The 72089-nt window shown below is 42.6% G+C and overlaps 1 protein-coding gene across 1 annotated transcript; it reads left to right on the forward strand.

Moving 5' to 3' along the window:
• The first annotated feature begins 14255 nt into the window (after positions 1–14255).
• LOC144783959 (cytochrome P450 2K6-like) lies at positions 14256–52590 on the forward strand. The gene is made up of 9 exons (XM_078662688.1): positions 14256–14324; positions 15447–15780; positions 19501–19650; positions 23771–23931; positions 27562–27735; positions 33892–34033; positions 46319–46506; positions 48540–48681; positions 51676–52590. Exons 1-9 carry the CDS (start codon positions 14256–14258, stop codon positions 51870–51872), a joined length of 1557 nt encoding a protein of 518 aa, XP_078518814.1. The 3' UTR covers positions 51873–52590.
• The last annotated feature ends 19499 nt before the right edge of the window (positions 52591–72089 follow it).

Below are 72089 nucleotides of genomic sequence, written 5' to 3' on the forward strand. Positions count from 1 at the left end.
TCTGGGATTTTTGTAACTGGTATCTACTAGGTATCTCACCAGATGTAAACGTGAGAGTGATCCTAGTATTGATCCACCAGTGATGGAAAGCCAGAAAAAATGGTGCGGTGGTGCTGAAAAATATTTGCAGTGCTGGGATGAGTGAAAGAGTGTAAAGCTAAAATTGGCTATTACAATGCCGAAAGCCAAATTTTATTACAAGGTCATTATAATGCCAAAACTAAAAACAGTGTGCAGATAGTATTGGAAAAATATTAACTATCAAATGGTGGAAGAGGTCGACATGTTTCAGCCATAAATGGTCAAAGAAGTGGACCAGAGGCTTTCTTCAGGACCTAGTTGTTTACACTACTGCAAAAGGAAATGGTAACTCATACATGGATTGTTCCTACCATATGGCAAATTCAGACGGATAGGTGAATTTGTCCTTGGCAAGTAATTTCCTTCCTGTAAGGTAAGCACATAAGTATGTACACACCACAGATAAACACAAACATAACCGAAAACACTACAACATATATACATTGAATAGCCACCGTATTTTACTGTCAATGTGTAAATATCAACTCACCCAAAGATTCTTGGGGAAAGACCTCACCTCTCCTGGCGCTCGCTCAGGTGAAGAGGCCCCGCTCTACAATGAAATTCAAAAAGGTATGAATAGCTCGTTATCATACCACTTAATAGTTCTTATGATTAACATTTGTAATAAACCTTGGTGCCAAATTGTGAACCGGACAGCAAACCATCAGAACCCCGCTTGTCCGATGTGTATTCAAAGATGATGTCAATGTGGTCAGTGCAACTATCATTCTCCCACCTATTCGTGACTTAGCTGGGGAAGGTTGAAAGTAACAATAAAAGAAGGTTGCAAGACCAAATGCTCAAGTTGTCGCCCTTATGAAAATCAAAAGGGCTTGGATGCAGTGGAATCCCGGTGCAAAAAAAGCTCGTAATAGTGCACCCCTTCTAGATAGTGAACTCTGCTAGTAGATGGCGAAGCCCGGCCGTCCTGCGTAACCCAGAAGGTGATTGGGGAAAGATTGCAGAAAGCCGTCCATGGCGCCGTCGTTAGCGCCGCTGTCTCCTACCTGTCCGTCGGTACCCCAGGCTTAAGCCTGAGCTGAGGGGGAGGTACCGACGTCACAGGAAGGCATGCTTATATATCCGGTAGGCCCGCGAGCTGTTGAGTGATTGCGGACCTGATAGGGGCCTGTCTGAGACCTGCAGCTGATATGCGCATGCGTGTAGCGCAGTCTTGAGAGCCAATGAAAGCAAAGTGCCGTGGGCGGACTAGATAGAGAACCACAATAGCGGCATAATAACACAATCAAGTATTTCCCGTTTGTGTCTGGGACACCCTGAGGCGCTTCCTGATTGGATGGGCGGAATGTTCAACAGCCAATCCGATGCTGGAAGGATTGACTCAAGGCTAGGTTGAAGCCCATAAAGTGAATTCCGCATAAGTGCGGCGCAATTGTGAAAGCCAACCATTGCGAGGTGCCAGAGGCGAACCAGATGGCAAGTCGCAGTGGTCGCGTGTTTGGCGAAAACGTCACATATAAAATCTATACTAATATAATAAAGAGAGAGCCCAAACCTTTGAGGCGGGTAATCTCAGGAACCACAGCACCAATCACAACACCCAATACAGCGTTGGAAAGGGCAGTTGCAGCAGAAGGACATAGGCTATGCAGACGCCCACCATATACATTTAAAAGGTAAAAGAACCGTGCCAGCAAAGTATTCCCTTGTGGGCTTGTCTGCGTTGTGCTGTGGGCGTGTGCTGGGGGCGTGACAAACGCTGGGGGCGTGTGGTACGTTCCGCCCTTCATGCCATGTCTCATATCGTGTGCTGTGGGCGTGTGCTGGGGGCCTGGGCGTGTGCGGGGCGCGGGATTACGGGAAAAAAAGCGAGCTTTGTGCCCAATATTTCATTGTTTTTTCTTCCCAGGTTCTGTACATTCCAGCTCCGGGTGTCCACCCTGCTCCCTTTAAATACCCCTGCACCCCATATTCATAACCCACCCTTACTCCTTAAAATACCTCAACACCCTTAAACACTAACCCATCTTAACCCTATAAATATACCCTGTACCCCAAAACCCAAACCTATCCCTAAACCCTAAAAATACCCCTGTACCCCAAACCCCAAACCTAGCCCTGAACCCTATAAATACCCCTGTACCTCAAAACCCAAACCTACCCCTGAACCCTAAAAATACCCCTGTACCCCAAAACCCAAACCTAGCCCTGAACCCTAAAAATACCCCTGTACCCCAAAACCCAAACCCACCCCGAACCCTAAAATACCCCTGTACCCCAAAACCCAAACCTAGCCCTGAACCCTTAAAATACCCCTGTACCCCAAACCTACCCCTGAACCCTGAAAAAATACCCCTGTACCCAAAAACCCAAACCTAGCCCTGAACCATAAAAGTAACCCTGTACCCCAAAACCCAAACCTACCCCATAACCCTAAAATACCCCTGTACCCCAAAACCCAAACCTACCCCATAACCCTAAAAATACCCCTGTACCCCAAAACCCAAACCTAGCCCTGAACCCTTAAAACACCCCTGTACCCCAAAACCCAAACCTACCCCTGAACCCTAAAAATACCCCAAACCTAGCCCTGAACCCTAATAATATCCCTGTACCCCAAAACCCATACCTATCCCTAAACCCTAAAACTACCACAGTACCCCATAACCCAAAACTATATCTGAACCCTTAAAATACCCAAACACCCCAAAACATATACCTCAATACCCCTAAACATATACCCCTATACCCATACTTACCTTATCCAAACATTTTAAAAAAACATGCTTTTACCATTCATGCATTTACAACGAATTTCGTTGTAAATGTATGTGTGGTAAAATCATATAAAATGTAATGCCATGCGTTATAATGGCATTGCGGAGTCATGGTACTTTCGTAATGAAAGTATGCGGAAAGAAAGTTGCGGAATAATGGGTGTTTACCCTCCCCCGGTAAGTACATCTCCAGCAACATACTCATATTTTTTCACCACCGATTTGAAAAATGCACAGGTCTCTCTCATTGATGGCCAGCACCGACATACACTTTTAGACACACCGCCCGCCACAAGTTCTAGAATTGCGAACTTTAGAGCTGGGGACCTACGTTCGAATCTCGGCATCAGCTCAACATCCTGTGATTCCAGGCAAATCTCTTTGTCTCCCCGTGCCTACCACAAATGAATGTGTTCTTCTGTAATGTAAATTGTGCTTGTGCCATGTTATCGAGTTCGCGCTATATAATATTGCAAGGAAAAATAAAGTAGGGAAACTTGAGTTCACACACCACTGAACTCGCACTCTTAAGTGCATCAGCAGTGCACTGTGAATCGGAGCGTTTCACAGGCCTGTCACAGATAAGAAATGCTATCAAAACGAAATCCTACAAAACAATATACTACTGGCCGGCAGCAATTAATACCCGGACAACGTCGGGACGGGCTGCTAGTTATATATACAATGCATCGAGCCACTTCCTGGTAGGATGTAACGGACCGTCCCATCTGGTACTGTGAAGGTAGACTGGATACATATGCGAAGTGTCTCCCTTGTCACGAGACGGCCATACATTCACTACTAAGTGTGACATAGCGCAAATAATCAGATCGTTTGTGCACAGCGGTCCGATCAGTTCCGCTAACGAACTATAGGGTAGCGGACAAAGCGTAAGTCATGGCAATATGAACCCTTCACTGATTGGTTGCAATCCAACCAATATTGTATAGGAAAAGACTGCTGATCTGTCATGCCGGTTGTTCAAGTATGGACAGATGCTCTCGGACCGGTTAGGATAATGTGGCCACTCCGCTGCTATGAAACCCACTAACACGCAGCTATCGCGCGTTATTGAAATGAATGAAAAATAGCAATATTAATAGACAAGACTCAATATCTTTAAAGAGTGAAGGTGTATATCTATAGCTCCAAGAAAAGCAGTACTCTCTAATGCCCGCCCCGAGACCACATCTCGATTGATATAAGTAACTTGATGATATTCATTAGTGGGGCAGGTATTAGAGGCCCAACAAACAACATAGGACCCCTGTTCAACAGGAAACAACTTATGTCAAGACCCAGCCAACACTAATGTAGCAATGTGATCCAGAACGGTTCCCTGTACTGTGGTGGATGCGTGCAACTGGTTCCTAGCTCAAGCAGGGAAATTAGTGATGCCGCCTATTTGGGGAAAGTATGGCCACTCCATGACAGAATAAGATTAACCAAGCGTGAGGGGAGGCTGACCCAAATTTTTTAGCAAAATTGATGGTCCCACCGACCAGCTATAGCATCAGCAGGTGGTCATGTGTAGCCACGTCCAGTGTCTTAGATCAGGACCCACTGTATGAAGTCATTGAGGCCACATGTATCGGTTTTAAGTTTAAAGATCCATCTTTGTTCTTTGATGAACAAGTAGGGGGTCACATCACTAATGTGGTGGGGAATGAATGGCTGTTCTAGAATCACCCACCTCAATTCCTCGGCTTTATGTTTTCTGTCCAGAAAGTGATTTGTGAGGCGTGTCGCCTGCTTGTTGCATCTGATGGTGCTCTTGTGTTCATTTATCCTGAGCTTGACTTTTCTTGTCGTCATGCCCACTTACTGTAAAGAACATGGGCAGGTGATCAGGTATATGACCTTATCACTATTGCAGTTAGTGTGTTTCCTTAGCACCCAAGGTCTCTCAGTACCTATGTCCACCGATAGAGTTTTCTGTGTCTGCGGGCATGCGGTACAGGATCCACAGGGATAGTGGCCTTGGACGGTTTAAGGTTCCATAAAGTACTGGTAGAGCCCTGTGTCTGTGTTCGTGGTCGCGTGTGAACCAAGACATCCCGTAGACTTTGGCTTCTCTTAAAAGAAAACAATGGAAGAGGAGTAGTCTTCCCAGCTGTGTTCAAAATACGCCAGTTCCTCCAAACTGATTTTTGTATTTGAGTTGATAGGGTGCTAAACGTTGTAACAAACGTTAGTCTATCCAATACAGGTTTCAAAGTGGGGGGGCCCAACAGAGCCTCTCGATGATTATTGGATGCCCTTTTTCGTGCTCTCCGGATAAGTTGTCTGGGATAGTCACGTAGTTTCAATTTCTTGGATAAGTCACTGGAGAATAGGTCAAAATCTACCTTCTCAGAACAGTTCCATCGAACTCTCAAAAATTGGCCAAAGGGCAAGTTTTCCCTAAGGGATCTAGGGTGGTGGCTGTTGAAAGGAAGCAATGAATTCCTGGACATAGGTTTACGATATAATTTGCTCCCTAGCCTCCCCCCCATTGGGACAACGAGTAGTTCGAGAAAAGGAAGTTCTGATCTACTGTACTTGACAGTAAATTTGAGGTACTGGTTCTTGGTATTCAGCCAGGTATGGAAGGCATGCACAGAGGTAGCATCCCTGCGCCAAATGACGAGGATATCGTCAATGTACCTTTTCTAGAGCAACACTTGATGGAGAAATGGGTTGCTCTGGTCAACTACACATTCCGTTTCGAACACATGGACATACAAATTGGCCAAACTGGGGGCAAAGACGCTCCCCATTGACGTGCCCGATATCTGGAGATAAATGGAGTCTTCAAACTTAAAAAAGTTTTCTGTCATCGCTATTCTAGCGCACTCCATTATAAAATTGATAGGTGTCATACTATCCAGAACCTGTGTTTCGAGGAGACCCCTGATGGTTTGCAGGGTCTCCTCCTGGGGGATACATGTATACGGAGATTCAACGTCGAAACTGCCGAGCAGGTCAGTCTCAACGTTGAACTCGACCTCAGGAAGTAATCTGAGGACATCTTTGGTGTCCTGTAGATACGTTGGCATACATTTGACCAGTGGTCTAAGAAAAAAGTCCACGAAGGTGGATAGAGGTTCGAGTAAAGAGCCAATACCCGAAATAATCGGCCCCCTGGTGGAAGTCTCGCAGCTTTATGGATTTTTGGTAAAACATAGAAATAGGGTGTCACTGGATGGGTAGTGACCAAAAATGTTGCTTCTTTGGGCGTAATCCAACCCTCCGTACTAGCCTCTTCCACCAAATGCCCAATTTCAGCTGTCAGTCTGTCTGTCGGGTCCGTAGTCAGTAGTTTGTATAATTTAGTATCATCAAGCTGTCTCTGGCACTCAGCACGATATACGGTGGTGTCCATGATGACTGTGGCACCACCTTTATTGGCTGGTTTTATAGTAATATTGGTGTCCTTGGATAGAGTATCAGCTGCATTTTTCTCTGCGCCCGAGATATTCTGAAAAACCTTCTGACTGGGAGAGTTGACTGACATGATCTCATGCGCCACCGCCTTTTCAAAGGCCCCTAGCATCGGAGGTACCTAATAGAGGAGAGGAGTAAAAGTAGACTTCCTTTTCAGACTTGTGTTGATATCTACCACTTCTCCCTCGTTTTTTCTAGTATTGTCTGCAAAAAAGAAATGTAGGCGAATTTTCCGGAAAAACTTTTCCAGTTCAGAGTGTAGCAGAAATGGGTCTCCATTGTTGGTGGAAACAAATCCCAAACCTTTATTGAGAACACGATGCTCGTTGTCAGTGAGAATGCGGGAGCTCAGATTGACTCAGATTGATTACGAGATCCTCCCCTCTGCATTCGTCCCTGCTTGTTGTTGTAACTGTTGTCCCCATCTGCTCCGTGTGTTCGGGAAGGACTGCTCGTCTTCCCAATGTACTTGCGGTTGACCCCTCCGTCTGCCTCTGCTTCGGCCCCAGCCCTGTCCTAAAAAAGCCTGGCTGTCATAGAACTGTGCATGAGGCATGAAGGGTGGTATGGCCTGTGGGTACTGCGGGTGTGGGTAACCCCATGGTGCAGGTGACCACCATGGGCCTTGTTGGTAAAAATTGCCCGGTGTACCTCTCCTACGGCTCGGTCTGTTTTGTTGGGCCCTACCTCTTCCGTATGGTGTGTTGTTAGATCCGGAATCAGAATCACTAGACCCCTCTTCGGACGAGGAAGTGGAATAATTTGACCCATACCGTCTCCCCTTCCTGTAGAACTCTGGTGGTGTGTAGGTGGCACTCGTATATGGATAGATTTTCTCAAGTGAGAATCTGGCCACCTGAGCGAGCGCCAGGAGAGGTGAGGTCTTTCCCCAAGAATCTTTGGGTGAGTTGATATTTACACATTGACAGTAAAATACGGTGGCTATTCATTGTATATATGTTGTAGTGTTTTCTGTTATGTTTGTGTTTATCTGTGGTGTGTACATACTTATGTGCTTACCTTACAGGAAGGAAATTACTTGCCAAGGACAAATTCACCTATCCGTCGGAATTTGCCATATGGTAGGAACAATCCATGTATGAGTTACCATTTCCTTTTGCAGTAGTGTAAACAACTAGGTCCTGAAGAAAGCCTCTGGTCCACTTCTTTGACCATTTATGGCTGAAACATGTCGACCTCTTGCACCATTTGATAGTTCAAAAAAGAGGGGGATTGGTAACAGTTATATTTGAGCGCACTGCATGTAAAGGTGAAAGTAAATGATCCAATTGTGTACAGTTGGTGCTCAGGTTGAAGAAAGTCGGTTACCTCGACCTTACAAACAAATCACAAATGATTTCTAACCATACAAGTTTCTACCGAGCACTCAATGTCCATAAATAACAGTCTTTCAATTCATCTGAATTTTCAATTTATTTTCTTCATAACATATCGTTTATGACTATACTACATTATTATTAAGATGTCACCTATTCATGCTATAATACACCCATATAACAATGCATACATCTGAAGCTTATTTTAGACTCAATTTAACTACAAATAATACTCAAATCTGTTTAGATTGGCTTACCCGTCAGGGAAAACACCTATATTTATGTAGTATTCATGATAGTCATTCTTTTCATTCTAAAAAGGAAGGGAGGATAGTCCATATCAGTCTAACCAACTAGTAAGCCATTGTATCGAGAACTGACAGATTATAGTTTATAACTCCTCACCTTACACAAGAGTAATTCTCTTCTGTATATTTCCGTTATAGATTCATCACGTTTTAGTTCTCCGTGATCATAGTAATTTCATTAGATATTATAAATTCGCCAAGTTTGTTCCTCCGTAATCACAGTAAATCTGTTTGGTGTACGTGTACGTCACCTGTAATATATTCGTACTATCAGAATTCCTTTACTTTTAAGTAATAGTAAATAACAACACGACCCAAGTTATTGCTTACCTAATGGCTCATGGCGTATAAATTTGCCAGGTTTGTTCCTCCGTAATCACAGTAAATCCGTTTGGTGTACGTGTACGTCACCTGTAATATATTCATACTATCAGTATTCCTCTACTTCTACGTAATAGTAAATAACAATACGACCCAAGTTGCTGCTTACCTAATGGCTCATAGCGTGTGTGAAAGTCCATAGCGTTCTACATCGTCGCCATTTTAGTATACCTATTTGTAATGAGGCTACGTAAGCGCCATTTTGTTTAAGTAATTTTCGAGCTCTAATTGCACACTGAAGTTATATCGAATATAGCGAAAGTAAAGATTCTAACTATATTAATTAAAATATTCCTATAGTCTGATAAATTAATAATACAATTGTAGTATCAATATTATAAATTACGTATTTTTTAACAAATTACTATATATATTATCCTTTATTTGTCCTACGTTCATTATGACTATTATTATCTGTGTTAGTCATTGGTAAGTTAGAAGATAAATAATTCTAATCGAAGATAGAGAGTGTAGTCGCCATCTTAAGTTGGGTCACTCTTCCCATATACTTCTATGTTTAAGTTATCATTAGTTATTTATGGACATTGAGTGCTCGGTAGAAACTTGTACCATTTGATAGTTAATATTTTTCCAATACTATCTGCACACTGTTTTTAGTTTTGGCATTATAATGACCTTGTAATAAAATTTGGCTTTCGGCATTGTAATAGCCAATTTTAGCTTTATACTCTTTCACTCATCCCAGCACTGCAAATATTTTTCAGCACCACCACACCATTTTTCTGGCTTTCCATCACTGGTGGATCAATACTAGGATCAATCTCACGTTTACATCTGGTGAGATACCTAGCAGATACCAGTTACAAAAATCCCAGATGATGATGCTCCGCCACTGGGTGGGCTGATGGGTTTTCCTTCCCACTATGTATGAACACTTTCATTTCTTATGACACTATTTCTCCTGCTATATCCACACATCATCAGACCAGTAGCACCCATGTATGTTTAGGATTAATATTTGCCTTAGGTGAAACTCTGACCTCTCCCACCGCCTGACAAAGCTCTGCCAACTCTTCATCCGTGTCCGTTTCAAGAGATAGTCCGGACACTCCGGATTCACGAGGTTTTGACATTGCTACTGTTACTGGGACCAACACTGGAGACGGGCTTTGGACCATACTCTGCCCCATGCTTGGCCCCATAGCCATTTTATTTCCAATCCCTTGACCTATAGATGTCAGGGCAGTTTGAGTAGCATTTTTAGTGCCGGACACGTTCCTTTTCTTGAAAAAGTCAGATACAGTGCGCTTCTTTGTACCCATATCTGGCTGAGATATCGAATGCCCGTTAAGGGCCATACGTGAGCTGCTACTGATCACCTTTGGAGTACAAGCTCCACTTGCGTCATTAGTTAGAGTACCAGAAGTCATTGTAGTCGGAGTCGGAGTCCCACTTAAAGCTGCTGCTGCCGCCGCGGCAGCGGCCTTTGCTTTGGCCCCCCTTCCCTTTGGAGCCATAGAATTCCTTTTTTAAACACTTTCGAAATTAAATTATCCCTTGATATGTCTCTTGGAATGACTTAGTAATATATCTTAGTGAATAAAAATTCAAATGCTCATGCAACAGCAGCATAGTCCGCTTTCATGGAAACCAGGATATTAATATGCTTCAGCCTCAATGCCTCCAAATCAAGAGAGCCAGGGCGCCTCGAAAACAACTTCACCACTACTTCAATTTGTCAGGCCCAGAGCAGACCCAGAGCAATGAAGCTTCACTCCCCGGCCCGCCTCGAGCAGGGCCTGCCTCCCAATTACCACACGACTCCACTGGGAAGAAGGAAAAAATAAGTTTTTTCCACCTGGGGAACTGTAGCTCGCACACAGTCCGTTCCGCTATCACCCTCACAAAATCACCACCAAAACAGTCTCAAAGAACGGGTAATTCCTACCGCATTTAAACGTGCAGGCTCTGCAGCATTATCTGACACTCCACAGTCAACTCAGCGCACTCCCGCTCCAGTGAGCCGTTGCTCCAGTTGCTCCAACTCAGGTGAGCCCAGCGGGGGATGAGATGGGCTTTCACTCGCGGAGAGGAGCTCCGCGCTCTTCTCCGAAGAATGTCTCTCCCTCAAGGAAAGACCGGCACCAAGACAGTCCGCGGGGAGCTCCGAATGCTCCGACAGCCTTGACCTCACGGAGGAGCCACGGAAAGGGACACGGGCGCCCACCGCACACGGAGCAACTCCCAGCGGCACTCGAACACGGCAGCAGGTGAGGACCGGAGGTGAGCGGAGACAGCCGCGTTTGACCGCCGCAGCCCGACTACAGCTTTCCCGACCACAGCACCTCGAAAGCACGAAGGCTTCGGCTCAGAGCTCCACCAGGGGGCAGAAACAGCAGGCAATTACAGGTAGTTCGGCATCAGGTAGGGACCGCTCACGCACCACCTCTCACTCGGCCGCTATCTTGCCCCCGGACCAGGAGGGAAATCTCATGCAGTTATGGAATTTGATGGCAGTATGGTCTGGGTTGCCTGAGACCGAGACCACACTTTGGGTATCATCAGCATAGGAAATAGAGAACCCAAACGATTAGATAGAGATCCGTCTAACCATTCTTGAGGCTACCTTAAGTAGTTTGAATTCGCAGGTTAATACCCTTGGAAGACTCCCAGAGACTATGTCCCTCCCCACCTTACCCCCCACCTCACAACCCCCCCCAGCTATTCCAGAATCAACTGTGGTGACTTCTGCCACCCCTATTTTGCAACCCCTCATGGCCATACCAGTTCCTCCACGCCATAGGGAAACTATTATTCCCCCACTACTACCAGCAGGTATTACTCTCCCTGTTATAAATCCCAATGGGCTTGTAAATGGTGACGGTATTCCACCCCCTTTACCGGAGAAACCTGCCCCTAGAGTTCGGAGACCCGACCTTCCCCCGAAGCAAACGATCTTATGGTAGTTATGGCCGGGGTTCCTCCCCTGGAGATGGGGGAAGGTGAGAATTTTTTCTCACTAAAAAAATCAAGTAATTAAATGGTTGAACTGGAATAGACCTCTTCCTGTATATTTTAATAATGAAATTGTGATGGTAAGGAGGGTACCCTGGCTGGGCAAGACCAGGAAGTCAATAGTTGGGGACTGTATTTTGGTGAGTTTTAGAGACCCAAGGACTGTTCATCACATCTGTTCGGGGTCGAATAGATCATTTGAATCCACCATCCGGACCCTGCCCGTATCTTTTTTCTTCCCTCCGGTACAAATGCATCGTGATCAAGTTCAGGACAAATGGACAAGGGTTGCTCGGAGGGGTAGACTCTGTGGGTATCCAGCACAACCTGTTCCTCAACCACCTATGACACCCTTCCATAATTACAATCGTTTTAATTGTCTGAGTGGCCTTAATGGTGTTGATTGACTGCCCACTGTTGTAGACCCCACTATTTCCTCTGATAAAGTGCCTACGGTATTGCCCGACGTTAGCCCTATTCCCATCCAAGACATTACAATGTCCCAAATTGCCCCGATAATCCCCGTGACTTATCCAATATTGCTGGACCCTCTACCTGTCATTAATGCTTTATTCACCACGGTACCAGTGTCCATTCAACCCCCCATTTGCTCCCCAGGGCTGAAGTTTGTTACTTGGAATGTTGCAGGGTGGAGCAGGCAATCGGCCTCATTGGGGTGGAAAGAGATCCTCTCGGATTTTGATATTTTATGCTTTCAAGAGACTTGGGCAACCGCTGATATTGAACTCGATGGGTTTGTGTCTTATAACAACCAGGCTATAAGGACAGGTATGGGTAGGGCTAAAGGGGGATTAGTGATTTTTACTTCAGTCAAACTTCCACTATGTGTGATTTCCTACCTCCCTGTGGGACACCACTCCCAAATTTTAATACTAGAACACCCTAAGGGCCATGTCCTAGTGGTGGTCAACCACTATAACAATTTGTTTAATGCTTCAGATACATCGGTGGCAGAGGAGCTGGGTCCTTTTTTGAAGAACCTACGAAACGATGTTAGTAAGCCAATTGAGATCATCTGGGGTGGGGATTTTAATCTTCGTACTTGCCCACATTCCTTTTCTAGAACCTGTGGTTTTGATGGAGACAACGGGGAAAACAGAGCACATTTTGTACACTCCCCCCATGGTGACTCATTTAATTCCCTTGTGCTGAACCTGGATCTTATGATCCACTCCCCGGCCCTAGATGTAGATGGTATGCCTGTTCCAACTTTTGTAGGACCCAATTCGTCCTCTGCCATTGATCACATACTGGTTTCTACGCATTTCACCCCTCACTGTACAGTCCCCGTCGTTACCGATTTGGGAGGTAGTGATCACCAAGCAATCACCATGCTTATTTCTGCATGGGGGCCTAGTGCTAGGAGTGATTATTTGGTATTAGAAGATGCTACCCCATGCAGACAGAATGGTTTCCGTATAAAGTGGAAATTGGACAACTCCGACAAACTGCAAGCTAGAATTATTAAAGAGGGGTTTGCTGAAATTTATAGTTGCCTTAATCCTGAGGCCCCTAACGGGTGTATTATAACTAATTTTGTGGCACTCGGTGATGCTGTAAAAAGGTGCCTTACCACTACTAAAGCCCGAATTAGGAACCAAAATGTGGGCTGGTTTGATAGCCTATGTACTCAATCCCTACGGGAACTCAAGCTGGCCTTAACAAAACACCCGAGAGATAGGGAGGCCGTCAAATTACTTAGGCTTACCTATAAAAGCAATCTTGTACGTAGGAAGCAGGAACTAAGGGAACTGGCCTGGGATGCCCTGAACCAAGCTTCGGTACTACGGGACAGTAGGCTGTTCTGGTCTACGGTTAATAGCCCTCTCCTTGCCATTGAAGAGTTCCCCAAACTATCAGCGCAGGTTAGCGAAGCCAATTGGGTCTCCCATTTTTCTGGTATTTTTAATCCACTCGGGGGAGACCCTAACGGTCCTACTATCCCGATGTCTGAGATTAGGATACCCTTGGATATTACCCTACCAGAGGTGGTTATCTCCCTAAGCCAGAGTAAAGGTGGAAAGGCACCGGGACCCGATGGGGTACCGGTAGATCTGTACAAATCTAACCCCAGTCTCTGGTGCCCACTCCTGACCCAGGTGTTTAATGCATCAGTCCTGGAGAACACCCCTCCTACTTGGAGTGAATCCTTGATTCTACCTATTTACAAGAAGGGAGATAGAGGTGAGGCTAAGAACTATCGCCCTATCTCCCTTCTTGATTCCTCCCTGAAGATTATGAGTAGGGTTCTCCTTATAAGGCTCGAGGAGTGGGTTGAAGAAAATAATATCATGGCTGAATCCCAATTTGGTTTTCGCAAAGGCTTGGGGACTACGGAGCAGTGCCTCAACCTTGATCTCCTTATAGGGAAATATACGAGAGCGAAAGAAGGGTCCCTATTTCTCTGTTTTGCCGATCTTTTGAGCGCTTTCGACCTTGTGGACCATGAACTCTTGTGGTGCACTCTATTGGCCATGGGCGCCCCCCAGGCAATCATTCACTTTTTGGCCCGTCTCTATAATAAGCTGTCGGCCCAGATACGTTTTGGTCCGTCGGGTGAATGTACCGAGAAAATCAGGGTTAAGTCAGGCATAAGGCAGGGCTGTGTACTGGCCCCCCTGTTATTTTCCCTCTTTATCAATTCCATCGAATCTGAACTCAAAAAGGTCCAGGCGGATTCCCCTCAAGTTGGTGGACTCCCCGTACCAGTTCTGCTTTATGCCGACGATACGGTGCTCCTTTCGCGTACTCCAAATGGGCTACAGAAACTTATGAACACTTTCTTTGATTTTATTAATGCGAGGAAATTGAAAATAAATAACACCAAGACTTTTATTATGGCCTGTGGTAAACGGATGAAATCTGTTATGCCGTTCCATTTTAACAATCATACTATTGAGGTAGTGGATAGGTTCTGCTACCTCGGTGTTACCTTTAACAACAAGGGGACATGGTCCCAGGAGATCTTAAATGTTAATGGTAGAATGGCCAAAAGCTCATCTGGTATTTTTCGATTCGCTGCAAAGCTAGGAAGCCGCCGTATACCTGATATGGTAGACATTTACAGGCATAGATGTGCGTCTATTGCTCTGTACGGTTCCGGTATATGGGGCTACAGTCAGCATAGGACACTGCAAAATACCGAGAATGGGTTCCTTAGAAGATTGCTTTGTCTACCTCCCTCGGCTCCTACTGTACTGTGCCATAGCGAAGTCTGTTTAAACTATCTGACTGATCTTACGGGTTTAAGACCCCTCATGGTATGGAGGTCAATATGGGCTAAAGAAGAGACTACTTTTTCTAGGAAGATTATTACTGATTGTTTGAAGTTGGACAAAGTCCTTAAGATTCCCTGGCTAAGTTATGTTTCTTATACTTATGTCAAGGTATTTAATTTTGACATCATTAAGGACCCTTATTGTGCCGTTACTGTATCAAAAAAGGAACTTAAAGATGTTTTCATCCAAACTATGTCTGATATGCGTAGTGTAAAGTGTTCTACCATGTCTACCTATGTATTTTATCACACCACCAAATTTGAAGGAAAGGGCATGCCTATGTACTTAAAATTCATAACCAAGCAGTCTCATCAGTTTGTTCTGACACGTCTCAGACTTGGTATAGTACATAACTTAGTTGCCTTCCCTGAGATGAAAGTTCCTAGCCATTCCCCCTGTCCTTGCGATGGTCAGACTAGGCAAAGTACTCGGCACTTTATGCTTATTTGTCCACTCTATATGCATCTTCGCCGTCTCTATCTCAGACCTATGTTTTTAAGATTATCTGTGTATACTATTACCCAAGCCATGGAATTGCTATTTGCACTTGACTCTGCAGACACCTGTTTTTTTATTGCTACTTTTTTACTTAAAGCCATTTCTCATAGGAAAAGTTTGGTGTTTTAAATCTTCCTAAATTCTTCATTTCTGAGCTATTGTTTTATCATAATGTTTGTATTGTGTTTTATTGTACGCTTTTGTGATTGTTTTTAATAGTCGAATAAAGCTTGAAAATTGAATTGGGTAATTCCTACCGCATTTAAACGTGCAGGCTCTGCAGCATTATCTGACACTCCACAGTCAACTCAGCGCACTCCCGCTCCAGTGAGCCGTTGCTCCAGTTGCTCCAACTCAGGTGAGCCCAGCGGGGGATGAGATGGGCTTTCACTCGCGGAGAGGAGCTCCGCGCTCTTCTCCGAAGAATGTCTCTCCCTCAAGGAAAGACCGGCACCAAGACAGTCCGCGGGGAGCTCCGAATGCTCCGACCGCCTTGACCTCACGGAGGAGCCACGGAAAGGGACACGGGCGCCCACCGCACACGGAGCAACTCCCAGCGGCACTCGAACACGGCAGCAGGTGAGGACCGCAGGTGAGCGGAGACAGCCGCGTTTGACCGCCGCAGCCCGACTACAGCTTTCCCGACCACAGCACCTCGAAAGCACGAAGGCTTCGGCTCAGAGCTCCACCAGGGGGCAGAAACAGCAGGCAATTACAGGTAGTTCGGCATCAGGTAGGGACCGCTCACGCACCACCTCTCACTCGGCCGCTGGTGCGGCCGCCATCTTGCCCCCGGACCAGGAGGGAAATCTCATGCAGTTATGGAATTTGATGGCAGTATGGTCTGGGTTGCCTGAGACCGAGACCACACTTTGGGTATCATCAGCATAGGAAATAGAGAACCCAAACGATTTCATAAGTATGGTCAATGGTGTAATGTATAAATTAAAAAGAGTGGGACTTAGTGATGCCCCTTGTGGGGTGACACCACACGGAAGGGTGAAGAAATTAGATAATTATTCATCCATTGCTACACATTGATCACGTTGTGACAAGAAAGTGTTAACAGGGCAAGGGCAGTTTCTCTGACTCCCAGTGAATAAAGACAGTCAATCAAAATGGTATGATTGACAGTGTGAAATGCTGCTGAGAGGTCTAACAGTATTAGAGCAGCATTTTTTCCTCTATCTATAGGGGCTCTTATGTTCTCGGACGCAACGATGAGTGCTGTTTCCGTGGTGTGTTGGCTTCCAAAGCCAAATTGCGTACCATCTAGAACGGGAATTTGCATCAATAAAGGCTGACCCCATCCTCAGGCAGACCTTATTCTCCTGGGCTGATTTTTCAAATGAAAGGTGCACAGTGCCCCCCGTCCCCAAGCCTTTGTAGGCCCAGAGGACCTCATGCCCAGGGACTGTACTTTTTTTAAGGCGGAGGGTGCGTGCAGAGAGACAGAATGAAAATAAAGGTAGAGCGATGGAGGGATTTAAAAAGTTAGCCAGGTACACACATCTCCAGGGATCAGTCCATGAATCCAGACTTTGCTCTCCTGTTAATGGTATGGTTTAGTAGTGCTTCTGTGTATTGGACATGAGGGGCAGATGTGGTGTTTGTGGCATGACATGGAAAGATACTCGTCATACTTGAGGGTAGTCAGCTTAGTAAGGGTAAGCTTTGATATTTGTACTGAGTGAGGGATAGCTCTGCTGTCAGCATTGATAAGAGACCAGATCACACGTTTTGGCCCAGGTATGACATTGTGTATCTCTGTTTTTTGCAGAACTGACTCAGTGCCTTCAGAGAGGCATCTCTCGGTTACTCTGTCGCATTTAATGAAACAGAATAATCGCCAACAAAACACAGTGGAGATACACATTCCATAACCAGGGCTCTTCCCCATAATGAAGAGTTTTCATTATTTCACATTGCTGTCACCCAAAAAATCTAATGTGTTTGTTCCACCAAGCTTTTACACCTGTGAAGCATTTAAACATATATTTTGACCTGAATGTGTTACCACCAAGTGCTTAATTTACAACAGAATGGGTGCTAGGGCCCAAGGTTTTGCTCAGAAGCCCGTGCCCATTGTGGTTGACACACAGGGTGTCAAATACCAAGGCTGCATAGTCTTGATACACCATTATGACTTTTGTTTCAACTACACACACTTCCTTTCTCTGTATCTCACTCTCGCAGGTTCTTTTTCATCCCGCTTTCTCAACTAAATCCTCTTTTCCTAACTTTGTCTTCCTCCTTCTTTCCTGTTTTTTTGTTTTTCTCTCACTTGCTGTGGATCAAAGTTTGTTGAGGAAAAATACGTGCTGGTCCCTAAAAATGGGTTCCAGTGGGCCTCACCTGCATTCACAGCCTCAAATTAAGCTCTGTCATATTAGGAAAGACATTGTATATCAGATATAACTTTTGTTTTTGGGACATCTAATATGAGGGTCTTCTGGAGCCATGTAGGTCACTGGTCAATGTAGTTTAACCAATGCCAAGAAATTGAATGCATACATTTTAGCATGAAACTGCACCAAGCAAGTCTTCAAAGCCACATACTTTTAGGATGTTACAGGGTATTATGCTTGCCAGTGTCGAGTCATTTGATTGCATTTTATTGTATGGTACAATACACTAGACTAATTTCATCCCAGATCTATAGTACCATAGACGATAGAGGTTTTCTTCCAGTTCAGAATATTGGGTTTTATGTGGACTTGATTCAACGATGGTGGCATCCATTTTTACTGATTTGTTTTCTCCTGCCATTGAATTAGCACTATCAGCTGGTATGCTGCTGACAGGATTATTTTCTGTAAGTGTCATGGGAGATATGTTATTTTTTCATAGTTTTTTAGCCAATTTTAGCCAGGAAAAATAGCTTTGTTCATTTTCTCCTTTCTATTCTTTGTGTAACACATTTAATTTGCCACTATATTTTTTCATGTATATTTTGGAAAAAGTGAGTTTCTAGCATGACTGGGAGAAATTTTAATTATGTGGGTATACTTTGCTTAGTTTAAAAAATTTCATGTTATGCTTGTAGTGGAAAATTACCAAAATTATGCCATTATGCCACGCAACATAATTGTCAAAGTGGCGCCATTCACAGTGTAGGATTACGTGAACAGCAGAACGTACAACCATAATCCTGTGACTGTTGGTAGCTGCAATTGTGCTTTTGTGCTATTGTTTTAGCCTGAAATGCATCGTTGTGTCAAATATTGATGGGACTTCGAGATAAAATATGGACTAAATGACAAATTTACATTTCACATAATTAAAATGTACTTTTATCGAACATTCATATAATTACACAAAAGCAAATTACACAAAATATATATGATGAATTGAGTTGTTCAGGGCCAGTGCTAGAACTATTTCATTTGCACATATGCAAACCTCGTACGAATTTCACTTTGTCCAGTTAGAATAGAAATCTGATCACCTTATTGACTTACACACAATTACGACAATTTGACCTTACTTATGCTGGCCAGGAATTCACAAATGGATTCCTAGCAGGTATAAACCCACTTATGGTTGTGGAGACCTCCAAAACTAGAGCAGAGAAATATTTACCTGTAAGTAACACCCCTGGCCTAGAAATATTCCTGGTGTGGTTATTCCAGGAACTTTCATTCTCCTTTCAATCCTGGCAGGGTGGATATTTATCCAGCACAGTGGTGGAATAAATACTGTTATCACAGTGGGAAGGAGAATGAAACACCCACAGACTTGAATAGGTTGCCCCAGGAAAAGAAAATGTGCATCTACACATATGAGTGAATGTCCCCTCTGTGTGGACAATGGGAAACATCCTTTACCACGCAACGATTACAAAGCGTAATGGTTACATCGTGGTTTTCACAACACAAATCATTACATCGACTTGCACTGGAGGGCGCTCTAGACTATGGAATAGTGTGAATTACTATTGCAACACCTTCCCTACTGTACGTAGACTGGAGTTAGAATAGTAATTCACACTATTCCTAATCCAGCGCCCACCAACGCAAGTTGATGTAACGACATGCGTTGTCAAAAACGTGATGTGAAATACCGCGTTGTGATGGTACGCGTGGTATCATCATACATTCGTGGACAATCACATGACATTCAAGGAATCCAGATGGAAACTTGTGCTTGGCACAGCTTTCCATGCAGACTCATCAACATATTTGTGCATTCCAGAAAGTAGTAAATATGGACTCAGAAATGTATTTCAATCTATAAATATAGATGTACTTCTCTTTTTTTGTGACTCGGCCCTAGTGTGTGTGCTCTGGAAGACTTGGACCCTTCTGCTGCCCAACTGTGGGCCTAGCACAAAACAGTTGTACATTGGGCCTTTGATATTTGATCAATGTGTGTGGTGGAGATGCCCTGGACAACAATGTAGTATTTAATCCACCTCTTTAGAGAAATATTGAAATCCATTTATTATTTTTAGGAATTGGCTTCAGTCATGGGGAGTCATGGAAAGCTATGCGGAGGTTTACTTTATCAACTCTGCGTGATTTTGGAATGGGGAAGAAAACTATAGAAGACAGAATTCTGGATGAGTTACAGCCCCTTATTAATCATTTTGAATCTCATAAGGGTAAGTAAGGAGTGCGTTTATTTTTATAATATTATGGCTTTTGTGAGATTCTATAGATGCACTCTGGTTCCTAGTTCTTTCAGTGGATGAGAGTGTATAAAGGTACACTTTTAGGAGAACATGCATATAGAGCTGTTGCCCTGTGATATAGTCTTGGTATGTGTCGGTGATGCTCTTTGTCCTTTAAAGCATTGAATAACATTTTAATTAATATTAATATAGGGCTAGATGTAGGTAATCTCAATTTACCGATTCTTAAATACAGAATTTTACCGATTCGGTATTTAAGAATCGGTAAATGTGATGTAGGTAAAAAATCGGTAATTTTTACTGATTCAGTAATATTCGTTATTACCGATTTGGTATTTACCGAATCGGTATTTACCGAATCGGTAATAAGGAAAACCTTCCCATTCATTCCTATGGGCCTGGAGGCCCATAGGAATGAATGGGAAGCCATTCACTATTACCGATTCGGTAAATACCGAATCGGTAATAGGGGGAGCATATTCAAGGGTGGCAGGGTGTCACATTGACACCCTGTTGCACCCCTGAATCGTGCATGTGTGCACATGTGGCGCACATACATGCCCTATGGGCATGTATGTCTGCCACATGGCACTTTTAAAAAAGCACAAAATTGCTTTTTTAAAGGTATTCGATATTTACCACCAACTTGTAGTTGGTGGTAAATAACGAATCCTTAAATCAAAAATGCACTCACTTGAGTGCTCCCTACATAGGATTTAAGGAGTCAGTAATTTACCGATTTGGTATTTTAAGGATTTGTTCATTTACTGATTCCTTAAATTACCGAATCGGTAAATTACCAAATTCTTAAATCCAGCAACCTACATTAGAAAAAGGTAAATACTAGTTGGTAACAGGAAATTTACTGATTGTCGTCCGTTACCGACCGGTATTAATCTACCTACATATGGCCCATAGTGCTTCATAGCACAATCCTGCCATACCTAGGTGCTGTAAATATGAAGCTGGAAGACTGTGTTTGCATACCCAGAATGTGAACTCATGAATTTCAGAGAACGACAAATATTAACTCATTCTTGTTGGCTTGTTATGTGAAGGTGACAAATACCTGTTTGGATTGCTCGGACCATTAAAAACTCTGTGCATACTTGTAAAGTTATGTAGATGTGATATATAACTTTCTTCATTATAGGCTTACCTAAAACATTTTTTCCATCTTTGTAAGGTTATGTGAATGTATATGTCCCTATTGTACCAAAGAACAGCCCGAAAGTGAGACACCTCTTTTTCATGCATCTATAAAGTCTCAAGGTTCAAAAGTGTGCATCAGAAAAAAGTTCGCTAGATGATCTCATTGTTACCTTTCTTGGCAAAAGTGCTGGAGGCCCATATTGCCAGTCACCTCTGTTCCTTTTTAGAAGAATCTAATTTCCTTAACCCACATCAGGCAGGATTTTGGCCTGTTTATTCAACTGAAGCAGTCATTCGTTCAGTCATAGATGATATTTGGGAAGAAGCTGACAGAGGCGTTACTCAGGGGTTTGTCCTTCTTAATATGTCTGCGGCCTTTGACACGGTCAACCATGAGTTATTGATCAGCCTGTTTCTTTTTTAAAGGACAGCTCACAATCTATCCAGCTATCCTCCAAGGTCAGCTTAACTTGTGGAGTACCTCACGGATCTTCGTTATCCCCCCATCTTTTTAATCTGTACATTCACCCACTGGTGCACTCCTTAAAAGAGATGCAAGTCAGAGTTTATAACTATGCAGATGATCTGTGGCTGTTGGTTACCATTGACCAATCTCCGCAATCCATGGAAATCTTCCAAAATACTATGCTGTATATCCGAGATTTGATGAATAGTAATCGCTTAAAACTCAACTTTGATAAGACAGAGCATCCACTAGTATGGTTTTCACATGGCTTCTCAAAAGATCATGTTCAGTTGGTATCTACTCTAATAAGAGACATTCCTTCGTGATTAGCATAGATCTATCTCACCATAATTCTTACCTGATTCTTACCTGCCAAGCGCTCATGTCAATTCAACGTGCAGACCTACAATGGAAATGGAGGGCTGGTTGGGTGCAGGGATCCTGGGATGTATACCCCCTAGCATCTTTCTGTCTAATCATAATCACAAACAGCCTATTTGGTCTCCAGCTGACACAGATTCTCCTCCTTTGACTATAGTCCTTACGGAAAGATGAAAACACATGGCCATGACATGGAGGACATTTTGCCTTCGCAATTACCCTTGTCTCCCTCACTCTCAGTGTACGGTGCAAGTCTTTGTTAAATCACTTCCCTGATCGTTGAATATTGTCTGTTTTGTTTACTGAGATCCTACAGCAATCACCTCCTCTCAGTGCCATCTTTTGTCACAGGCATTATTATAGGTCAGGGTCTGCCTACAGATAGCAGGTTGTTTGAATATTCTTCGTGCTCACCTGAGGATGATTAAAAATGGCTTCTCCTTTAGGCAGGACCTGATGAGGTGCCAGGTTAAGAGAGTGGGCAATGCCTGATTTTTTGATGCTACTGAAGTTGCAACTCATTAGTTTAAAGAAGACACAAGGTCCTACTGCTATTTGAGGTGCATGATCGAGCAGAAATTAAGCAATGAAGTCTTGGTACTACCCCTTGTCAGGCAAGTCTTATCTGGACCCATTATATCAATGGTATTTCCGGTTTGTGAGACTTGCTGCAAAATAACAAAGCACTATACAAATAAAGTGGACTGGAAGGGGCTGATTCACAGAACTAACTTAAAACAAAATCCTAAACTTACCACTTTTGGTATTCACAGAAGTTAGGACTTTGTCTTAAAACAGACTTAAGACAGACTTAAGACAGAATCCTAACTTAAGTCTGTCTTAAGTCTCTCTTTAGACAAAATCCTAACTTCTGTGAATACCAAAAGTAGTAAGTTTAAGATTTTGTCTTAAGTTAGTTCTGTGAATCGGGCCGTTGACTGGTGGTCATAATAAAGGGGGTACACTAGAGAATGAAATTCTAGAGGGTTAAGGAGTCAAGCAAAGGACTCACCATTCCATTTCTGCTGTGACTTAACCAGGGTCACTGGAAGTATACTGCAGGGGAGTATCAAATTAATTATGCAGCAGCGTTGGCTAAGTTATGCAGCATGAAAAGGTTTAATTATATGGCATAATGCAGCACATTTTGTGTTGGTAATAAGTCATTATTTTGGAATTTTTACACATGTTAACACTATCTGGGCATAGATTTCACCTCATTAGTACTACTTTGATGCCCAAAACCAGAAATAAGCAGCCGAGAAGTAAGCAGTCATCCTTGGTGAGTGGCTATCCACTGAGCAACAACACATGTCGCTGCCTTTTTAGTAATTTTTGATCCGTTTGAGCAAGAAACACATTTTTTTTTGTTGAAGTCTGAAGATTATGCAGCAGAAGATGGATTATGTGGCAAATGCAGGAAATCCATAACTATGCAGCCCTAAAAATGCATGAGGCCCGGACGTAACTTTTCAGCACTGACACAACTATTTTATGGGTAACAGTTGCGCTTTACAAATTTGTATAGCATTGAATATCTTCGCAAACTACCTTTCTTAGAGGTTGCCCATTTGGTGCTGCATTATATTTTGCACCACTATGTGTACTATAAAATATACTATATAATATACTGCAGCTCCTCTCTTTTGTACAGCAACTAAATTCAAATCCCCAATAAACTGCATTGTGACAATACTTGCCAAAGCACATATGTTTCTATATCATATTTTAATGCACTCAGCTGTTATGTTACTCGAGAAAGTAGTTGAATTGCATCATATTTGTTTCAGCCTAATCATCTATCTGTCATCTCCCATGACTGATGAACCATGGCTTGAACCATGTCTAATTCAGTATTGCTTATTGCTGTCTGAGCACTGCAAGACATGTGAAATAAAGTAGTAAAGATATGCATTAAGGATTTCCCTTATTCAATGAGAACATCAAGGGATATTTACAAAGACAAAATGCCAGTGGAAAAATAATACCCCTATTTTTGAAAATGAACAGTGGTCATGAAGATTTGAAGATAAAAAATGCTTAAAGTGTTAACGTGTTTTAAGAATCTGGTATTTATTTATTGGAATCTAGGAAAACCTTTTGATACCAGGATTATATTGAACAGCGCTGTATCCAACGTCATCTGCTCCATAATATTTGGGAAGAGGTTCGAGTATGAAGATCCAACATTTCTGACTTTGATCCATCTCATTGGCGAAAATTTCAGATTGCTGGGTGCTCCTCAGGTGCAGGTAATTCTTGGCCTCGTCATATAATATAAAGTTTTGTTTCTAGATTGTTGTATATTAATATGTCATCTCTGTGGTTGTAAAACAGTATCGATTTTTATTTACATTTTCTGTAATTTTCCTTTTTTTTATTTTTTTATTTCAGCTTGACAACTTGATTAAAGACACAATAGCAAATAGCTTAATCATGGTAATCGGTTCAAGAAAAAATGTATACATAATTTACAATAGATATGAAAAAATGCAGAGACATTAAAGAAAACCAAAAACATGGGTCAAGCAAATCGTGCCTATCCGAAGAAAACATATATATAACCTAGGAACCCTGTAGACTGAAAACACCTACATTCAATTATTCAACCATTGTGTAAATGGCGCCCATATTTTCTGCCCCTTCTCTCGCCTCCTCCTACCCCCTCTTAGAAATACAGCTGATTCCAAATTATGGAGAGCTAAAATCCTTGCTCTCCAGTTTACAAAAGTAGGGGGAACCGAACTGATCCATTCAGAGGGTTCTGTAATTTTCCAAGGCACAAATTATCTGGAACAGAAGTGTCTTGTGTGATCAATGTATGGGAGGGATGACTGACGTTTTCTTTGAGTGCTCTGTTCTGCCCACCATGTACAGTTATTCATCATCATGTCCTGGGCTCAAACATATGTATTTTTTTTATTTTTTTTATAGCTTAAATAAATTTTTTTTTGTTTCATTAAATAAACCTTAATGCAATAGTGACAGGCATATAATACAGATCATAAATGATGCACGCCACATATACAGTAATTTGCTTTAAAAAGGTACACAGCTAATTATAATAAACAGATTCAAATATAGGTTAAAAAGGAGAAATATCCAGATAACTATAGTTTACAGATTAAAAGTGACAATCAATATATCTCATATGACATGCATCCACAAGCATTCACGCATATTCCATCGACTCTAAATTTCATACATATCTTAGGTCTACTAAAATTAGTGCAATAAAATGATAACGTATGTAAACAAAGGTATATAGTTCAATTTACTTTCTCAGTCTCCTAGAAAAGGTCCTACTCCTCTTTTCACCCAGTCATTCACTTGAATGCTGCCCGAATTACCTGTCTTCACATAACTTTCACTTCCCTACACTTCACCACGTACTCAATGGACCCAATTCACAAGAGAGTATTGTACATTTGCACCCACAGGTCTGCATCTTTGTAAGGGAACACATTTTGGAATTTCTGCAATTTAAAACATGTTTCCAGGTGCCTGTTCATTAACAAGAACAAGGTGATGGACAGAATGCTTGAATCAATGTCAGCCACTGGCAGTCACTCAGGCAACACCCGAATCCATTGGGACTCAGCCATATGCAAATTCGTCTTGACCATGCTCCAATAGGAACAGTCCAGCCCGAACTGCCAGGTCAGGTCTTCCTTGAACCGGAACACAAGCCGGCCAGGATCAGTTTCACTCCTATTAGGGCTCCTCCGCCAGGTATAGCTTGGTTCCAGTGGCACAGTGAGTCACTGAAGCACATGTCTGAGCATAGCCATCACACTTAGGTCAGCAAAAACATGGTGATGGATGGAATGCTTGAATTATTCTCAGTCACCGGCAATTACTCGGGCCGCATACTAATCCATCGCTTCTCGCCCAACATGCCACTCCAGCACAGACCTGGCAGTTAGGGCTGGACTGTTCCTATTGGAGCAGGATCAAGACGGATTTACGTACGGATGAGGTGGCATGGTGTGCAAAATAATGATGGACTGGAATGCAGACCCAAGAAATAACAAGTGGCTGAGATTAATTCAAGCATTCCATCCACCACTTTTTGTATACTTTAGTACGCCTGTATATTGGCGTGTGCATTTCCGCTGATGTCATTGTAGCTAGTGTGCAATTGTGCAATTGTGCCTGCTGAGGTGTGATTGCTTTTCTACACAGGCATTTTTTTAAATCCCTTTAAGGAAAATGTTCTCCCTGTGGAGAAACTCCAGCCTACACACCCTTAATTAATTTGAGGAGTTTTTCGTTCCCCCCCTTGGAGAACTGACTCTTAACTATTATAGCATTGTAGCCCCCTGCATAGGGCGATACTGGCTGTTAAAAGTCGTATCCCTGATTTAAAGGCCTGTTCCACAGTCGAGGGTCGATGACGAAGGAGAGGGTGTCAGTGATGGCAGGTGCAGGTAAGAGTGATAGGGCAGGGTGGGGGTGGGGGTCGACAGACGACGAGGGACAGTAACATTCTAAAAAAGAAAACCGCTTACCTTGCACTCGCCACCTCGCCGAGTCGCAAGGTGAGTGGTTTTCATTCTTTATTTACATCGTCTTTTGTCGACTCCCAGCCGCCATGCCTCACTGCACTTACCTGCACCAGCCGTCACTGCAACAACTGGTATAGCCCAAGGCAGAAGGCTTTAAGCACTATTGGAACATTCAACACATTGAGAACAGAATGTTCTAAATTTAACATGGAGAAACAGAGAGACAAACATTAAAATGTGGGAGCACATGATCTATACCAGGCCTTATTGGCCCTCTCCAATTCTATTATTTTAATGAGGCTTCCAAAATGGCAGTGTTCTAATCAGTAATAAAACATAGAAAAACACATATTTTTTACTGCAGAGAGTCCTTCCTGTTCTTATAAAGATTCTGCATTTTTACCAACCCAAATAAAGACAATCAGGTTCACTGACATTAGATAATGCCAAAAGCACTAAAACCCGACACACCAAAGAAGTGGCAGTCAAGAATGACCCTTGTAGGATGCAATTGTCTAAACAGATGCACATGCATGACTTTGTAATCACCCTGCCCTTCATTTCTAAAACATGTAGATGCTAACCATATAACGTAAAGAAAGTACGAATACATATATGTTGTGCCTGGAACTCTCTGGAATCCATCATCTAGAGAATGTTGGGAGAGTTCCAGGCAGTGGCAGTGGATACCGGGGTGAAGGGTCGCGACTCTGTTACTCACCTTAAATAAAGGGAGAAGCTTCCAACTACTGCGTTCACCCCCTTCCTTTCAATATATCACTAATCAATGGTCTCTAGCACTCCAATAAAAATCATTGATTAACTCTCCATTAATTAATAGTCCTAATTTTAACAATGAGTAGGAAAGCTGTTTCAGTGTCATCGTTTTATTGCTCTTCTTTGCTAGAAGTGCAAAAAAATCACCAGACTTTTTCCCCTGGTTTGTCAATCTTACTTTTGGGCCAGAAAACACAGTTTTCAACAGTATGATTTAACTGCATCCTGAGATACACTCTTTATTCTAGTCTGCAAGATTGTTTTACACAAGTTATCCATTTGTATCTTTGTTTTTACCTGTAAATGCTAATTGTAATTTTTGCAACGGAGTAAAGATTGAATTTAATTAATACAATAATGTTCGATATTTCAAGAATCTATATAAATATCAAAATAAAGTTCAACATTAGTAAGGGAATATTAATGTCATGTTATCTGTCCTGATCCTGGACAGTAATGAGCTCAATCCACTAGGAAAGTTAGCAGCTACTTAAAGAATAGTGTCATCCGGGCAACAATCGCTTGGATATCTTTGTTAGTTTCAAAGGAATACCTAATAACCAGTTTTATTTTATAATTATCATTTCTTTATTACAGCTGTATAATTATTATCCCTACCTTGGATTCTTACTTGGGGCTCACAGGACATTAGAAAGAAATGTGGATCAGCAAATCGCTTTCTTTCAGGGCTTCTTTAAAGAGCACAAAATGGAATTTGATGCAAATAACATCACTGGATTTATCGATGCATACTTACTGAAGCAGGAGCAGGTATGTACATTTGTGTGTAATCGGAGCCACAATTGCCTAGGGCTGTTTACAATTCTTGCTCTGTCACCAACAAATGCAGAGAGCCAATCTCCTTTCAGCTTTTACAAGGTCTTCCTTACCAAAGGAATTTTAGAAGGGCTATGCACTTGTAGTTAGTTGCTTTGGCATTGAGAGATGTGTCTTGGCTCATAGACGCCTCCTGTATTCCAAGGCCCTTCCCCTTGCTTCACCGTAACCAATTACAAACTTCTGTCAGAAGTCGGAATGCACCCAATGAGATCGCGAGATTTCGACATGCACCTCTGACATTGGCCTGTCAAAGTGCCATGACAGGATGTGGTGGTGGAACTTAGTGCTTGATTTTGAATGAGCCACACTGTAAGGGAGAGGCTGGCGGTGACCGTGCCACTTCTGAGGTAGGGCTAGACTGATCCACTACGCCACTGGATTCAAGTAGTGCCTGCAGATTACTCTCTTTCGCCCCCGCCCCACCCCTCCTGCCTAGCTGTACCTCCGGAAGGGCCATCTAAATCCTTTCACACAAACCAGTAATCCTTAGGTTTATCTTTCCTGGAGTGTGGAACACACCTCGCAAAATGTGTATCCTGGTGATTCCCATGCCGGTGTCATAAGGGTATATTCAGTGTCCACATTTTTGTTAAGAGGGTGTTTGCAAACTCCAGGGAAGGTTTTTCGAAGGACTCCTAGACTGCCTCAAAAGGGGCAATCACTGAATTCTCCAAAGAATTGCCTTGTGTGTGGTGCAGGGGATGAACTTCAATATTCCCCAGGGCCATGCAGTATCTAGTAGATATAGGTACCACCAAGGAGCCCTGCATGCCCAACTAGCATTTAAAGCATATCATCAGAATCTTGCTGATTGAAGTCCACCACCAACCAGCTTTTCTTTCCCATTATAACTGAGGGAAAAACAGCTTCCATTGCAGAAGACAGGTGGGGTGGAAGAGACTGGACGTGGGTGGGGCAATGTATCTGTCCAGGTCTAAACTGAGGCATTGTGTGCTGCCAGATGATGCACTGACAGCCTCATGCAATTGACTGTAATGAATGTTCATTTTAATTTTCATTCCAATGACAGAAGCCAAGCATTCTTTGTTTTAGATTCACTGAATTTCCCCTCAATCATGTAGGGTGCAGACTCTGACCGGTTGCTTTTTTTCCGTGTCACTCATAGGCTATTCTTTTTTTGATACACTAGTCATTCACATTTTACTGTGGGGGAAAACTGACTACTTCCTGTTGCTGTGTGCATTTCCTGCTTGAGTGCAAAGAGGTCTACTCCAGCCCAATAGTTTATGTATCAAGGTGATACATACCAATAGCTCCATTCACATTTTGTACCAACTTCAAGTCTACAGCTAACTGCAAGTCCATCACTCTCATTGTCACATAAGCAGCATCAATTGTGCACACAAAACTACTAATGACCTGGCCCTCTAGTACTCCATAGGAGTGCAACATCACTCCACACTAATCTTTTCCCTTATCCAAGAAACCCTTGAAGCGCGGCAGAGCACCGATGAACGACCAGTCCCATCTGCATAGGTTTATGGGTTATTTCTCCAGCTCAGAGGTATCATTAGTACTTACTCCATCTCAGCTAGGAAGTTTGTAAAAGGAGGGCTGTGGAGAATGTTTTCATCTGTAAGTAGGATTGTGCAAACTTTGGAACATTGGGAATACAGGACAAATTTGCCGGTAGGCTGGACTTCCCAAAGTATGTCTTACTGGAAGAATTCACCCCTGAATTTCGCTACCAGAAAACTTAAATCTATCAGATAATCTCAAATGCTACAACCAAGATATGACCACTACACCTTTACCACAAATTATTTTTTGTGTCTGCAGATTTGCACCGTTCCACCAACAACATAAAGTGTGATCATGGTTTGCTTCGTTAAATATTTGTACTACTGACATAAGATCATAAGGCAGGATTTCTCAGTTCATTGTAATTACATTTATATAGCGCTTTCTATTCTGGACGAGGAGTCGAAGCGTTTATTCATGCAATCAGGATATGGAGTAATGTCACCATCAGCACTAGAATGACTGCAAACTTTCAGCAATTTAGGAAGGAAATGATATCCCAAGGCTTCAAAAAGCAGCACTACCCACAGAACAGGAATTACCATTGCACCTGATCCTGAAAGATTTCCCAGGTTCATACCACTAGCTCAGAGCTTCTTTGCTCCCCAGCAGAACTGTAAAGCCTCCTTTTTGAACATTTTCTCCCTCATCGGCTTACCTCTGACACTCAGCAGAATCTGTAAAGCTTAGCTTTGAACCTTTTCTGTATTTCTCCTTCCATGCCTTTGCCCTGTATTTTGTCTCCTCTTCATCATGTTGTAACGCGCTCCGATACCCTCGGGTCTGGCTAGCGCTATAGAAGACTTTCAAATACATACAATTAGTGCTGGAGAATATTCCCTAAAATTTTGGTTTTTACTTGAATTTTGGCCATAAAAACTACTTATGCAGGATGTTTCACCCACATTTTATAAACTTCATAAAGCTGATGAAGTTAGTGAATTTAAACAAAAAGCGTTTTGATGTGAGTGAAGATACCGTTGCTCAACTATGCCCATGCAGCCATTCAATATTACATATCACAAAGCTTTATTTACATTTAAAATCTGATTTTGTGCTTCAATGTTGACACAAATTACATAAATCTTCAAAATATGAGCATTATAACTGGCGCCAGGCATAAGAAATTAATTTTAGGCTTAATGTATACTTTAGGAAACCTGTTATCCTTCAATGAAGCACATAGGTGTAGCAGAATTACCGTATGGAATTCCTCTATGCCTGGTCATGACTGACCCATTGTTCCCAGACCCAGTTTTCCTTGGTTCAGGAACACTGGATCTGATTGTACCACCTAGAAATTCCAGCAGGTAAAATCACATCAGGCTTTGGCTGCACCATCAACCAAGACTCGTGCCACAGTCCCTGACAAAATTTCTCTTCTGCAAGGGAGATCACACAATGCTCCCCTGATCAAACCAGTCTTCCATTTCCTACTCCAAAACCCCTCTACCTTCAACTGTGCCCTGTGTGTAAGTCACTTCTCAAAGTGGGAGGTTAATGTGTTTTTTAAACCCCTTGAGATAGGGAATTCCTTGCAGAATTCCACATGGTAGTTCCATGTCTGTGCAACTATTCCCCATTTCGAGGGTTCTATTTCATGGGCGCTTAGATCAATAAGAGAGAGAGGACTAGATAGGCTAGGCCGAATCCCCTGGATTATATATGCATATATCAATAAGGACTCGCTAGTTTAGAAGGATATAGGAGACTCTGGTGGGTACGTCAAAAAACAACAAAGAATAAGGAAAAGCACTGTTTTCCTTATAAAGCCCTCACCCACCGACCTAGTCGGTGGCATGCTTCATCATCGGGCCCACCACAGTGGCACCGAATGTGCCCCGGGTGTGCTTCAACGCCAGGTGACTGCGGAGCTGGTATGTTGCTGAGTGTGCAGTGAAAAGGGTGAGAGAGGTGACGTTTTTAAAAGCTATACAGGAGGTCCCAGCACCCGAGGGTTGCTTATCTTTAATGAACTGGGCCTCTGTTAGCGGATAAAAAGGCAAGAAGACGTATTGGAGTACTAGTTATGACCTCCAGCGTCTAGTTCGGTCTACATGTTTCAGCCAGTGCCTTGTAAATTTTAAGCTGGCTTTCCTCAGGACCATTTGATATGTGAAAAAGTGCAAAATAAGGTAAAAGTAAACTTAATTTTAAGTGATTGTGTGGTCTTTTGGCTATGTGTGGTGCACGCTAAGGCGCTATAGCTGTTAGAGGGGATTCCCTCAAGCTTGACTACATATAACACATAGGACAAAGACAAGACGTACATGGTAGAGTCATTTCAGTATGGTATAATGTTGTACCACAGGATGCCGGCTTATAAGGTGGTGTACAACCTATAATCGGCTACGGTGAGCTCATGGCACGTGCATGAAGCTGGTGAGGATTTTAGCGAAACCGATAGTGTTTGGTGGTGGGCTAAAGAGCGTATTTACAAGGTGAGGTACCGGTAAGCGTAATACTGGGTCCTCACTCTGTTTTATCTTGTAAAAAGCTTCAAGGGTCGCCTGGCAGAGAAAGAGACCCTGTTGGGATAAAAGATTGTTCAACATATGTCCAACCTGTAGGGAAAAAGGTGGTTGCTTGCCCTGTTTGTAGCTGTAGTGGTTCTAATTTACTCACGAGTATTTCGGTCTGGTTCCTCCTTGGACCTATTCGTCCTTCCGCGGCGCCCGTTATGAGGGAAAGGGGCCGTCCGGTCTCTTATTTGTACTTCCGTTTTGGTTGATAGCCGATTATAGGTCGTACACCACCTTATAAGCCGGCATCCTGTGGTACAACATTATACCATACTGAAATGACTCTACCATGTACGTCTTGTCTTTGTCCTATGTGTTATATGTAGTCAAGCTTGAGGGAATCCCCTCTAACAGCTATAGCGCCTTAGCGTGCGCCACACATAGCCAAAAGACCACACAATCACTTAAAATTAAGTTTACTTTTACCTTATTTTGCACTTTTTCACATATCAAATGGTCCTGAGGAAAGCCAGCTTAAAATTTACAAGGCACTGGCTGAAACATGTAGACCGCACTAGACGCTGGAGGTCATAACTAGTACTCCAATACGTCTTCTTGCCTTTTTATCCGCTAACAGAGGCCCAGTTCATTAAAGATAAGCAACCCTCGTGTGCTGGGACCTCCTGTATAGCTTTTAAAAACTTCACCTCTCTCACCCTTTTCACTGCACACTCAGCAACATACCAGCTCCGCAGTCACCTGGCGTTGAAGCACACCCGGGGCACATTCGGTGCCACTGTGGTGGGCCCGATGATGAAGCATGCCACCGACTAGGTCGGTGGGTGAGGGCTTTATAAGGAAAACAGTGCTTTTCCTTATTCTTTGTTGTTTTTTGACGTACCCACCTGAGTCTCCTATATCCTTCTAAACTAGCTAGTCCTTATTGATATATGCATCTATTTCATGGGCAACATTTCTTCAAAAGCAGTCTTGTAGATAGGTTCCATTAAGCCCACGTCCAACTTCCTCTACCCATCTCTTGGCGATCCAAAGGAAATACTGCATTTACGCATGCAGTAGGTGAGCTGGTCTGGAATCAATTGCCAATGGCTAGTAGGCGTGAGTCGAAACATGTCAAACAAATGTTGAAGATGTGGTGGTTCACCTGCCTAAATAGTTGAGATTACTATTTTTCTTCTGCTGTAGTTTCTCTCAGTTGATACCTTAGTTTAGCACTGTAAAGTTGTGGAGACTGTAAACCTCACACCAACTATTCCTCCTTGGTCTTGATTTTGATGAAAGAAGGACACTTTCTTAAGAGGTCCTTGGTTTGTGTGTGAAGGATGCCCCTGACCAGGTGGTTGAGGGAGTTTAGCATGACACCTCAAATGTATTTTGCCAATGTATCTCTTTATTAGACATAATGTTCATAAGGTGTATTGTAAAGCAGGTGGGACGTTAGCCAGGGCAGAAGCTGGAGAGGGGGCCCAGTGAGGAGGCTTGTAGGATGTTTTTGTGGGGCCATGTCAAGAAAATGAAGAAGGGCCTCTTATAGGAGAGGGACCCATTTCATAGTTTTAAAAATGTTTGCGGGAAAGAAAAACACAACAGATCAGCATCTTGCACCTTATAGTGGTGTTACCCATATTAACTGTCTAGTTATTATTAAATTTATTAGTAAATAGGGCCACTTTGCTTCAAAATCGATATATGCTCGATAGAGTCCGGGGACCTGAAAAAGCGCGTCTTGTGCAATAATGACCCCTCTGTTCCCGGCTTCTGTTGGAGCTCAGTTTAGAATGTCAGAGTGAAGTATAAACAGGAGGGCAGGAAGTTGGGGCAGAGAGCTCCTGAGGCAGAATGATCCAGAGCAGAGAAGCAAATAGGCACAGGCATTCCCCCAGTTAAAGTGGTGCAGTGAAGGACATTTGCAGAAGTAATATGCACTATAATGTACTCATGCAGTCTCATTGTTTCTCTCAGAAGTTTTAAAATCCCTTGATAAGAATTTGAATATTTTACATGATGCAGAAATTCATTGGGCCACTTGTACACTTGAGCATTTAAGCATTTTTTTTTGCAGGAATTCAAAAATTCTAGCACCCATTTTCATGATAAGAACTTACTGTATTCCACACTGGACCTATTTGCAGCAGGCACAGAAACAACGTCCACAACTCTTCGCTGGGGTCTTCTATTAATGATGAAATATCCAGAGATACAAAGTAAGAACTGAATGTTAAAAGTCTATACAATGCTTTAGAGCAGTACTGATTCTGAATACTCCAGCCTGGTTGCTATATATTTTTTTTTAAAAGTTTTCTCCACTAACAAAATTCTGCACATATGTGAAGCTGAAAATTAGCTCAGTTTTTGGCAGCTGCATAACAAATTGCCATCACATTTTGTGGAAGTCAGTCATAATTGTAGCTGTTTTCAATGTACAGTTAATGTCTACCAGGATGCTAAGGTATATATATATATATATAGAAAGAGTTCCTATAATTTCCCAAAATCAATGTCTTCAATTGTATCTGTATTCCAAAAACATAACTTTTGTCATGGCACACCCAAGGCTGTTTTCAGTCCTTTAGTCCACAAATTCAATCCCACTGCTAGGAACAAATGGATGGAATCCAGACAACGGGCAAATTCAGAGATGTGATGTAAGCTGTAACCGGTTTCTAACACTACTCACAACAGGTTTTATCTGATAGTATATTTGTTTCACCTATGGGATCCTGGCCTGAGTACCCAGGCAACCTTCAGAGAAATGTTTAACAATCCAACCTAAAAACAATGCTATTCGAGAAATGTAAAACATAACATTTTAAAAATGAAGTAGAAATACAAAAATATAAATTTAAGAAGCACAATGCTACTAAATGACAAAAATCAACTAAAGCATAAAGAGACAGTAAACCAAACTGACAGTTACATAATGCCCAATTGGAAATTATTTAAGACGAAGGAATTGTAACAGTGCAATTGCTGGAAAATGACTAAAGGGCTTCTGCGGGCTTTGGCGTGCTGCACTCAGTTCCACCAGGCCAGAAGAGGGATGTACCCGCTGGCCTGGCAGACTATAGTCTACCAACTTTAGAGATTGCTACCTGCCAGGCTAAGGTCTCTGTACCTTCAGCAGCTGTAGCTCCAATGCAGATCTACTGAAGACACTGTATCTTTGCTGTATGAGCACCATGGTTAATGTGCCCACACAGCAACGTTTTTGCTTATCTAAAAGAAACTACCAAAGAAGGAGTTTGGGGTTGCAAAGCTACCCGGTCCACCAAACTCTAAATAAGCCCCTAAGTCTATTATAAAAATGTCAGTAAGACCTAGCGACCAAGTGAGGCTAAGCCAAGTATGCAAGAGGTTGGAGTGAAATTCGGTCTTTGGCATGTTAACAGATCTTCAGGGCTCATTCCAACAACCCCATGATCTGGTCAACAGCTCCCAAAGTCTTTGTAGTTCTTCTCTAGTCACCTGACAATTCTTCCAGTGGGCATTGTGTGCGCTTTGTTTCGGGACATCTCAGCTTTTAAGGCAAGCTAGACACAGGGGTACAGGGCCTTTCATTAGACTCAGCCAACAGAGTCCTTCAGGAAATAGTCTTCAGCATTTTTGGGAGATGTCCTATCAGGCAGATAATTAAGTGGAGGTTACCCACAATTCCAGTGATATTTTCTCACTCAGGCAAAGCATGGATTGTTCTGTCTTCTCTTTTTCCAAACTTGGTCCTTAGGTCCAGCAATGATTTGTAAAGTAAAGAGCACATGTGTACTGGGGTGGCAAAGTGATCTAAAGAACGATAATGGTTTCAACCCAGGTCTGTGAAGTAGAACGTCTGAAACATTTCAGTGCTCTGTCCATCATCTCCTTGTGTTTGTATTGTTCGTCCTAAGTTGGCAGGGTATGCCCAGACATGGGTCCTTAGCTCACTTTGCCACTGGATTCAAGCTAACCTGGCTGATGAAGGGTGTTACCCCGAAACTTGTCCCAGGATGCTTGTTTCCGGTCCAGGGAAGACCTGGCTTGGTAGTTAAGGCTAGACTGTTCTCATGAAGCACAAGGTCAAGACTGATTTGCATATAGCAGGGTCTGAACTAGGGTGGCCAAATGATGGTTTATGAAACGTTTTAGTGCTCCCTCCACCATCTCCTTGTGTTTGAATTGGTAGGCACCCCACAAATAATCCATGGTCGACCCTATATGCCCTACACCCATTTTCTAAAGATGAAGGTGTTACATAAGTCCTGTCAAACTTGTCTCTTAGCTGCAGCAGAAGTAGCTCCTCCGCAATGGCGAAGGAGCATCACTCCATTGGCTCAGAGCCAAGGAGAAGGTGTGGGGCTGGGCTATAGGAGGGAGGAGGAAGTAAGTGTATGTACACTTGTAAGTGCGCATGTCTGTTTGGTAGGCTGTTTTAAGCTGGCTAAACAAACATGCACAGCTAGGTTTCTCCAACCCAAATGTATTGCAATGTCGGGTTGGAGAAACAAGACAGACTCCCTGTGCCTGAGCGAGCATTACACTAGCCTGTTCTGGCCAATCCCTGCCCTGCTCTCATGCTATTGGTAATAGCATGAGAGCAGCACAGAGATTACACAGAGAGTCTCTTATGCTGTCCCAGTGTCTGCTGGGACCAGGAAGCTGTGGAACACCGAGGTTCAGGTTCAGCTTCAGGTAAGTTTTTTTGTTATTACCCCCAATCTCCCCTTCAGTGCTCCCCCCACACCTACTCACCCGCCCCACCACTTTTTGTTTGTGTTGGTCACCACTGGGTTGCAGGAGTATGACCTTCCAAACCACATAGCAGCAGCCGTCCTCAAAAAGCAAGGGCTTTTTTAGACAGTGAACACCTAATAATAATAATAATAATAGGGGCATTTGTAAAGCGCTGAGTTACGCACATCGGCGTGTCCCCGCGCTAAGGTGAGAGAGGCAGAAGCTGGAAATTTAGCTGATGGGCAGGCAGCCTATCTGACAAATAGGTAGGTTTTTAATTTAGCGCGGAACTTGGTTTCTGCCGGTTCTAGGCGCAGATCAACCGGAAGTTTGTTCCAGTGGTTTGCTGCTAAGTACCTAAACGATCTGCCTCCCATACGGGCTTTCTTAACCTTGGGAATTCTCAACAATCCTCCACCCGCCTATTACACTATAATGGGCTTGATTACGATGCCGGGCGGAAAGCCATACGACATCCTGTCGGAAGCTTTCTGCTCGACATCGTAGGTTTCCCTCCAACTGCCGTAATACGATACCGGCAGTCAGAGGGAAACCCATGGGGGGATTTCAATGTGCTTCCGACGGGGTGTGTCAGAAAGCATTATAATCCCAGCCAGCCTCAGGATTATGATGTCACTTTCCCACAGCCTTTCCATGTCGGCCTTTCCGACATGGAAAGCCTGTCGGAAAGTGACATTGGGGGTCCCTAGCAGGGTCTCTTCCACCCCTGGGCCCTCTGCTTTGGGGCCTGGGGGGTAACTGTGGTGCCCCCTAAACATCCCTGCACCATGTGGCAGGCACTGCATGGTGACTGCCACAAGGAGCAGGGATGTTTTAAAACATCATTTTACAAATGTAGTTTGTGCTGCAAGCTTTTTCCGCACGCCCCACAAGCTACAATTGAAGAATGGTTGGGCGGTTCCAGTCCGCAGCGGTTTCGGTCGGACCCAAGTCCAACTGACATTGCAATATGGCACAATGCAACTTTACAATTTCTTGCTGAATTATTGATAGAATATTCACTCTTCCATTCCATTTCGAACTTCATACTGGTTCATGAAGCCTTGGTGTCCTGGCAAGGATAAATGGCAGAAGGCAAACTGTTGGTTCATACCTTAGATTTGGTATTCAGTCAAGACCTATGGCACTTTGTTCCACTTAATTCATCAAATGTATATGGTCCCTTTAAAATAATCATATAAAGCTTAGGATAGAAGGCCCATCTACATATCACATAAGCTATCAATTACTGTCTACAGAGTACAATATAAAATGCATACATCTGATTATGTTTTATGCAAATTAGATATTTAAAACTCATTTCAGATTTAGACCTTTTGACCAAAATCCACAAGCCCTTAAAAATGATGTTTGTAGCCAGCACTTTTCTACAAAAGGTTACTTACCAATAAAAGATAATTTGGGAGAGACCAGTGTGGAACCAGAATCCGGTGTGACACAAAGGTTATCTCAGACCTATTTGACAGAGAGGAATCTATTCTTAATTCACAATCACATAACCTACATAGACATTTGACCAGCTGGGAGTGGCTGTTTGTACTTTAGCCAACATGTTGTGTACATTGGTAGTTAACATATGACACTCTCCTGCCAAACTTTCAGGCCAGTACCATGATAGAAGGAACTGCACTGGGAGTTACGAGAACAATTTTGTAGCATAGCATATTGTGGCTGCATAGATAGGATTTCTTATAGCCTTAGAGCTCACCATAGTGTCTCTACCAGCCATTAAAGGCCCACTCCAGGGTTAAATACCTGAGCTGAAGGTGAGGGCCTTTAACAAGGGAGCTGGCCTTTAATAGCCGGTAAAGCCCGCTAAGGAGGGATCTAAGGATATTAGAACATTCCACCCCTAGAGGGCGGAATATTCTAATTTGTAATACAAAGGCCTCACAAAGCTCAAGAGGGTTGAAATCCACTCGGGCTCCATTAGGCTTTTGTTCACAGCCGTAGCTGTGAACAAACATTGGAATGTTGATGACGGGTTTCTACCGGCCTTTGGAAGCCGAGAGCACTCCATTGTTTTCAATGTTCTACTACAGCTTAGAGTTCTTTAGAGTCACTCTGTATGGGTCCTTTAGAACCTTGTGGCAATTCTACGTGCACAAACAGTTAGAAGCAAAACATTTGTACTGGTTATTTGGTGTGTGAAATAGTATATTATTCCATTTGAATATGTGATTTATCCCTATAGCATCTTTTTCCATTTGTAATTACCTTTACATCTGAGCTGGTAATGACTGCCTATGCAGACGTAGGAGTGAGTAGAGTTTGTGCTCATATCTTGAAGGGCGGTACAAAAGGGGGTGGTGTCGGACGGAGCATCTGAACCAATCAAACACTCACACCCAGTCAAAAGATCTGGGTTTAATCCATCACCGTTCTTTAGCCCACTCTGCCACCCCAGTTCAGACATGGCTATATGCAAATCAGTCTGACCCTGTGCCTCATGGGAACAGTCCAGCCCGAACTGCCAAGCCATGCCTTCCCTGGACCGGAAACAAGCTTCCGAGGACCGGTTTCTGGCATTACAGCCGTCTTCAGCCCGGCTTGCTTGAATCCAGTGGCAAAGTGAGCAAGGGACTCACGTCTGAGCATACCCTGCCACACTTATGGCGGCCAAAAGCGGTACAAACTGTTCCCACAAGGCACAGGGTCAGACTGATTTGCATATAGCCATGTCTGAACTGGGGTTCAGACGAGGAAAGGCGTCTTCCTGGCGCGTTTTCGGTGAGGAGTTGTTTCTGGAGCCACCCGGCAGGGAAGTACCTCGGGGTCACCTGGTCCCATGTGATATGTGGAGTGTGTTCTACGCCGTGGGCGTATTTGATGCGCAGTGTGACTGGTTTTAAAGGCTGTTACGATCGCACTTGTAATCATTAGCAAGCACCTGGCAGACACAGGGGTTAAGCTGTTTTAATTGGTGGTACGAGTAATAACACCACGGCCATTGACCATTTTGGGGCGGGAATTCTCCTGTATATCTCAAAATGATTGTAGCAATGAGGGAGCGGGTTGCTAGTTGCTTCTTTAAGGGCTCTTACGATATGCTTCCAACATGAGATATGATTGTGCACATTGAAAGACAGCAGAACAGCGCCCTGGAGAGTACATCATACAAGCCCCTGTACGTCTTCTCTCCCTGCAGATAAAAAGTGTTTCCAAGGATCGAGGGACATACTTACGTTAGAAGTATCCGGTGACCTTGTTGATACAGGAACGGCGGGTATGAGTAGCTTGGCTGTCTCCTGGTAATATTCCATACATTACCACACTTACTTGTCCCCACATGTGTTTTCTTGCCACCGTAGGGTTACGTGTTTTTAAATATGTTTTCTTACCTGTTCTCTCCCGGCAGCACGTTACAGAACTAGTGTCCAAAAGAGTGAAGTGGCAGCCTTTGAGTGCAGCCCTGATGAAACTGCTTAACGTAACATAGCAGTGAAACATGTCGGCACTGGCAGTAGGTATAGGTATGCATGATTAGCTACCTGCCTTTTTTAATATTCTACAGCACACGATCACCGCCCTATGAATAAAATTGGTTAAGGGACTGGTGTGCTGTGTGTGTTTTTAAGCACTCAGTTATACTTGTGTTTGTTTGTCACTAGCAGAATCTTCTGCACTTCACTATTTGTCACTTTATGTGTTGTTTGTTTTGGACACATTTTTTCTTTCCTCTCACTTTTCTTTGAGAAGCAAGTGACCACCGATGATGAGACAGGGGCCTGTCTGGAAATTGCATACCAGTTACCCCGTTGGTGGTGTTTCCGTGAGGGGTCACTTGCTTCTCGCACATTTTTTCCTCCATTAAGAGGAGGGTCCAATGTTTGATGTGGACTTGTGTGACCAATTTCGGGTTGGCTCACTGTGAGTGGGTGTTCTGTGGTGTTGCCTGGGAGAACAGGTTTTTTAACGCGGGCGGTGTACAGTGCATTACCTCCTTATAATGTGTATAAGAGTGTAGTGGGGAGTAGGACATTTGAACCCCTCCGGTCCAGGGAAGACATGGCTTGGCAGTTCGGGCTGGACTGTTCCCACAAGGCACAGGGTCAGACTGATTTGCATATAGCCATGTCTGAACTGGGGTGGCTGAGTGAACTAAAGAATGGTGATGGATTAAACCCAGATCAGTTGACTGGGGGTGAGTGTTTGATTTGTTCAAACGCTCCGTCCATCATCCCCTTTTGTATCGCTTTTTTCGCCCTAAGTGTGGCAGGGTATGCTCAGATGTGAGTCCCTTGTTCACTTGGCCACTGGATTCAAGATAGCCTGGCTGATAAGGATTATGAATCCGAAACCGGTCCCAGGATGCTTGTTTCCGGTCCAGGGAAGACATGGCTTGGCAGTTCGGGCTGGACTGTTCCCACAAGGCACAGGGTCAGACTGATTTGCATATAGCCATGTCTGAACTGGGGTGGCTGAGTGAACTAAAGAATGGTGATGGATTAAACCCAGATCAGTTGACTGGGGGTGAGTGATTGATTTGTTCAAACTCTCCGTCCATCATCCCCTTTTGTATCGCTTTGTTCGCCCTAAGTGTGGCAGGGTATGCTCAGACGTGAGTCCCTTGTTCACTTGGCCACTGGATTCAAGATAGCCTGGCTGATGAGGATTATGAATCCGAAACCGGTCCCAGGATGCTTGTTTCCGGTCCAGGGAAGACATGGCTTGGCAGTTCGGGCTGGACTGTTCCCACAAGGCACAGGGTCAGACTGATTTGCATATAGCCATGTCTGAACTGGGGTGGCTGAGTGAACTAAAGAATGGTGATGGATTAAACCCAGATCAGTTGACTGGGGGTGAGTGTTTGATTTGTTCAAACGCTCCATCCATCATCCTCTTTTGTATCGCTTTGTTTGCCCTAAGTGTGGCAGGGTATGCTCAGACGTGAGTCCCTTGTTCACTTGGCCACTGGATTCAAGATAGCCTGGCTGATGAGGATTATGAATCCGAAACCGGTCCCAGGATGCTTGTTTCCGGTCCAGGGAAGACATGGCTTGGCAGTTCGGGCTGGACTGTTCCCACAAGGCACAGGGTCAGACTGATTTGCATATAGCCATGTCTGAACTGGGGTGGCTGAGTGAACTAAAGAATGGTGATGGATTAAACCCAGATCAGTTGACTGGGGGTGAGTGTTTGATTTGTTCAAACGCTCCGTCCATCATCCCCTTTTGTATCGCCATATCTTGAAGGGAGCAAGTTGGAAAGATGGGAGCAAATTATGTTTGTGACTGTTTTTAGCACTTGAAATCATATTTAACTTTTGCAAAATATTAACAAATTGTAGTGAAGACAGTTGAAGAATCACAATTAGTTTGATTTCAACCTTTATGTTTTACATTGTTATAGCCTTCCAGCATTTTATGACAAGACAACCATCTGATATTCGTGGATAGAATTTGCACAAATTGTCAAACAGATGTCACAGCCAATGGAAGGCATGGAGATTTTAGACAGTTTAAATGTTAACCCCTTCGCTGCGGCTGCGATTTTACCGCTGTGCGGTAAACAAAAGAACAGGGCGGGGCCGTGACGAACCCCAGCCGTCATCTGCACACGAGCACTGCGGAGCGTGACGGCTGGGGTTCGTCACCAGCATGGGAGGGGTTAAAATTCAGCCATCCATGAATGATTTTTACTAGGGGTGTGCACATATTTTGCTTTTGCATATTTACACTTTTTTTTATTTACCGACAATACGTGTAATTACACGAAATGCAAATCTGTCATTTAGAAATACATTTTAGTGAAAATGTGTTCTCACATTGTTTTTTGCCACAAGGACACATTTTGCTGTCAAAAATAGCATAAAATATAGCATAAACAACACAAGTGGCATGAGTAGAAGCTGCTATTGTACTGGCTGCTCATATTAATCTAGCAAGCTCAAAGTCAAAATTTGCCACAAATGCCACGTAATTGCCTGTGTTGCTCTTCAACTGCTGACAACTAGAATCATAGCAAGATTACGTGGAATTATGCGACAAACGTAAGCCGGCTATTTTCGTAGTGCAAAATACACCCTCGAATCCAGAATGAACCTAAGAATGCATTTTGCACTAAGAAAACAGTCCTAAATGCAAAGGAACCTGAACAGCAGGGCGAGCAACTGCACATACTTACTAAATTCATTGTTCCTGTGCAAATTATCCCTCCCCACATTACTCTTAATTATGCAACATAGAATTACTGAAAATTACTCTGAATACTCCGGCGTAATTATAATCTATCCCAAGCCTACTCTTCATATCAGGCACACAGGGCCGTCTACCCAATGTTCCAATGCAAACCTTCTTGCCTTTGAGTCCTTTGAATTCTTTGTGTTCAACATGCCTGTCTGACCTTTCAAAGACTGAGGCGCATATTATCAAGCCCTTTATCGCCGTGTTGTCGGCACTTTTCTGCCGATAACGAAGCAATATTTGCATTGCCCTATTATCAAGGCAGCGTTAAGTCAATTATCGTGGCTTAAAGCCACGTTAATTAACTTAACGCTGCCTTGGTAATAGGGTCCCTTTCACGATAAACTCATCGTGAAAGGGGGCGTGCAGTGGGTGTTGCAGTGGGCGTTCCAACGCAACACCCATTCACTTCGATGCTGCCACCTATTATCAAGAGAGGTGATAATAGGTGGCAGCGCCGAATTTAAGAACAGGAAAGACCTGTTCTTAAGGTGGCGAAACGAGGAGAAATGCTTCATTTCTCCTCGTTTTTGCTTATTCCATGTGTGCTGCCTTGTGCAAAAAGCAAAATGCCAAGGTTTCTTTATGTACAGGAAGGTGTCCGTTCCTGTACATAAACAAACCTTTTTTTAAAAATGCCTATTTGTAACTTACATTTGTGCTACATGAAGCAGCACACATGTAAGTTACAAAATGGCATTTAAGCTTTGTTTATGTGCAGGAAGGAACACCTTCCTGTACATAAACAAACCTTCCCTGCCTGCGCTGGCATTAAGTTGTAAAACTTATCGCCACCGCAGGGAGAAACGCTAGGCTGCACCATATCCTTGGTAATATGGTGCAGCCTAGCGTTTCCGAAGTGGCAAAGAGAGGCGTTAAGCCAAGGCGGCTAACACCTCGCTTCGCCACTTTGTTGGTAATATGACCCTGAGTTAATCTAATAACTACTGCTTAATTAGTGTACGTGGAATGGAGCCTGCAAGTTTCAAAAATAAAACATTTCCTAAAAGAGTTAATTCAGCAAAGACCACAATTGTTTATAATTAATAAAATGTCTCCATACTCAGCATGTTTTACAGATGCTAAAAATATGTAGAAGATCAGTCAGAAAATATAATGCTAATGCACGGCTAATGCATTTTGAGATACATTAGAGGTGATAAGTTATTTACTTCTGAAATAAGGCATAGGTTCATGTGTACTACACAAATATCTGTAAATCATTTATCCATATGCTTAAATTAGGAAATCTAAAATGTTGACTATATTGTAATCAAAATTTAAGCCATTCAACCATGTGGTCCCACCTTGACCGTGATCTTTTGTGAGCCTCTCCCTTTGTGCCATATTTATTTGCTTTGCATATTTTTATGTTTTTTGCCATCTCTTTCAAAATCTGAAGGGACCCTTCTCTATGCTTTTGATCTTTTTAATTTGCTTCCATTTCCCCTTCTCCATACCTCCGATTTCCCCTTCTGTTCCGCCATACCTTATTTTGATGAATGTTCTCTCTTCCCTCTTTTTCTTTCCTATATACTGCTCATTTTTCTGGAAACTTAATGTCATCCTCTTGGTGCATGCATGATTTTCCCTTAGATCCACTTTCTATTTCTCCTTCTTGAAATACAAATGGCATTTTATATTTTCCTATGCTTTTTGGGCAGTTTCTATCTTCACAGTTTACAGGGCTTGTTTGGTTTTCCCATGAGTCTTCCTCCCTTTTTACTGTATCAGGTTGCATAAGTTTTCTTGTTTGTAATGTCTGCTTATTTTTGTGCTGGGTCATGTTTTTTTTTTGTTCGTTTTGCAAATCTTGTTTCTTTAAAGGTATTAATTTTCAAGAGTGTTCTATTTTTATATAACGGCTTCCTCTCTCCCACAGAGGCAGGTGCTCTTTGCTTAGTCCATGGTCTGCATGTGATTAAGGGACAGATGTAAGAAGCCGTTTGCGATTCGCAAACGAATCGCAAACGGTGTTTTGGTATGTATGAGCCAAATCGCAAAATAAGGAATCGCAAAAATTGCGATTCCTTATTTTGCTCAAGCATTTAAGGAATTGCAATTTTGCGATTCCTTAAATGCTATGCATCAGGCATTTTTTTTTTGTGAATTCTCATTAAGAAATCGCAAATTACCACCAACTTGTAGTTGGTGGTAATTTGCGATTTCTTTTACAAATGCACTTTTTGGCATTTGTAAAGGTGCCATGTGGCGCTCATACATGCCCTTAGGGCATGTATGTGCGCCATATGCGCACACATGTACATTTCAGGGGTGCAGCAGGGTGTCCTTAAGACACCCTTGCACCCTTGAAATTATTCTCAATTTGCGATTCGCAAATTGCGAATCGCAAAATTGAGAATAACTTTCCATTCCTTCCTATGGGCCTCCTGGCCCCTAGAAATGAATGGGAAATTATTCCTTAATTGCGATTAGCAAATTGCTAATCGCAATTAAGGAATTTTAAGAAATCGCTAAAAAAAAGCGATTTTCTACATACATCCCAAATTGCAATTCTCAAATAGCGATTTATAAAAAATCACTATATCACTATTTGGGAATCGCAAATGATGATGATGATACATCTGCCCCCAAAGTAGCATATCACCTCTATCTGTTGGTACTTCTTTAGTTATGTCAGGTAATGCTGCTGCTAACATGTTGTACATATCGTCTTAAAAGATAATGAGCAACTATGTTGCTTCACATTAGAAGGTGGTCTGCAAACATTTTATCTTGAAATTATATGCAATCATTTTGTTTTTAATTTGGTACTTTTATGGTTTATTGCAAAAGATTTGTCTCTGCACTGGTAAGGGAATTTAATACATATGATTCGGAAATGTTAAACCTTCCACAATAAACCAAACGTATTTTAGTTAGGATTATCTCCCCCACACAGCTTCTAATCTATATCGGAACTCTTATTTCTTCAAATGATATCTCCAAGTATACCAGAAGAGGATTTAAGCACTAAATCTTGGTAATTTTTATTTCAATGTGTTTATTGACTTCATATTGTCCCCTTTTGGATTATGTATATTTTCTCAAATGCAGGTTCAATTGCAATTATTAACACAATACTCTTAAAGTTATATTCATCTCTTTCAAGACTAAGGGATTGTGGAACTAGTTTACAAGAGAGAGAGAGTAAAACTGCTTTCCAGACCTCTTTTTTTCCATAACTCTCATTTAAGGAGAAGCCGGGACAATTTTCATATAGTCTGAATTGATGAAGTTGTCTTTTTCAGATATGGTGACTACTAATAAGCAGATAGGTATAGCATAGCGCCCGCCAATTACCTATCACATATTAACACTGGACAAACCTTGATAGAGATCAGAATAAAGCCTATGTTCTTTGAGAAAAAAGCTTCATAAATCAAGGCAATTAGTATTCAGCCACTGATGTTATCCAATCATTAACAATTTAGTTTAAAGACCTTGCTTATCCGAAAAATAAAATTAATCAATTAGCTAAGTATTTAAATAAGTGTGTAATTCAAGACTAAATCAGGATGTAAGTATACTTTGTTATGGCACAAATGTAAACAAAATGGATGCTTTTTTTTAAAGGAAAGGTTCATGAAGAAATTACTCGAGTTATAAAACCAGGGCAAGTGCCCAGGGTTGAAGATCGGAAAAACATGCCCTACACAGATGCAGTGGCACATGAAATACAGAGATTTGCAAATATTGTTCCATTGAATGTATCCCGTGCCACCATCACTGATGTGCACTTCAGAGGATACTACATACCTAAGGTGAGTTTAAGATACCATGTGACCTGAAGAATCTTAAATAACAATAATAATAACAAAAATAATAATATTAATACTAATAATAATAATAATAACAATAATAATAATAATAATGATACAATAACCATAATTACTTGCTTTTATATAGCGCTTCATAACATGCCTATTGTTTCATATTACTGTAAATAACAGATATTGCTATTACCCCATTTGACGTTACTAAATTTACCAACAATATCTGTGTCAGGGTTAATGAAGGTGAGAATCCCCCACAGTTAATAGCTTACTGTGACATATAGTGTTATGTAGAGGGTTCCTGTGAAACACCATTTAATTTTTACTTACTGTGTCTGATGTGGGAATACTGATAGCAACAGCTGTAGATGACTCTAGAGCAGGGGTCTTCAACCTTTTCTCTAGTGAGAGCTACTTCTCATCAACAAAAATCATTCTGAGCAACTAAAGGCCGAGCAACTCGCACATTGTTACCAGACACCCCACGCCCAGCTTCATTGACTTTAAGCCTAATGTTCATAGGCCAGATACTATGGTTGACTAGGGGCACTACGAAAGGGCTGTGAGAGTGTGGTCTTTGGGGATGTATGAGCATGTGTGTCTATGAATAGGATATATGTGTATGCGTAGCCGAGAGACTGTGTCTTTTGCACTTGTGGCATAGGACATACCTTTCACCATATGTGGCACTGTCACATGTATAACACAAACATACAACGATTTCTTCAATGGGAGAAATTAAAAGTGCAGAAAAATGTTCTGTACAAATGTTCATAATATGAAAGATTTTTCTACACTTTATATTTCTCCCACATAAAACAATGGGTGTATTTTTTATTTATAAATATGCACAGTGTCTACCAGCCACTAGGAGTAAGATGTAAGTCTTATAAGCTTGTGAATGCCAGGGAACCTATTAGTTTGTGGCCATTTACAAACTGCCATCTGACCCTTTCTCAACCTGAAAATGGTCACAGATTTGCTGCAGCACAGGGGCGGAGTAACTCCCCTTCTAAGGGTTGGAGTAAATCCCCTTCCCAGGTGGATCCCCATCAAAAATCAAGGAATCGTAGAGGAGGGGTTTTCCCCATGGCAAAACATTTTTCACCCACAGAGATAAAACTGAAAAGTAAAAATGTGCATTTGCTCATTGGGAACTATTTCCCTGCTGCTTGTGCTATGTGATATTACATGTGGACATTTGAGCCCGTTCAATATGCCACATGACATCCCCTGTAGTATGGCCAGAACCTGTAGCTCATACAGCTTACTAGCCATCCTGTAGAGGTGAGAAAGCCCTGAAAGCTTGAGCTACGCTCAAACCGGACAGTTGACTCTGCTCGAGGGCCTATTGGACCTACAGGTCCAAAACAAGCGGTGCCTTCATAGAGGCTTCAGCCTCCCAGCCTCAATCCTCATTTACCAAGAATTAAAGACGTAGAACAGAAGCAAAAATGAGATTTTTGCTTTGTGTATAATAATGTTTAAGCCACATATAGGATGCACATGACAACTGACTTATCTTTTAGGTCACAAATGACTTTGTAGTCAGGGCAAGAATTTTCCGAGTTTGTGTTTACAAATTATCACGTTTAATAAATGCCTCTCCATACAGTGATATAACATGCTGTACTAAGGTGAAATGCCTGGTAAAGAAGTACACTTTTTTTTATATCTGAAACGACTTTGTCGCATGATGTACATACCAAACATTATCATGGATCAGCACATACACAGACTCTTAGAGCTAAGCGGATCTCTATTAATTTGTTGGCTTGTCCACCTCTTGCGTTCTAGTGGAAATGTTTGTAAATTCTAAAAAGTGTTACAATGAATGTCAACCCAACCAACGTTAAAATTCGATATTTGAATCTAGTTTAACATTTTCGAAGACAGTCATGAAGACTGTGATGTGTTTCCACGGGAAGTAAAGTTCCAGCATCCATAGCACCAGAAGAAGGGCATGATTCTTATCACAGGTGGATTCTTCATGAGCAACTAATATTGTATTCTTTTGTCAGGGAACTGAAGTGATGCCCCTGCTGATCTCTGTGCTCTACGATAAGACCCAGTGGGCGACGCCCTACGAGTTCAACCCCCAACACTTCCTTGATGCAAATGGCCGATTTGTGAAGAAGGATGCCTTTATACCATTTTCCATAGGTAAGGACAGTACGAGTGTGAAGCTGCACATTTTTTTCGCTTCACCTTTGCATGTTTTGCGAAGACGCCGTGAAGGTCGCAAAGCTCTACAAGAAAGTGCATTTGCAAAAACATGCATCTTTTGTAATGCTTTTAACATTAAATGATTCCTATTTTACCCAAAAAGCATTTCTGTTTTTGAGAAATGTTGCTGGGAATCCTTTGGCAGAGCTGTATATATACTTTATATTTTTCTATGCCATTGCGATTTGCTGTACTTTTTTCTCGCAAGTAAGTGGTAAAGAAAAGGTTCGTAAGTTTTCACTCACCTGTAAAGCACATGCAAAACAACACTTTTGAAAAATATACTGGTACACACAGAAGACAAAGGGTCTGATTCATAAAGGTAAGCTTACACATTTGAGTAAATTTGCATTTGTTTTGGTATTCACAAACACGGAGTTAATAGTTTACTACTGTGGCGGCTCCGAAGTTGGGGCAGAGAACTCCACGCATAAAAAGATAAAATATGCCTATATTTTTATGTACACAGTTGTAAACTTACTATTAACACAAAAGTGTAAGTTAATCTTTGTGACTCAGGCTCGAAGTTTGCAAACGTCAATAATCAAGAACTTTGCTAAATTTTGGTCACACAATAAAGCATCAGACAGTCCAAAATAAGAGTGTTATTTGGTAAGGATTTATAGGTTTGTTCTAATGGGAGCCTTGTCTAGGTAGATGTCTAGACTACTACAGGCAGCGGTATGGAGGATCATTTCTAGATTAAACATGAAGAAGTTCCTCTTACAAATTAACTGTTAACTATCCTGTCCTGAGGTCTGAGCAGTTTAAGATCAGTCTTGAAGCTTACTAAGTGGACAAGTAAACTTAGCCCGAGGGCAATAGACTGCTTTACATTAGTTCCAGACTACATTATTCATTTCGTAGTCTACTTTTTAAGTTTCATTTCTTTACTAAAGAAAGATGCAAAGCATACAATAGATGAACAAGAATACTGGGCCACTAATGCAATGTTAAACAATATACAAACGAATAACTGATATACGATATTAAACTGTTAATTGCAATAAACAAGAAAATGGAGTGAGACATATGAAAAAACATCAATGAAAAAACCTGTATGAGAGAATAATAATATAAATAAATAATAAACACCAATAGAGGAAATAGGAAAGGAGAGAACAAAAAAAGAGAGAGGTGAGGGGGCGGAAGGAGAATGTCTAACAATGAAAACTTCATATACTCTTTATCAATAATAAAATAATATATAAAATGTAATTGAAACACACAGGGGCAGATTTACAAGCCCCTTGTGCCACTTTTGCGTCACTTTTCCCATGTTAAAAGTGACGCAAAAGTGGGGCAAGGGGCTTGTAAATCTGCCCCACAGTTGTGTAAAATGCATTTGAAATCACTAACTATATATGAATAACGTGCTAGACATTTGGGGCCAGCATAGCCTGCGTACTAACTGATAAAAACTGATAAAGACAAAATATCCAGTGAGTGGTGACCATAATACATCACGTTTGACTAATAACGAATAAGAATGTTGAGTCTATTCAATTTTGTAGTCTTGAAATCTGCCTATTGTTTTTCAAGTTTTGTCATTCCTGCACAGACTACAGGAAATAAGATAACTTTGGTGATTACTGTAGTTGCGTTAGACAGCGGTGCTTTGTCTAGGTGCAGCTTTAAGTCACCATAATGCATCGTAGAGGGTTTATGTGCTTATGCTGCAAAGCATAACTGTAACATGCAGATCACAGTTCTATATTTTATGTACCTAGCTGGATGGGTCATACTCCTTTGGACACAGAGATCCTTTTGTTACTTGCAGCTCATCAGTTACAACCCTTCTAACACAGAACACATCAAGTTCTGAACCAACATCAAAGAGCTGCAAACAAACTGCAGGGCACAGGGTAGATCTTAAAATAATTGTTTAAAGGGTTTCTTTGGGTAGTAATACATTCTTAATAGTGTGGCCACAGGGTTGCATTTTAAATCCTAACCTTATGCCCAATTCACAAAGGTAAACTTAAGTCTAACTTTACAACATTCAATATTCACAAATGGCATTTACGAGTAGTAAAGTTAGACTTTTGTCTCACTTTAACTTAAGTTATGCTCTTGAGCTTAATTAGACTAGACTTTCGGTCTCAGTTAAACTTAAGACCAAAACCTAAGTTAAACTGAGACAAAAGTGTAACTTTACTACTCGTAAATGCCCTTTGTGAATACTGAAAGTCGTAAAGTTAGACTTTCGTCTCAGTTTACCTTCGTGAATGGGGTCCATAGTGTTTCTCCAGACCAAGCACCTTTAACAAAATCCCTGTCAGTATGGATGCTATGTGACCCCCCTTCACCTTGTAGCACCATTTTCTTATGTAACATTTCCTTTACAATGATGTATTCACTTCTATGATTCATTGTCTCTGTATAATACCTGTTTGTGATGTAAAGCACTCTGACAATTTACAATGGGATTAAAGTGCTATAAAAAATTATGTAATTGCGAGCGAGTGGCTATGAAGATATGAGGATCACCTCTAGAGGGCTGTGGGAGGGAATCTGTGAAGAGGTGGTCATGGGAGCAGGATGCCAGTAAAGATTGTCGCACAAGACGCCATTAGTGTTAACGTTCACCTTTTAAATGAACAAGTTATGGAGGTGAAACCCTTACTGTTTAATAATGTTCTTTCCCAGGTCCTTTGGGATGTAGGGTTATCCTATATGTGCTCTGACCTTTTAAGGAGATGTAGCAGAAATTGCATAAGTGTTAGGTTTGGAGAGAAGAAGAGAAGAAAGTGGAATCTGCAAAATACCTGTGACATCAAAAAGTCTTACTCTTTGCTGATAAGAGTGAAGGTTACCTTGGTGGTGGAGCACATCTCAGGTCCATCATTATTAAAATACTCAAACTGAGAATTTCTTTTCATCCCGAACTTTACCTTCCTCCACAAAAACTGGTGTTGTTTAATTTTGCAGGGCGGAGAGCTTGTGTGGGTGAAAGCCTGGCCAAGATGGAGCTGTTTCTCTTCTTTGCGGGTTTACTTCAAAAGTTCACCTTCCACCCATCGCCTGGTGTGACCGAGGCGGACCTTGACCTAACTGAGGACGTCGGCTTTACTCTGACTCCAAAGCCTCACGGGGTCTGCGCTGTGCCTCGAGAACGAACAGTCTAGACAAGAGTGGATGAAGCAGACACGCAGTCTCTGGATGAACATTGCTTGTAGTAGGGTCGCTTCTAGGTTCTGTAAATGGGAAAAAGGGGCATCCGAGGCTTTAATCATGAGTAAATGTGGAATACAGAACAGATATAAATGGAATTGTGAGTAGCGATAACACTGATAAAAGCTTGCCCTTGAGAAATGGGGAATAACATGGAAAATCCGCCTTTCTGCATCAATTCATTTATGTTCTTACCATTTAACGCTGTGTCTCTCTAATGCATATTTCACCTTTTGTAAAAACCTGAGATGAAACTATCAGGCATGCAATATTCTTGCATTACTCATTACCCTAAATCGGGCATTAACTACTGTTACTAGCTGAATATGAATAACGTTTACATTTGTGATGGGACTTTTAACCAGTGGTTCCATATGTTTATAGAGGAAGTAGCTTGTTCACGAAAGAACAAAAACAAAAACAGATTATTACATAAGAGTTTTACGTCTTTTGGACCTATTAGCTTTGACAATGCTGTTTGTCAATGATGTGCAGCATCAGCAAAAATTATTATTTTGTTTTGACGATGCTGTGCAGCATCAGCTAACATTTTTTTAAAAAAAGGCGATTTAATATGACTGAGGACAATGGAGGAACGAGTTGGGATAGTGGATGAAGGAAAAGGACAAAAGTAGCACAAGAAGTACAGAGAAACATGAGACACATGGGGTATTTGGCAGGGTTGAAGCCCACAAGATCAGACACCATGCAGAAAATGAGTGCGAGAGCAACACAGAGCACAGGGCGGATATTTGGAGCGGGGGGGGGTGGGACCCATTGAAAAGCACACGCATTCTCATGCAGTCAATAACCAAAAAGAACAAGGATTGGTACGGCCAAAAGGACTGGCCTTTAATTGCCTCCTGCGGAGCTATTAGCTGTGCCAATGCCGTGTACGTGTAGGCGTCCATCTTAGAACTGGATTGCCCATCATTTATTATCAATGAAAAATTGCAAAAAACATTGACCTTTGAACAAACTTGGAATGCTTTATCATTCCTTAACTGTTCGATGATGGCTGACACATTGCTTTTAATTAAAGAATTTGCAGAGCCAGTTGATATTGGGTTTTCATAAAAATGCTTTTTCTCATACTGGCAAGAGTGTGGGTATGTCTATGTCGATGGGTGAGTGAGTGAGTAAATGAATGAATGAACCATGAATGAATGGATGAAAGAATGGGTGAGCGAGTGGATGGATAAAGCGGTAAAGGAAGTGATAAAGAAAGTAAGGTGGGTAATGCCTTGAGGGCTAGGACATGCCACTGTGTGAGAGCAAGGGCAGTGTGTGGGACATTAGCAGGGTGATCATACAGACTGCATGTTGTGGAGTAGGAAGTATTTGCTTGGGAATGTGACAGTGAGCACTTGAAACATATTGTATTGATACATATAAATGGGATAGCTTTTCTTAGTGTTGATAAAATATATATTCTTCGTGCAGACAGGTGTGTGTTACAGCATTATGCTTGCATTGCATAGAGAGCATTTTCTTAAAGATGACGGGCGTATTATCAAGGAACTGAGTTAAAATTATCGCTTCTTTAGCGGCAGAAAACTGCCGCTAAAGCGGCGATAATGGGCTTGATAACACGCCCCTGAGAATAGAAGCCCATGTTGTGCTGTGAAAATGGGCTTCTATTGGAATTCTCAATGGCGTATTATCAAGCCCATTATCGCTGCTTTAGCTGCAGTTTTCTGCCGCTAAAGCGGCGCTAATTTTAACTCAGTTCCTTAATAATATGCCCCGACATATGTTGTTACATAGCTCTAAAAAATGCAAGCTTTACGTCTATATGCATTAGAAATAATGTGTTACCATTATCCTAATTTAGGGTACTGTATTTACTGAGAGGGGGAAGATAAATGTATGTCCTGGCCATCATGCATTCAAAGCCTTGACCCATAAGTCACAGCAGTGAGCAAAGACATATATGCAACCAATATGCACCCAAAAGCCACACCCATGCACACATATTTTGTTTAAAAAGTGCAAAAAACGAAATTAGGCAAACAGAGGAACGCGTAAAAAGTAGCAGAAAAACACACCCAGACTGCATCTACAAAGTGATAGTAACATACCAACATGGACACATCCAGCGATTAATTGAAAAAGTATGAGCACCGGTGCCCAAAGCTCTGCTCAGAATCCCGCGGCTGGTGCTATTAAATGTCAGCATGCTGAATTCCAGCAGTCATGGGCGTCCACCAAATTGTTGTCAGAGGGGGGCATATTTAAAAAAAATTCAAGATTGCGCTACCGGTACTAAAATAAAAAAAATTCAAGGGTCAAGTAAAAAATCCAGGAATGGCGGGGTAGGGGTATTGGCGGCGGTTGGAGAAGGATGGGTGCAAGTGCCCTCCCTTTCCCCCGCCTTCTGACGCCCATGCGTGCAGTCTTGAATTCACTGGTTTCTCACTTTGTGCAGTTTTTTTCGTCTCTTCCACCTTCTTTCCTGTTTGTGTATTTTTCTCTCTCAGTGTCAGTGGGCCCCACCAGCAACCACTGGCTCAAATTAAGGACTGACCAAATCTTATGACCACATCCAAGCAAATACATAGGCAGCTAAAATATAAACAAAAGCATAGACACATTCAAACGCAGGCCTGCAAATAATTCCATCTTAGTGACAAATGTCCCTATTTCCTCCAGGCCGGACTGGGAACCCAAAGCAGCTCTGGGAATTTTGTCAGACCAGACCCCCTCCCTTCCCCACCAGTGGGGGGGAGAGGAAGGTGGTGGTGGAAGAGTGTAAATGACTGCTGCTTTTGTTACTGAGGGCCGGCACATGGTGAGTGTCTGTACTACACAAGGAATTCCTGCCACTTACTTCCTACAACCTGAATGATAGCAATCACAGTACATTCTTACCCCACCAGCCACCTCTGTCCACAAAGACACACCTACAAAAGAGTGATATATAAAGGGCAAGTAAAGAAAAAAGAAAAAAGGGGGAAGAGAGAAGAGAGAAATGCATCATTTGAACAATAACACAGAAACAAAATAAGAGCATTCTGAGCAGGTTTTTTCTGTGCAAAGCATTTCAACCATGTAGATGTTACCTGGCAAAAAGAAGACTATAGGGAGCTAGATTGCATAGCAGTATTTTGCAAGAAGAAAAGCAGCTCAACTTATGCTCCTGTGTGAAGGGAGCATACTTTTAGAAGTGGGAGTAAAATCATTCAAATTAGGCTGCCATATTCAATCATGTCTTTTGTTGTCGCACGATAGAGGGAAATTAATCCCTACAGAAATAAAAATAATATAATTATTTTTCTACTGATTCTGCATTTAGTTTTTACTGCCATTTGGAAGGGCCTGCAATGTAAGCAGCGAAATATAATGGGAATATTAAATTCTGTTCAACATAAACTTCACACCTCTTGCTCACACATAGACAATACTCTTAGACACACCCTCATGCACAATGCTTTTGCGCACACACACACACCCGCCCACACACACACACAAACAAACACCTACCTGTGCAAGTAGCCAGTTTAGTTTAGAGCAGTGATACTCAAAGTACGGCCCAGGAGCCGCTTACGGCCCTCCTGATCTCTACATGCGGCCCCCTGGACAGCCGCAGCATTGGGCTGCTGTTTACTCGACTCAGCACTAACATGGAAATCTTTTTTTAAATGTACAGCAAGCACTTATTTAAAGGTTAATTGCAGTTAGGGCAGAAGTAACTAGGCCCTTAACTTTAGGGACACCTTAATTTTTAAAGACAGCCACTAGATATACATGCTTTGCTTCCCCTACACCCACTTTACACGCCCACTGTCATCAGTGCGGCCCTCAGTCACACCACAGACCAAACTTTGCTTCCCTCGGGAAAATTTTCGACTACCCGTGTCATGATTGGACACTTTACTCATGAAAGAGCAGATGCTGATTATTGACTCATACGCTCATTGAGCAGTTTAATACATATTTTATTTAGCTGTAAAGAAAAAAGAACAAGCCTTTGCAATGCAATAGCTCTCGAGTTTAGGAGAGTTTGAGTTATTGACAATGCAATAGCTTAACTCTTGCAAATGCTAGACCTATTGCATTGTAAGTATTTTTTGGTTTACTAGTGCCCATCCGGCGCTTTCACATTTATGGAGTCCGCGCCCCTTTCTTTAGACAAGCTGTGTCTAAAGAAAGGGTTGTGGCTGACATTAAAGTGAAACTGTGGCATGGGTCGCTTTGACAAAAAAGCATCTCTTTGTCAAGTTGGCAAACAGATGTTTTTTTGTTAAAGCACCAATGCTGTGCTTTAACTTTAATAGTGACCGCGCACCCTTCTTTAGACACAGCATGTCTAAAGAAATGGGCGCGTCCTCAATGAATGTGAAAGCGCTGCATGGGCGCTAATAAACAAAAGGAAAAAAAGTAAGCACGCCTGCTATACTTAAAGCGGACTGTGCTGCTATAATAAAGAAAGAAAGAAATGCTGTCGTTGTAGTTAAGCAGACTTCCATTAGTAAGTAAAATAAAAGCGGGCGTTGTGCTGCGACCTAGTGGCTGGAATAGGGGCAAATCATTAAACAAAATAGTGCTCACAGCCAAGATAAAGCAGACCATTTAACAAGACAAGTAAAAGGTCCAGTCGAAATAGAAGGTAACAAATGCGGACAAGGCGTTATCAAGGTGGGACTAACAAGCCTAATAACGACTCGGAAGCCAGTGTTTATGAAGGACAATGACACAAGCCAATTAAAATTATGGGCGGAGAGTGGGCGGGGTTCAAAGCCATACTCCAATACTGCATGCTTCACACCAGCGCATGCGCTACCCAGACTCGACCTAAAAATGAGTGAGGCAGGAGAGTTACATTGGGCATACAAATTTCAGATTTATCGATAGTAGATTACACTAAGAATAACAAGAAATGGAGAAAAAAAAACGGAAAAACAGACATAGGAAGAAACAAAGAGTCAGTTTAAAAAAAATGGAGCAAAGAAACAAAGTGTGAGACAAAACCCAGGAAACCAAGTCAAAACCACAATTTGTCAAATAAAAATTGCAGTAAAAAGACCAGAAGAAAGAAAACATAAAACCAATACAGATTACACAAGACATGTGGTATGCGTGAGAAATAAACAGAAAACATTATGAAAAAGTGCAATGCTGCTTTCAAGCAGACACTGCAGTAATAGCATACGTTGCAGCACTGTAAAACAATGGCTGAATGAGGCTTACTCAAAACCATCTGTTATTTTTCTGAAAAGCATTTCTCATTTTTCTGGAGATTTATTATTTGCCTTTATTACAAAAGGCAGACAGCAAGTCTCATTAACGTGGTATGTGAGGTCATCAGTTTAATATTACAGAAGGGCTAACTTAGTATTCTATCTTTCCAAGAGGTCGAAACCATTAAATAGGGTGATATCCGCTATACAAATGCTAAAACGCTTTACAATCTGCCATTTACAATGCTTAGAAAAGGCAAAATGTGTGGCATGAGTTGCTACATAAATACAGTTTCTTATTATTAATTTATTGTCTCTTCTTCTAAACTTAATTCCACCAGCGCACAGTAAAGTTAGGAACAAGACATTAAGGGGCATATTTACAAGAAAATGGCGGAGCGCGATGTTATGCCAAAATTGGTAACGCTGCGCTCCAACAGTTTCAAAAAGCGGGGCTGCGATATATTCACAAGAACGTGACGCATCCCTGCGTTACCCCTAAAGCTGGCACCCAAAAAGATGCCTAGCGTCAGTCTAGGCACCCTAGCACCATTTATCTATCTGCAGCACACATGGAAAGAACAAAATATGAGGAGAAATAAAACAGTTCTCCTTCTATCGCCTGCTTAAGACCAGGGGCCTCATTTATGAGGCCTTACGTCAGTTTTGCGCCGCCGGTGCCTCACTTTTTGTGACGCACCAGCGGCGTAAAAAATGCGCCTTGTTGCGCCATATTTAAAAAGTGACGCATCTAGGTTGATGCGTCACTTTTTAAACCCCTGTGCCACATTATACCTGCGTCAGGTATAATGTATGCAGAGGGGGCGTTCACCCGCAAAAAACCTCGTAATAGTGACGCAGTGAAATCTATGAGATTTCACTGCGTCACTTTTAGGACGCTGTTGCGTCAAAATCTTGCGCCTGCCTCACAGCAGGCGTAAGATTGATGCAAGCCCTTTCACATGGGGCTTTCCCCATGTGAAAGGAAGCATTGCTGGAGTTGCGTCACTTTTGTGACACACTCCAGCAATGCGTCACTTTTGCGCCTACAGATACGTCAGAAATACTGACGTATCTGTAACTCCTTGCGACATGATGCGTTATATTATAAATATGACGCATCAATCATGTCGCAGGGAGAGGGCAGTGAAAAGTGACGCATCGCTGTTTTCACGCAGTGATGCGTCACTTTTCATAAATGAGGCCCCAGGTATTCCAAGGTGATATTTTTGACGCTGCCCCATACCTTGTAAATATGAGGTAGTGTCAAAAAGCAATAGGTGTTGTGGCGGAATGCCCACTGCAACACCCATTGCACACCCCTTTCACTCTAAGTGCTACATGAATAGGGGCATTATTTACAAGGCGGCGTTAAGTAACGTTAAGGGGCTGAATTCCGCCTTGTAAAGAAGGCAAAGGAGTTGATGACACAAGAATTACAGAAAAATTGACATTCTGATGGCTTTAATTCCTTGCAAATATGCCCCAAAATGTGACCACGTTGCCCACCAGAGTTTCCAAACATGCTGTATCAGAAATCCATTCGTATTAGAATCCATTATTAACCCCTGACTAAAATTGCACATTGAAATCCCTTATTCCAGACTGCTTCAAAAGAAAAGAAAGAAGAAACTGTAGTTATTATACAACAAACTGAATAAAGAACACAAGGCAATTAAAAGCCCCTGTAGTTATCAATGCAGTTTAAAGATCATTTATTACGTGCTGGCTGTTGAGAGTGATATTTAAATGCATTTCTCGATTAATTGCAGACCTTGGTCACTGGGCCTTAGTAACTGAGTGCAGCTTTTAAAGTAACCAAAAATGTATTGATTGTAACAGACTCACATTAACACATTGTATAAATGTGTAACAAATTCATAGGAGTAGACATTTACAAAGCGGAGAGGCGAACCACCCCTGATGTACCAAAGAGACCTAAGTGCTCTAAGCATATAAACCAGGGTTCTCCAAAGTCGGTCCTGGAGGGACGGATCCATGCCAGATTTTTAAGATGACTACATTTATCTGAATGGGGGAATGCAAAAAATCTGGCATGGATCCGGCCCTCCAGGACCAACTTTGAAGAAACCTGATATAAACAATAGTACGGTTAACATCAGTACAACCAGCGCCTCCGACAAGCAGAAAAGAAGGGAAACACAAGGTGCAGCTCATTTTGTCCCCAACTTCCTGACACCCTACAAAAAGCACTTCAGATACTGTGGTGCCATTCAAAATAAAGGTAAATATTGAAATATTTCTCGGTTTTCATTCTTACCTATTGAAGTGCAGACCAAAGGGCACCATAAATGCTCCCTACAGACCAAGATGTGACCCAGAGGAGGCATTTACTGAATAAATAATTTGGATAAAAGGGGAAGGGCACGGCACAAACATGCCACATATGTGCTGCAAACAAATTAAGTGAATAAATGAGAGCACACATTTACATCAAAAGAGAGATTGTCCATGAGTTCTGCAACTGAACTGCACTTCTTTTAGGCAGATGGACAAGTACACAGCGAAATGCAGTCACTCACAGTGAAGAGTGACAATGACTGAAGTGGGCTGACCTCTTGCCCCATGCGGAATGATGTGCTCTTTGAGAATGAAAAACAATTTTTTTTCAAGAGCAGGCACTGCCTACTCTTAAAAAATTAAACTGCAACGATTTCTTTTTTTTTTTATATAGGCATCCCATTTTCCTTTAAGGAAAACGGGCTGAAGTGCTTTAAAAAAAGCAATCACAGACATGGTGGTCTGCTGACCTCAGCAGGCCGCCATCCTTGTGATGGCTGTAAATTCTAATGGGTAGCAAATTGCGACCTACCTCTTTAATATGCATGAGGTAAGTCTATTTGCGACCCACTAGGAATTGCTGATAAACCTCAAAATCAATCAATCAGGGTATTTGTAAATCGCGCTACTTACCCATGAGGGTCTCAAGGCATTGAGGGGAGGGGGCGTGGTGCTACTGTTCGAAGAGCCAGTTCTTGAGGAGTCTTCTGAAGGTGAGTAGGTCTTGGGTCTGCCGTAAGTGGGTGGGGAGGGTGTTCCAGGTCTTGGTGGCGAGGTAGGAGAAGGATCTGCAGCCGTATGTCACACATTGGATGCGGGGGACAGCGGCGAGAGCGAGGCTGGCGGCACGGAGCTGGCGAGTGGGGGTGTGGAAGCTGAGTCTGCTGTTCAGGTAGACTGGTCCGGTGTTGTGGAGTGCTTTGTGTGCGTGGGTGAGGAGCTTGAAGGTGATCCTTTTGTCGACGGGGAGCCAGTGTAGGTCTCTCAGGTGGGGGGTGATGTGGCTGCGGTGGCGGGCGTTGACGATTTCATACATTAGGAATACCGATTTCCTAATTGCGAATCAGAGAGAATCACAATTAGGAAATCAGTATTTCAAATGTTAGTACATCTGGCCACATATTTGGTGGTAGGTACAAAATGTATGCTGAAGATGGAGGGCCTGATTTAAAAAGTTAACTTACATGTTTGAGTAAGTTTACACCTTGGAGTAAGTTTGCCACTTTCGGTATTAACAAACTTCAAGAGTAAACTTATAACAAAATGTAAATTACATCTCGACTACAAAATAAAGAAACTGTTTTACTATTGTGTGGGTGGATGACGTCCCTCCCTAAACCCCTTCCTGATTCTGGCTAAACCCATCTTACTGCTCCCTAATACCATCCACTTTAAGGGTAAACCTGCCCCTTTTCCTGCCCACTCCCCTGTGTCCCTCCCACATTTACCATTAAAACCTATACCTATGTGTGTGGAGACTCCTCAGCCGAGTGGAAGAACTCAGCTCACATACGTATAGGTAAAAAATATGTTTTATAGTATGTTTTGTAGTACTACAAAATGTCCTACAAAGTGCAGTTTGTGAATCAGCCACTGAGTGTTCAAGTGCTGAGGATGGCTTTATACGCAATGCACATTTCTTTAAAGGTTATTTGTTTGACCAAATGGAGCTAATGTAATCCTGCAAGGGCTGGTAAAATGCTTGTCAAGAATGTAGAATGAAGAGTTGTCTTGAATGAACAATGGGCCTAATTACGATGTCCTTAGCAGTCCCACCGACATCCAGGCCATCGGGGTAAAAACTGCCACCTCCGACAGGATCAAGGATCCCTTCGGGCGGCGGTCAGGATCATATCCCTAACATTGCGGCCGCAGTAGGGATTACAATGTCCTTTTCCTACTGCGTTTTCATGGAGTCTGACACCCATGGAAAGGCAGATGGAAATGGACAGTGATGGTGGTCTGATCCTCATGGAAAGGCAGATGGAAACAGACATTGGGGGCCCCATACAAGGCTCCTGCGCCCCATGGGCCACTGCTAAGTGCCTGGGGGGGCAGATGTAGTGCCCCTCTACACATCTGTGCACTGTGTGCAAGGCACCACATGTTGCCTGGCACATGATGCATGGATGTGTGCTGATTGACCTTTTACACTGCACCTGGTGCGACAGCCCTCTTCCTGGGCCGCAGCACAAGTTGCAGTGTAAAAGAGTACTTTTCCACCCACCAGCCCGGTGGGCACATCATTATCATAATCGGGTGGTTAGACCATTGCCTTCCAGTCAGTCGGCCTCCTGACTGACATGATAGCGGGCGAAGGTCTGAATGCCTGTCCTTATAGTCAGCCCCTAAATTCTACACTCTCTGTAGTTTGCTGACCAGGTAGAGTAGTGTGTATCAAATAAGGGGCAACATAGGGATCCTCTTGGCCAATGAGAACTTTCAATATATAGAATATTTAATATCGGTACAGTATGTGAATACAATGCATTGATCATATGATAAAGAGTGTTATATGTGAAGCAAAGTGCACAAGTGCTTATTTATAAATTATAATATGTACAGTCTAGGAACTGATGTTAACAAAGGTTGCAACTACAATTCTCAAAAATAGAGTTAATTGGGTGAAAATGCGTATTATCAACATCAGTCCACTAGTAAAAGTCGACGTTTCCACCCCACACATCATTTATAAAAGGGTCATCATCAGGACCTAGATTGCCGCAGCACGTGTTTAAAATGAAACCAATTTGTTTGAAAAAGTGGGACTCAATCCTCCTTAATTGCAATGATGACATTTCAAAGAAGGGGCCAAAGCAATTGGAAAGGATTTGTGCTTAAAGTGCAAATCCCTTCTGGTTGCTTTGGCCACATCTTTGAAATTAGTTGGGCCCGTACCAACGATCTTTGCACGCTGTTACTGTACCAGTATTAATTGTTGTACGGTTATCATTGGCTTAGGAATTATATGCTTTCTCCTCTCTTCAAGGGAATTACTGTGTTGCACAACTGATCAGGTGCAGGAAGGCACAAAGGTGCATACAGTTGGCATATTCTAGACAGGCAAGTACTCGATAAATAGTTGGCTTATAATCTCTGTGGAAAGTCCAGATAAGGCAACATTCGACACAGGCATTGCAATATGTAGAAAGATTCCTTGCCAACTTGTTTAATGTGTCCCACAAGTAAGAGAGTAGAGTGCATAACCCCTTGTCCCATTTTCTGTACATTCTTTAATGGGTTTGAAGGTCAGTCAATCTCTTTTTAGAGTTCATAATCCCTCTTGTTTTCCTTCCATGGTTTGATGTGTTTAGATGTCAGTCAATCTCCTTTTGGACAAGTTGTAAATTGGGCCTTTCCCACAGACTAGCATCTTAGTTTTGACATGTTTAGCTTGAGGTTCTTAGTTAGCATCTGGCATCCAGTCTTCCACTCTTGGAAGCATTAGGTGTGGCACAGGAATCAAGATAATATAGGCATAAAGTAGGGTAAGTAGTCTGAAAGAAGTCTGAAGACATGCTAGAGCCTTGGGGTCTCTGTGTGTGGGAAAAGGTACAGAAGAGGCTGAGTGTAGGGATATTTGAAGGATCGGTTAGTTAGCATCTATGTAAATTCACCAAAATGTTAGGGGTAGCGGAAGTGACATCACACACCCTTTGATCTTCACATTTTCACTCACACACACTTTTACACATAAACACACATGGAGTGTCTTGCTAACACAGATGAAAGGTTCAAACTGATGATTATTATACATGCAAACTATGCTCTTCCTCCTTTTCGCTTCATAAAAATATCCCCCATTAGTAAAAAAGTGATCCAGAAGTAAAGTGACCAACCGTCCATAAATTTCACAGACGGTCCATAATTTGCACCTCACATCAGGCCCGGACTGGCCGTTGCGAGCACCGGGCAATCCCCCGGTGCGCCGCAAGGGTGGTGGCTGGTTTTGGGACCTGTGGGCCGTTTTCGTTACAGGGCCGGTTTTGCAGCATAGCTGCAAAATCGGCCGTGTAACAAAATAGGCCGAAAACCGGCCCCAGCAAAGAGCTCGGTTGCACCCCAAGGGGGCCGGCCGAGCACTTTGCCAGGGCCGGTTTTGGTCCTCAGTCCGGCCCTGCCTCACATCCGCCCTCCTAGAGGAAACCTTTTACGGATGCTATTTGTCAATAATTTTGGGCCTTGCAGGGAGCAGAGCTTTCCCCCTGTGAGAGGCCTCAGCTCCCTGATGGGACCGCCTCGCACTCATCCTCGATGCGCAAGAGCAGCCCCACCCTCCCATTCTCATTCTGTTTGCGGCTGATTGTCACATACAGAATGACAATGCGCCAGTTTGGGCTCTTACAGCATGTAAAGGTCTCCTCCTGCCGCAGTACAGGGCATTCTGTTAAGGTTATATGGAAGAAATTTACAAAACAAATGTACAGAAACACCATTGCTGCCATGTGCCAGTTCATGAAAAGAAGCTGGCGAAAGAAGTAAAAAAGAAGGTGTTATAGATCTTACACAGTCTCATCATTTCAGAACTAAAGCATTTATAACATTTTATATATCGAAGTCATAGTTGCTGCTTTTTAATTTATTTTAGGCAACTAACATCTATTGATAAAGCCAATAGTCATGGCTTGTTGTAGGTCTAATGTTACTGGATGCAATGATAGAAATAGAAAAATACCAGTCTGGCGGCACATTATGTTCAACACATATATTTAGACTTGGTATTTTAAGACACGCCCTTAATTACATCAGACACGCCCTTTGGAGAGATACCCAATTTTTTCATCCCACTTAAAGCCCTGGAAACAACACCATGTCACAGTCACCTCACGTACCGGCACTGTGCATCATGCATGACTTCCAAGTTTTCAGATTGTCTAAGTGCAGGGGCATAGTGAACCCTCCCCCAACCCACCCCACCCCTTGCTTTAGGAACTACAGCGATGGTGAAGTTCTTTATGGGCCTCTTCTGTCTGCAACTCAGTAGACAAAGTCTCAGCTCATAATTAATGTGAAAAGGTGGGTGCGTGAATAAGTGAAGGAATGAGTAAATGGCTGACTGGATTAGTGAAAGGATAATTGGATGAGTGAAAGGGTGAATGGGTGTATAATGAAAGAAAGGATAGATGGATGCGTGAATGCGAGGATGGATGATGGTAAATAGATGGAGGTATGGGTGGAAGAGTAGATAGATGGGTAAAAGGGTGGATGGATCAGTAAAAGGGTGGATGTATGAGTGAAAGGGTGGATGATGGGCCAGTGAATGGGTGGATGGATGAGAGAAATGATGGATGGGTGAGTGAAAGGGTGGGTGAGTGATAGAGTCAATGGAAATATTCATGAGTAAATGGATGAGTGGGTGGATGGGTGAAGGGTGGATAGAAGGATGGGTGGCTAAATGAAAGGGGAAGGGAGAGAGAAAGGGAGGATGGATGGATGAGTGAAAGCATGGATGAATGATTGGGAGAATGGACGGGCGAATAGGTGCATGGATGATTGAAAAGAAGACTGTAAAGATGGATGATTGAAAGAATGCATACATGAGTGAAAGGGAGGGTGGAGAGCTGTAAGAAACAATAAATGGATGGATGAGTGAGTGAAGAGTTGAAGGGGTGGACAGATGAGTGACGGGGTGAATGGATGAGTAAGTGAAAGGATGGCTGGATGGGTGAAAGGGTAAATTGTTAGATGGATGAGTGAATGGATGGATGGGTGGAAGAGTGGATGTATGAGTGAAATGATGAATTGGGTGAAAGGGTGGATGGTTGGATAGATAAGTGAATGGATGGAAGAGTGGATAGATGAGTAAAAGGATGGATTGGGTGAAAGGGAGGAGGGATGATGGATGAATGAGAGAAAGGGTGCATGGAGGGATGGATGAGTGAAATGATGGGCGGACAGAATGAATGGTGAAAGACTGAATGATGGATGAAAGAATTAATAGATGACAGAATGTTAATTTGAAATGGTGGATATCAGGGGTTTGATGGAAGGATGAATGGCTAGATCCTTGGACAAGAGAGCTCTTCTGGGGAGGGTTGTGATGACTTAATTTGCTTTCTTGGTGCCATAATAGCTTCAGTTCAATGTGGGAGGTATTTAAATGTTCTGGCTATGCCCTTGCCTATGTGTTACTATTCTGTATTTGCTGTGTGCTTAAGTGTGGGATCTACACGTCATGCATATGACATTTTGAGTGACACTCAACTGCTACTTGAATGTTACACTAGTAATTGTAAATGTTTGCATGTTTTGCTTTAGGTGTAAGGTTTTAGGGAGAGCCTCATAATGCCATGCGCTGTCCCTGAGATGCATATTGTGTTTGCAGCAATAGGCGAGGCGTAAAAAATAAACTATGTAATAGTGTATCAACAGTGCCATCTTTAAGAAAGCTGCAGGGAGAAGCACCTTTGTATCTTCCGTCAGCTAGTGCAACTCTCTACGAAGCCCCCATAAGCAAAGTCAGATTCCATATTTTAAGTTTCACTTGCTTAAACACCCATAATGTGTTCCCTATAGTGGGTCCATCACAGCCATCCTCCTTTTAGTTCACCTATGCATGCCGCTTTACATCTCACAATTACAAATGAAACAATTGATGGACGGAATGCTGGACAATGCAAGCATTCACCCCCAGTCACAAGGATCTGGGTTAAATCCATCATTCTTTTGCTCACCACACCATCCCAGTTTGGACCCAGCCATATGCAAATCAGTCTTGACCCTGTTCCTTGTGGGAACAGTTCAGCCCGAACTGACAAGCCAGGTCCTCCCTGGACCAGAAATAAGCATCCTGGGACCCGTTTCAGGGCATCACCCTTCATCAGCCAGGCTAGCTTGAATCCAGTGGTGTAGGGAACACGGGACCCACGTCTGGGCATACCCTTCCCACATAGGGCGACATGTGCAAAAGAAACAATAGATGGACGGAATGCTGGACAATGCAAGTATTCACCCCCAGTCACAAGGATCTGGGTTAAATCCATCTTTTGCTCACCACACCAACCCAGTTTGGACCCAGCCATTTGTCACCCCGAGTGGGACAGGTATGCCCAGACGTGAGTCCTGTGCTCTCCATGCCACTGGAGTCAAGCTGTCCTGTAGCTTGACTAGGATGCTTGTTACCAGTCCAGGGAGGACCTGGCCTGGCAGTTCGGGCTGGACTGTTCCCATTGGGCACAGGGTCACGACTGATTTGCATATGGCTGGGTTCAAACTGGAATGGCACGGTAAGCAAAAAACTATGGATTTAGGCCCAGATGTCTGTACTGGGGTGAATGTATGACATTGTTTTGCATTCTATCTATCAATTTTTGTTTTTGCATTTGTCACCCCGAGTGGGATGGGTATGCTCAGACGTGGGTCCTGTGCTCTCCATGCCACTGCAGTCAAGCCATCCTGGTCGAAGAGGGGTGAAACCCCAAAACCGGTCCTAGGATGCTTGTTTCTAGTCCAGGGAGTACCTGGCCTGGCAGTTCAGGCTGGACTGTTCCCATTGGGCACAGGGTCAAGACTGATTTCCATACGACTGGGTTCAAGCTGGAATGGCATTGTGAGCACAAAAATGATGTATTTAGGCCCAGATCTCTGTACTGGTGTGAATGTGTGACCTGGTTTTGCATATTGTCCATCAATTGTTTTTGCATTACATCTCAAAATGGCACTCAGCTGTGAGATGCTAGTAACAAAGTCTATCCGAGCAGATCTTCCTAACCACTTTCCTCACCAAACAAGCCTGCTCAGGACCATGAGTTGTAAACAAAATATTAGATTGGACAAACCAGTGCAGTAACCATATAAATAGATTATTTTCATATGAAATACCACAAAGAGACCTGCATAGTTGCTCAAAGCTGCGCGCATACCGAAAAACTGTGAAGTGCATGATTGTTTCAACCTAATATAAATTTTGACTTGTACTTAAGTGGTTCTCTATTTACTTACTTTTATACTATCTCACAACTTCCTCTGATGTGTCTATTAAACCTACCTTTTGTCCAGAACTTTTATCTTGAATTTTAACCTTATGTCCTGAATTTTTGTTCTGAAATTTGACCCTTTGTCCTGACTTTTTCCACTTACCGTCCTGAATTTGCACCCATGCCAGTTTGTCATCCTACCCGGAAGTGACTTCCTCCTTGGTGAATGCACAGCACCACTGATAGTGACTCATTTGCAGACAGATAGATTTAAAATAAATATATGTGTTTTACTTATCGAAAGTGAAAAAGCAAATGGATTTTAAAAATTTTAAACTCACACAAGTAACAGACAAGAGGGGTAAGGAGTGGCTATAGTCTCTTACGATAGGTTGAATACCAGGTAAGGATGGATGGATGACGTTACAACGCATACTTTTAGAACGCATTTTTTACAACGCAACATCCATTACAACGCATGCCATTACAACGCATGCCGTTACAACGAATTTTTAAAAACTACCTTTACAACGCATTCCATTACAACGCATAATATCTTTACAATGCATACCATTACATTGCATGTATGGTAAGTATTGGATAGTGTAGGGGTAAAAATGACTATTCTAACTCCAGGGGGTGCAACAGTAGGTTAAATGTTGGATAGTGTAGGGGTAAAAATTACTATTCTAACTCCAGGGGGTGCAACAGTAGGGTAAGTGTTGGATAGTGTAGGGGTAAAAATTACTATTCTAACTCCAGGGGGTGCAACAGTAGGGTAAGTGTTGGATAGTGTATGGGTACTATGCGTTGTGATGGTATGCATTGTAATGGTATGCGTTGTAAGGACTGCATTGTAATGACATGCATTGTAGTGTCATGCGTTGTAATGGTTGCGTTGTAATGGTATGCGATGTAATGGATGTTGCGTTGTAAAAGTTTTGTTGTAATGGTAGTGTGTTGTAAAAGTTGCGTTGTAAAGGTTGTTTCCCAGTGAGGATACATGAAACACTGATTAATTAGGCGCAGTTCGTAATCATTTTATTCGGCTATATTAATATGCGTACGGATTGTTTAATATTGGAGACAAGGGAGTAAATAGAAAGATGAGACCCCTGATAACATAATATCCAAGCGAATGTTTAAAAAGAGTCATCGCCATGTTCAAGTGCTGTGATGCACTCTGACCCCTTAACTAGCTGGTCGATGAAGCCATTCTTGGCATGCAAAGAAATGCAAACACTCTTTCTTATCAGTGTTCAATAAACTGAAAAAGAGTTCTTCTCCCTTTGAGCCTCCATGAATATTCTTCAGTAGAAAAGGCACATAAGACAATATACCGAGACATACCAGATGATGGCAGTAGTGTACAACAAATCACATTGTTTCGATAAACTTCAATTTAAGAACACAAGATGGAATGGAAAGAATTTGTCAAGGGGCGGCCAATAACCTTGTAACTATTGGTGCACTTGTAATTGTAAATGTAAATTGTTTTTATATAGCGCTTAGTTACAACTTCTGGCACAGTTCTTTGACCATGGCTTTTCGGTGAGCATCCCGCTACACCGGAACCCGAGGTTAGGGGTAAATAAGTCAGTAATGTGGGCTTCCTTTTGGGGTGGGGAGGTGGGGGGAGGGGGAGACTGAGAGAGAGACAGACAGAGAGAGAGAGAGACAGAGAGAGATAGAGATCATTTAATCTACTTGTATTATTCAAATGAAGGCCACTCCCAGGGCAAATTATTTAGAAACACCACAGTTGCTTTATCTAAAACTGTTTCATGTTCTGCCCACAGAGACCTTTTACCTATAGCCCTTCCATTACAGGATTGTCGGTCAATGTACATGTGAACATCCACCCCATTTCACAATACAATTTTCCAGTCCAGGACCACCAGGGAATGCCTGACAGCCCAAATAAGAAACAAACGAATTAGCCCTACGCGCAAAGGGAAAAATCCCACTTTGTGAGGGCTATCGAGTTTTTGTTTTCAGAAATAAATTCCCAGTTGCAAATTTGCTACTGAAAACAAAAAAAGAGTTTGCTGAGTAAGTATATCAGGCATGGTGCCAACTGAACAAGGCTGCAGTGCCTTTAATCCAGCCGCGGTTAGTAGTGGGAGTACCTGCCGGGCGGTGACGTGGGGAGGGGCAGGGTGGGAGGAAGTAATCTATGGATTATGGAGATCTACAGGTAGGTAAACATATAAATAAAAAAACAAATTGTGTTGCGTGCACTGCATCCCCAAATGCGATGCAGTGCGCGCAAAGAAATTAGTTTTATTTATTTGTATATTTACTTACCTGTAAACCTCCGTAATCCATAGATTTTTTTAAACTAGACAAATAGGGGAGTCCAGGAGTGTATGAATTGCATAGCTTTCTCTAGGTAATTTTACCAAGAAGCCCTTGTAACCTTCAAACTTTGGTAAAATATACACATTTTCCTTACATTTCTGTTACAGAAAATTCTGGAATTTGTGGTAAGCTACACATTTCCTACCACCCTGTGCCCACATGTCCCCCAATAAGAGCCATCCTCCACTCTTGTGGGTGGCCCACAACACAAAAAGCCCAACAGTGCTACATAGCTAGATAACAATAGAGGTAGCTGCAGTATTTGGGGCCGTACTGTGGTGCCACCCATGCAAATCTACTAACCACAGACAAGTTTGAAAACTAGACAACTCAGGGATTCTAGGGTAGCTTGTCTTGCGTGGATCGAGTGAGGTTTTCTTATCCACAATGCCCTGCAAACCTCAAACTTTGCCTGACATCACACATTTTCCTAACATTTTTGTGATGTAAACTTCCGGAATCTGCAGGAATCCACAAAATTCCCACCACCTAGCGTTGTCCAACTTGAGCAGATGAAAACGCTATGCCACTTTCGTGGCTGGACCTAGTGCCCATGACATGAACAGATCAAACCTAGGTCAATGCCAGTCCTTGCGAAGAGACTTCCATTGACCCCTGGTTGATCCCCAGTTGGGGCAAGCCTTATCTGCCCCCATTGGGGTAGAAAGACAATATTGATCCCACTGGTAAGGGATATGATTCAATGCCAATAAAAGGCTTTTGTTTGCTTTTGAGCCATTTAAAAATCCCTAGTGGGGATTCTGCCACCCCTAACCTCAGGCGAAGATTGGGGGTGACTAATCTATCCACACGGGGGTAGAAAGTTATTGGGCCATGAGGTGGGGTGCGCAGGGCCGTGCCAATGGTGGGCAGACCCACACCTATATTGTTTTTAGAAAAAAACATTCCCTGGTATCTAGGGGGCTTTCTGCCCCTTTGGGGTTGGGGGGTAAATTGGGGTAATCACCCTCATCCACCCCTGGGGGGGGGGCAGGGTTGACAGAAAGAGTGATGCTACATTTAGTTTGTGTGAAAAAATGATTTCCATGGTCTTTCTGCCCCCTATGGCATTTTGAGGGTAATTACCTCCATCTGTCCCTGGGGGGGGGCAAAAAGACTGCTGCCCCATTAAAATAAGGTGGGGCATGGCTATGCCTATAGTGGGCAGACCCCCACCTTAAAAAAATAGTTTTCCCTGGCATCTATTGGGCTTTATGCCCCCTGGGTGTGCAGATTGGGGCAATTATTCCCATATGCCCCCCAGGGTGAGCAGAAATACTGAGGTGACTGAATGTGCTGGGGGAGTACAAGCCCTTGCCCTGGTGGGCAGTGGGTGGATCACTGCTTGGGAATCCCTCTCCTGTGGCGATCCCCAAGCAGGTATTCTCTCGGCAGGGGGTAGCATTGGAAAGGGAGATTATCCCCTTTCCAATGATACCTCTCCCAGGAGAATCAGTGCTCAGGGGGCTGAAATATGCTCATATATTTATGAAAGTAAAACAAGCCCATCAGCTCGTTTTACTTTCACTTTACTGCAGTGACGTCAGTGTGCCCAGTGCGCTGATCATGATTGCAGGGACAAAAAAGAAACAATCAGGCTGCTAGTAAGCTCTTCCCAAGCAGCATGATGTATAGCACTTACTATCCCTATGTTTGGCACTGAAGTGCTTACCTACATGGGCAGCAAGCCATGCCAGTATAGGGTGATGTGTGGTTGGAAGGGTGTAGTCTTTGTTTTGGGATCCTGTATGGGAAGTATTTCCATGTTGTGCATGATGACCACCGATATGAGGCTATCATGTTAAGAGATGTATTGCGTAGCAGCGTGGTGGGTGATGAGCTATGGGAGACTCAAATGCACAATTTATGGTTTTTCAATATGCTGGCAGCTTTGAATAGCTCTTCAGATGCCTTCATGGTATTTCTAATGATATACTCTGCTTTGCTGGTTACTGCACTGCGTTTTCCAATCAAACATTTTGGGTAATGGCCTGGGGCAGAGGTGGCATTGCTACAGGGGGAGAGAATGGGAGAGATCTGCTGGGATGTGCATTGTTACTATCTTCTCATATTTGAAAGTTATTGTGAGATGTTAAGTAGTGGCCATAGTGTATAGATATTTGGCACCTACAGTCATGGACTAGATTAAAGCCTTCCGATTGACCAGCAGTGTTGACAGAGCTCTTCAGTTATTCCATGCCTGTTCATTTGGTGATGGACGGTTTATTGGCTGCACAGTACTGGTGATGAACAACCCTCATAGCAGATATGTCTTATGTGAATGTAAAAGGTGTAAGTTACATTTGGCTTCTGACAGCTGAGTATTATGGTATTAGTATGTGGATGGGTGAGAAATGTTATGTATGAACTTATATAACTACATAATACCCCAGTGTAGTATACGTCAGCCCTC

Source organism: Lissotriton helveticus, chromosome 10 (genome assembly GCF_964261635.1).
Source record: "Lissotriton helveticus chromosome 10, aLisHel1.1, whole genome shotgun sequence".
NCBI lineage: Eukaryota > Metazoa > Chordata > Amphibia > Caudata > Salamandridae > Lissotriton > Lissotriton helveticus.

Coding starts and splice junctions, on each gene's coding strand:
- LOC144783959 (XM_078662688.1), top strand. CDS start 14,256: ATGGCCAAAAGCTCATCTGGTATTTTTCGATTCGCTGCAAAGCTAGGA. Junction 19,651..23,770: donor TCATTTTGAATCTCATAAGG/GTAAGTAAGGAG, acceptor ATTGGAATCTAG/GAAAACCTTTTGATACCAGG. Junction 34,034..46,318: donor GAAATATCCAGAGATACAAA/GTAAGAACTGAA, acceptor TTTTTTTTAAAG/GAAAGGTTCATGAAGAAATT.